Genomic DNA, 72,089 nt, shown 5'->3' on the forward strand with positions numbered 1-72,089 from the left:
CCATCCCCCTGCCATCATACTGTCCTCTTTGGAAGGAAGTCACTTTGCAGCCCACACACTTAGGGAGTGGGGAGTTATGTTCCCCTCCTTTAGAGAATAGTATCTATATAATTTATTTGGAATTCTTCTGCACAGGAAAATTGTTCCTTCTCTTCCTTTCCCCCTTTCATTTATTAACTTGTTCAGTCATTTATTTATATCAGAATGGACTCGTGCATATTTATTTTATATTTTGGATTATAATCTAATACTACTTTATTTTGTTGTTAAATTATTCCAACTTTGGTTGTTGGGAGCTCTTTCAGTTGGCTCCTATGTCTCTGACCTGCTGCCATCAATGTGTGGATTTTTTTTTCTTTTCTTTTTGAACACTTTCTGACTTTCTGGCACTATAAGGTGCTCTAGGCGTATCTTGTATATTTCCTGTCTCTGTCATTGAAACAGCCATTTCTTCAGAGAACCCTGATTCCTTTTGATAGAGCTTGGTCTAGCTTGGGGCAAAAGCTAGATTGGTGTTGCCACTTGGGGTTGGTAATGGCAAAAGTGACCTCAGTTCTTTATTTCTGCTTGCTTTGCTATGTGAACTTGCATCTCCTCTCACTAAAGAGGTTGTTGTTGGCTGAATTGTGTCCCCTCAAATTCATGTGTTGAAGTCCTAACCTAACTCCCTGTGATGGATTAAAGATTATCAGCAAATATTGATACTGATACTCATTGAAATTGATATTCAGCAAGTATCAATCACTTTTCTTCCTCTGGGAATAGAGTATATTTCCCTCCCTTTTGACTTTGGGCTTAGCCATCTGACTTGTTTTGGCTAACAGAATGTGAACAGACACATTGTGGTATGAGCTGAAGCTCCCAACACGTTTGCAGTTGGGTTTCTGCCTCTCATGTACTTGCAATTTGTCATAAGAACAGGTCCCTGATAGCTGATGTTTCATGGAGAATATGGACAAAGGGGGAATAGATCTGAGCTTATAGAAGCCTGGAATCAAACCTAGGGCCTGTAGACAGACACATAAACAAGAAAGACAAATGCTTGCTCTTATAACCTATGAATTTAGGGGTGGTTTGTTTTGTAGCATTATCACAGCAGTAGCTAACATCTCTCTTTGGGAGAGTCATCTAACCCAAGAGGGATATTTGTTGGCACTGGTGATAGAGTGAACAGTGGCCCATGCGATGGGAAGCCACCCAGGGTACAAAGGTGGCACAGTTCCAGCAAAGGGGCCTGGCAGGAATGGGCCAAGGGATTCAGATTCCTGGAGGATTCATTTCATGGCTTGACTCTGGCTTGAGGAGCTGGAAGAGACAGAAGCTCTTTTTAGTTCTGTCCTACCCGACTGAGGAAAGATCTAAGCACTGCTTCGTTCTCAGCTCATTGTTCTAAAAATTCAGAGTTGCTGTGACTCCTTTTCTAGCAAATGGAGAATTGAGAAATTACAATGTTTCCCTCCACTCTCAATGTCCTTTCTGACCCAGACCCTCAAGCCTGGACAGTATTGAAGTCCTTGCTAAAGGCAGAAGGTTTCTGCAGGGAATCAGGATGATGGGTGATCATAGACTGTATTCTTGGCTTCTCAGAAAGCAATTCTTGGCAGTAGGACAGTGGTTGGAGATTACATGACTGGGCAGGCTCTTCTTGGAGTTAGGAGTAGGCTGTGGGGGGCTCTGGTGGAAGAGGGTAGAGCCTTTTCCTTACTCACCCTCAGCCAGTGGTGCTTTTGATACAAGGGATAGAACTCTGGCTAGCCTTTTAATTCTATTTCCTTGCCTTTAGAGTTCCCACTGTTTGCCAAATGGTTGGCTGATATCCTTATGTTTCAGACATGTCTTGAATTTCTATTCTATTTTAAAATATTTATTGGTATTTTAAGGAGAAGGGTTTTATTAAGGACTTGACAGGATGTCACTTTAAGTTGGAAGTGATTTTGATTTAACAATAGTCTTTCCTGAGATGTTAAGGGCTTCTAATAAGGCAGGCAGGTATAGATGGTAACTTGGGAAAGGAAAGCTGAGCATGGATGTAGCCCATGGAAATGCCATCTCCACAATATCCAGAATCTCCCTCTTCTCATTCACCTGCATTCCTCTGGCCAAGCCATCATCAGCTTAGATTGTTGCTGTCACTGCTCTCCAACTGGCCTCCTGCTTTCATTCTGTTTTTTTTTGTTTTTTTTTTTTTTTTCCACACAATAGCTAGAATAACCCTGTCCACCCAAAGTCAGACCCTGTCACTTCTCTCCTCAAACTCTTGTAAGGCACCACTTCACTCAGAGGGAAAGCCCGAGTCCTGTGTCATTTACACGGCTCTGTGCACTTTGGCACTCATTACCTACTACCATCTGGCAGCCTCATTTTCTATTCCTCTACTTTGCCTGATCTTCCTGATCTACCCTGCCCTGCTTGCTAACCTGAACACACCAAGTCTTCTCCTAAGTTAAGACTTTGCACTTGCTGTTCCATTTGCAAGGAATGCTTTTCCTCAACAATCTGCACGGTTTGCATCATTACTACCTTCAGGCCTTTTCTCACATATTAACTATTACCTGAGACTTTCCCTGGGTACTCAGTCTGAAAGTACAATGTTCTACAGCTTCAACATTTCCTGTTCCCTTTCCCTGTTATATATTTTTTGCTTATCACCATTTACTATATATTTTGTTTATGTTATTGCCTCTCACTCCTGAGGAACAGAGTAAGACAAAAGGCTGACATGGGGAAACATGAGATGGGAGGATGGAAAGGGAATCAGAGGCACAGCGCCCTGGGACATGGAACCCTGTCCTGGGAACCAGTCCCCATACCTGGCATACTAAATAAGTGAATTTTCCTTTTAACTTCCTGGCTCTGTCTCTGAACTCACTAAGCATCTTTCAGACCACAGTTTGGCTTCCCATTAAGTTCAATTATTGTCATGAGAACACTGGCTTGTGTGATAGTTAAGTTATGCTGCTGCTCCTGCTGCTAAGTCACTTCAGTTGTGTCCGACTCTGTGCGACCCCATAGACGGCAGCCCACCAGGCTCCCCCGTCCCTGGGATTCTCCAGGCAAGAATACTGGAGTGGGTTGCCATTGCCTTCTCCGAGTTAAGTTATAGTTCCCATTAAAAATGAGCACATTGGCTTTGGGCTTATGAACTTCATGTCCTAGTGAGGTAGGCCATCTGTGTAGCTTATATGAGACTGGTAACTGTGGGACACTGACAAGACTCACTTTCTACACCTGTAATACCAAGGACCAGCCCCTTGGCTGAGCGCAAGTTCATTGAGCAGATAATAACTGATTGCGTCTTTTGAGGCATAGCCAGACAGATATTTCATTGTGTCCCCTTTTACTTTTTCAAAATTCCACACCTTTGGTCAGTTTGGGAAACTCTCCTTGAGGTAGAGGGCTTCCTGAAAAACCCCCTTGGTTAGGTTCCTGATGAGAGGGGAGCTCTTAGCTTATGCTATTGCAGATTAGATAGCTGACAAAGGCTTGCATTGCAGTGACTGGCCTATGTGACAGACACTGAGAGCTGCCTGCATGATATCCATTGCTTCCTCCTGCTGCCAGAATTATGACTTTCTTCAGAGTAGCAGTGGTTTCCAATGGGAGGCAATGATTCACGTTGCCCTAAAGCAGGGTCAACAAACTTTTTGACAAAAAAAATTTTTTTTTTCCATTTAGGCTCTTTGGGCCAAGAGGTGACTTTCATATAATACACCTGTCATGAAATAATCTCTCGATCTTTTTCCCTCTCATCCATTTAAGAATGTAAAACCCATTCTTAGTTCATAGTCTGTATAAAGACAGGTGGTAGGCTAAATTTGGCCCACTTTGCAGACCTATCACTCCGTCTTGTTTTTTATGTTACCAGTCTCCCTTGCAGGGTGGTCATGACATCCACTTCTGGAGGTAAGCTGGGAAAGGGTGGTTTGGGGAAAACTTTTATTTTGATAAAAGGAGGCAGATGCCATAGCCCAGACCCTTCTTCTTTTTTCTCTGCCTTGAATATGAATGTGAATTATGGTACCATTGATCATGGTGAAGCGACAAGGAGTATAAAAACCAACACACCGAAGATTATGAAGCAAAGATAGAAAGATCTTGGGTATGTGACTGACAATACCAGAAACTGCCTACTTCATAAGTTGTGAAGTGAGAAAAACAATAACCAGTGTTTAAGCAGCTTATTACTTGCCGTTGCATTTTCAACATATCCAGGGCGCTTATGTCCTTCGTTATCTGCTTCACCCCTCCCCCATCTAGGAGAATTACTCTACTTACAGACACTGGTACCCAGGCAGCTGTGTTTTGTACTACGTGCTTCATCTCATGCCTATCTGTCTGCCCAGATGTTCAGACCTGACCTCTAATTAGTTAATCCATAGGCTGGCCAGTGAACCATAGCCTTTGTGGCTTGTCTCCAGAATGGAAGCCGAGAGTCCTATGGTTTCTGGCAGGACAGAAGAGGGTGGATGCAAACAGTATGATGGAGTCACATGAATGTCAGACTCCTGGAAGGGATATCCACAAATGTCATGGGTAAAGTCTTCCAGTGTGTCCTTCCTTCTAGCTCCTGGCTCTAAAAGCTCAGCCTGTTGTGGTCCCAGTTCCTATATTTCTTCTTGGTTCCAAGTTCACCCTGCAATTCCTACTTCATTTTTCTCTAGACAAGAGTAATTTGAGAATGTAGGCCAGTTTCTTTGTTTCCCTGCTCCCTCAAAGTGTTGGATGGGAAAGGGAATAAGTGACAGCCTAGACCTTCAGGAGAGCCGAGTGCAGCCCCTCTTCCCAAAGTTACCATCCCCAGCACCACCTGGATCTACTGGGCTCCCTAGAGAGCCATTCTGAGCTGAGAGGCTATGGGACGGGTTTAGCCTTTATAAGCATCTGGTTTTGTGCTTCGTTGGAACCACAAGAAGAAGAAAAAAAAAAGGAAATTCTTTTCCAAGTGGACAGTGAACATGCAACCCCCTGGGGGTATGACAGGATGGGAATAGAAACGGGGTCAGGAGGGCACAGAGGAGTTGAGCTCTGACAAGTCACTGAGGTCCAAAAACTTTCCCCAGGACCTGTCAGCGCCTGGAACCAGAGGGACTAAGGGACTGGCTTGTAGTGCTGGTGGTGGTGATGGTGAGCGGCCTGCAGAGTGGGGCTCCAGGAGGGGTCTGGGCAGCAGGGCATGTGGAGCAGGAGACTTCTTTCTTCAAAAGTCCAGGGTGTAGCTGGCTCTCTGGCTGGAGAAGGATGCAGGCTCGAGCTCCTTGAGGACTGGTAGAACTGGCTGTGGGGAGGGTCTTACAAAGACAGTGATGTTGGCCAGCCATCAGGTGGGCACTGGAGCAGTGTGGCAGGAAAGGGTAATGGGGCAACTTCATTGATCCAGGATTTAATGAACGCTCACACCTAGTCTTGAGTAGCCAGGGGTCAGACAGCGCACTTCCTCGTAGTGGATGAAGATATGGATTCTATTGGTGAACTCTAAGCCTGGATGACCTTGGTGTGAACTACCAGAGAGGCTGAGGGCCACTCAGGGCTTAATTCTGAGCCAGGGGTCTGGGAAGGAGGTCTTGGGAAGATAATGGTAAGTAGAGAGGGCAGGCAGGCTCAGGGCCTCTGAGATACTGAAGCTTCAGCATCAGTGGGTTTGTCATGCCTGCAAGAAGTAGAGGACATGACTTTGGAAGAGGCTGGAGGGCTTGTATTTGAGGTGTCTGAGGTCATCCAGGGGAGGGTGATCACACACATTTGGAGCTAGAGACAGACAGATACTTGGGAGCCATTTATGTACAGTGGTCATTAAGATGATTTGGAGTGGATAAGATTGGGTGGCAAGTTGAGATAAGAAAAGAACCTTGGGGACAAGACCGTAGAGGCACCTGCACAGGAGGCAGAGAGAGAGATGGAGAGAATGTAGTCAGGGGACCAGAAGATCCCAGGGGTGTGGATCAGGCAGGGAGAGGAATATTTCAGGAAACAGGGAGTGGCTACCAGTGTGGACTGTGGCAGAGACAGAGGGGGAGGAGATTGGGGAAATGAAAGGTCCCAGGTGAATTGCAAAAGCAGCCCTAGGCGATGCTGGGACAGAAGTCCTGGAGACTGTGGGAAGAAAGCAAGATGGGTGGCAAGAGCCCAGCTGGAAAGGGAGGATGGACTGGAGCTGGGACCTTGGGATGGAAGTGGGAATACAGCTTTCTAAGGAATTGGCAGGGGGCGGGGCTGGGATGGGTGGTGGAATTGGGCAAATACCAGTGCCCTTGGAGGCTTGCTTCTGTCTCTGTCAAATCTCACAGGAGCATCCTTCTTCTCACTCATGACTCCTTCAGGCTTCACTCCATCCCTTGAGGATTGTGTAAAGGAACACTTAGTCCCATTTTCATGGGCACTGAGAAAGTCTTCTCTACTCCCTCAGTCGTGGAATGGGCTGGGGCACCTGAAGACCCAGAAAGTGGTGCAGTGAATGCACTTCTTCCAGATGTCCCAAAACCACTTGCAAGAGGCTCCTTCCTTTAGAAAGGCTGTTGCTACTCCCTCCATTCCTCTTGGCTATTCCAGGACTCTTTGCCATGTCCTGAGAACAAAGTCAGCAACTCAGTGCTTTATTGATGTTTAGAACTGGGTCACTGGATGCCCTTGCTGTGGCACAGCCTCTCTAGGGGCTCTGTAGCCCCACCCCCCTTCTCCTGCAGGCTTGTTCCCTGGTATGGAGGGCATAAGAGGAGGCCAGCTTTGTGCTGAGGGCCCCATGTGCAGGAGACCGAAGCTGAGGCTTAAAGGTCAGATATGTTTTGCTGATTGGTCATCAAGTCTAGAGAAAGTACTGGGCAAGCTGCTGACCCCACCTGTCTCTACATTCACTGTCATCCAGGACAGGGAGCAACCCCTGCTCCCCTCCCCCTGCCCCCGCCCCTTAAATCCTTCTGATGAAAGCTACCTCTCCACATTTATCCCTTGTCCCCACTATGGACCTCCTGTGGGCTCAACTGCCTTGGCATGTGGGAACCCTCTAAGAGACCCTCCCCTGCTGTTGAACTCTCCTGCTCAGAAGCCCAACGTTCAATACATTGACACAAGAGTCTGCCTCCTTGCTTTGACAGATGGGCCCACCTCTGTGAGAAGATTCTGGGGGCCGTGCCAGTGTTCCCAGAGTTAGGGCAGCCAATGTGCTGCAAGATGGGGCCCTCTTTGATGTACGCAACATACTCCCAGTATCTGCTTTTAACTGCTCCTCCTGTGCCTTGGGGGATGCCAGGCCTGAAAGTCCAGTACTTGCTAGACCCACAGGGCGAAATTTCTGCTCCTGAGCCCAGATGATATTGGCTGTCTTTTTACCTTGTAATATTGGGATGAGGAGTCTGAAATTGTGGTGACCTTTTCAACAGACTACCTCCCTACTACAGGAAGCTTCTGGTTGAAAATACTGGTTCATGTTGGCCCCAGCACTTGGTTCTTCCTGTTTCAGAACACCTCCACTCCAGACACCCCAGGGTATTATCTAGCAGTTCTCCTTCCAAAGGTCCACTGGGCTACCATCATCATTCCTTTGCTGGTTGGATATGTGTTATTGGTATTATCTAGCTGAAGACTGAACTACCTATAGCCTCTTGGGAATACAACAAATTTTGGACGGTTTGTTGAACCATCAACGCTAATAAGCACGGCTCCAGGTAGGTGTACACACGTCTACTTGGGCTTGTATATTTTTTCATGTAAAGTAATGTTTCACCCATTTTACTGATGGCCACCTTCCGGACTGAGGCCCTGAGAGCATCACAGATGCATCTGGTGAGACTGAAAAATTTAAACTTTGTTTACTTTCAAAGACTAATCATGTGAGTTTTAAGAGCCAATAAAATTCCCAAATCTTTTGGTCATGCTGAAAGTCCCAAAGGACAGTAGCCATCAGTTAAAGAGACAGGCTGAAACTAAAAAGTGAACACAGATCACAGGATAACTCAATTTATCCTGTTGTGGGCCTTTAGTACAAAAAGGAGTTCTTTATGGGTTGTAAGCTAAAGAGTAACAGTTTGCACAGTTTGGAGAAAACAGAAGTACCCTGACCAATAAATATGTCTAAAAATGACAAAGCTCTCCCCATTTGATTGTTCTAGATCCCAGCAAGAAGTGACGGGCACAGGCATAAGCAGCTATATACAGAGTGTAAACAGTAAGGCCCTTTGGAAGACGAAATGAGGGGCAGGGCAGAGCCTCTGTAGGGCAGAGTGGCCTGCAAGTTATACAATAGGCTTGTAGGACAGTCATTTATTCTGCCACCAAAGCATGCCGGTGGCAATGGCAGGCTCGCTGGATTTCTCCAGTCTGCAGTAAGGAGAAATTGTGTCCATGGAGAATCCTTGGCCCCAGTGACCTTTCCTGGAGGGGAGGCATTGGGAACAGCCAGGCAGGGCCTCTGTGCCCTTTCCTCCCCAAGAGGAGGGACAGGGCTGCCTGGTTATACTTGGGGCCACCTACCCAGGGTTCACAGCATAGACAGGGCAGTGTTTCTCAAGCAGGGACTGGAAGCAAATGGCCTCAAGGGGCCTGTAGCCCCTCTCTTGAAAGGAGGAGCTGGGGGCGTCTGTGTCCAGGAGGGGGAGCCCATAACTTTCAAAGCCCTCACCCCATCTCAGTTCCTCACGGATGCTGGAAAGCAGTTGCCAAAACTGATGCTGATGAGTTTCTGGGTCTCTGATTCTCACCAGCCTCTTGAACAGAGACAGTCTCCTTCTCCATACCCTTCCCGCCAACCCAGCATACTCCTCGGCCTAACTCAAGGTCCTTAAATATCAGTCTCTTGGAGATGGCTGTAGTCCTCCAGTTTATAAGCCTGGCAGGTAGTACCCTCAGCTGCATCATGGGGGACACCTAAGAACACCACTTCCACCTCTGAGTGCAGGGCGCACATGGCCTCTCTGGTGTGGATCTTTTGTGACGGGCTGGAGACTTTGGCATGCAGCTGGGTAGCAGGTCTCTGGAATGGCCGGAGAAGCCTCCACTCACGGAAGGTGCAGGGCATCTTTCGACAGGTGACAGCTGGAGCCTGTGCTTTGGGTGCACCCAGGGAGCCAGGGGCTGAGGGCACAGTGAAGGCCTGTGGGGCCCTGGTGGGTATGGCACCTGGGCCAGGAGTGCAGTCTGGGTGTGGGCTGCCATTTGAAGCTTGCCAGTTGCGACTGTAGATACTCCAGAGTGGGCGGCGGCGCTGGCGACTAGGATGGCACTGGCAGCGCAGGAGGCGGAGGAAGGCACGCTTGAACTCCCTGCTGGAGCAGGGGTAGATGAGTGGATTCACACAACTGTTGAAGTAGCCCAGCCAGAAGATAACCTTGAAGACGCCCTCTGAGGGCTTCAGCTGTGGGAACAGGGAGCCTGTGGGGAGCAGAGACCCAGGCTGGTTAGATGCTCAGGAAGAGGGAGTCCCAGGGAGCCCCAGGCTGCCCCTGGTGCAGCCCCTCTCCACACTACTCCCCCTCCCACAGCACCTTTCCTGGGCTCTGAGCATTCATCAACTAGGGGCTATCAAGATATCTCTCCTCAATGAGTCCCTGATATAATTCAAGAGTGTCCATGAACTTTGATGAAGAAAAACAACCATCTTTAGTTTTACTCACATTTACCTGAAATCAAGCATTTCCTGCAAGTGTAAGCAACAAACCTGAGTAGAATTAGACAAAATGATATTGAAATCACTGTTTGGTAGCTCCAAACTGCAGCTACAAAACAGTGCAATATTGTCAGTTTTCTACCTAATATTAGCAGTTGGTGGAGATGTTTTGAAATATTGCCTATGCTCCTCCCTATTCGGAAATGGTCACTAGAATGCACCAGTGGATCCTGTTCTTTAAAGCCTTCATGTGGAAGTACATTTAATACTAAGTCACAAATTGCAATTAAAAATCAATGAAATTGATTCCATCTGTAATCCTTTGTATTTTATTTTATGCATTTGAAAGAGTAATTCTGATAAAGGCTCCATACACTTTGTCAGATGCCCAAGTAGTCCCTAGCTTTATAAGAAGGGTAAGAACGCCTGAATTAAATGTTGACCAAGGCTTGCTCCATGCCAGGCACTGTCCTGGAGTCTCTTCAAATACCTGAGGTCTTGCTCTCTCAGTAGAAATGTGGATCAGATATCATGAGAAAGAAGATGGGATGATGGTGGTGCCCAGTATATTGGGGTGGGGGGCTTCCAAAGCCTCAGGATAGACAGGAGCCAGGCAGGATGAGGAAGGGTAGAGGTTATCAGGAGTGGAAGGGAGAGGTAGGCAAGAAGATAACAAGTTTGGGGCAGGGGAATGTCCAATAGGATATCCTCAGAAAACTTCATTTGGGACAGATGGTGAAGGGCTTTAAATTCTGGAAAGTTAGGCTTTTATTTTGCGGATGGTTAGGAGATATGGATATTTTTGAACAGGCAAAAGATAGAACATAGAATTAAGCCTCAATAAACACAATGCCCAAATCACTGTGGGCAGTGACTGAAGCCATGAAATTAAAAGACACTCCTTGGAAGGAAAGCTATGACAAACCTAGATAGCATATTAAAAAGCAGAGACATCACTTTTGTTGACAAAGGTCAGTATAGTCAAAGCTATGATTTTTTTCAGTAGTCATGTATGGATGTGAGAGTTGGACCATAAAGAAGGTTGAGTGCTGAAGAAGCTTCGAAAGAAGCTTTCCAACTGTGGTGTTGGAGAAGACTCTTGAGAGTTCCTTGGACTGCAAGGAGATCAAAGCAGTCCATCCTAAAGGAAATCAATCCTGAATATTCACTGGAAGGACTGATGCTGAAGCTGAAGCTCCAATGCTTTGGCCACCTGATGCGAAGAACATCATTGGAGAAGACCTGATGCTGGGAAAAATTGCAGGCAAAGGGAAAAGGAGGTGGCAGAGGATGAGATGATTAGATAGCATCAGCCACTCAAGGGACATGAATTTGAGAAAACATCTGGTGTGCTGCAGTCCATGGGGTTGCCAAGAGTCAGAAACGACTTAGCGACTTAACAAATACAATGCCCATGGGCTGCCGGAATGCAGGATAATGGGGCTGTCCCAGTGGAAGTGGGAAGTGGTCAGGGAAGGCTTCTGGGATGGCTTTAAAAGGGAGCAGAGTGCCTGACAGGAGGGAGTGGGGGCACTGGAGGTCTGAGTTGTGCCAGAAAGACCTTCTTCCCCACAAACCTCTCCCCTGCCTTCCCCACCGTGGACCATAAGGAGTCATACCTCCAAGGGCAACTAACAAAGTGCAAAGACATCATCCAGGAAGCACAGGCCACTTTGTCACCCTCATCATCCTCCATAGCAGTAGCAGCAGGGGTCAAGGATAGGTGTCGAGTATCCCATCCCAGGCAAAAGCCTCAAGTGTCTGCCAGGGTGAGCAGAGCAAGGGTAGTGGTCCTTGACAAATCATGAAACATGCTTTGTTTTCTTGCCCTCAAAGAAATAAGAGCAAGGTCCCGTACCGAGGGAGCAGAGGCACCATGCGTCCCTCTTTGACCTGTGGGCTCTTGTATATCACCCACCTCCCACTTGGTGAGATTCCTGGTGCTAAGAGACAGTGTGGAGAAAGAAGAATGTCAGGTAGTACTGCGTGGCACAGGATTTTCAAACTCTGGTCATGCAGCCTTCAGCAAGTTATTTGGCCATCTAAGTCTCACTTTCCTTTTCTGTGAAATATACGTAACAATGTTTCTCTGGAAGGGATTTTTTGGCGAATCATAAATTTCAGGGTGTAAGACTTAGCAGGTTTGTACTAAATACTGGAGTCTATTCACTTCCCCCTTCCCTATTTCTGTGGCTTTTTGAGAGAGGAGACCTCAGTCCTGAAGGGACTCCGCTCTCAGCTCTGGATAGCGGCCAGAAACAGAAGCTGAGATTTGGTGGGTCTGGGGGAGGCTGGAGCATCAGTCAGAATGTGTTTAGGAGATAATTTCCCTTGGGAGAAGTGTCGGGCAGTTGTCCCTGGAATCCAGGGGCTACCAGGGTTGACCTCAGCCTCCAGAAAGACAGACTTCTGAACAGCATCCTTCAATGGCTGCAAAGTAAGACTGAGTGCTGAAAATAACTTTCTGACTCAGGCTAGAATTCTTTTATATTTAGCCCAGGATGACAAATCAGGGGACTATGCTTTCAGCAGTAAGCCAAAAACCAGCCAAGGGGCTTTGTTATCAATGTGGTTTTGATTTGAATTTTGTGGGGAACATGGCATATCTGTAGTGTGGCCTGGGCCTTGTTTTTAAGAATTAGAATTCTAATTTATGCTTAACCAACCTATGTGGAAGCTTGCTGCCAGCTCGGAATTCCTTACACACAAAGGAGCTGGGATTCAAACTCAGCCTTTCAGCCCCACATTTTTCCTACTGTGTCTTGCTGAGGTTTCTGTCTTACTCTGGTCCTCCCAGAAGCAGACCTGAGACAAGGATGCAAATACAACTTGTTTACTTGAAAGGTAAATGAAACACCAATAGTGAAGTGTGGTAAAAAGAGGGAAGAGAAGGAAGCCAATGAAAGGAGAGTTAACAAGTTAGTCACTGCCACGGGCCACCAAGGTGCAATCTCACTGGGAGCTCTGGGGACTGTAGTTGTCTCACCAGCGGGGTGAGGGAGGTGAGGTATCTATACCTCCAATCCCATCAGTCAGCGTTTGGGCTGCTCCCTCATGGTGTTAGTTTTCCATAGTCCTGTCTTCTGTGTGGGTGGACAATGAGGATTTTGCTGGTCAGAGAAAGTCGAAGGCAAAGAGATGGAGGCAGCTGCTGGGGTGGAAAGTGACCCATATACAGGGGGCAGGGTGGGGCACTGATGGCTGCCTCCACAATTTTGTTTCATTTGCTGTCTGCCCTCTGTGCACAGACATCTTGCATGTAAAATACAGACATCTATGTCTTGGGCTCCAGCTTCCACAGGCAGGAGCTCCCGAGAGATTTCACTCTGCTCCCTTCTCATGGCAGTGCTGAGCGTCACATATACCTCTGCACAGAGTGCAGCTGTCCACCCCATACGCCTTCTTGCACCCTGCCTCTTTGCTGCCTGCCTGCCCCAACCTTCTCTCATCTTCCCACAGCCTCTTTCAAGGATTCCTGGGTCAGGGGACAGGGAGGCGTGTGGACACTTCCCTCCCCTTTGCCATGGACAAGGTAGGTAACTGTCCTGAGACTCCCAAGGGTGCTCACTTGTATTATTCCTACAGTGCTGCCTGGGTGTGGGGGCATCAGTCGACAAGCCCCTTCTCAGCCACTCCCAACTTTCTCCTCCTCCAGCCACTCTGAGTTATGGCCTCTTAGGCTGACCATTTATTTCACCTCTCTTGCCTTCTCATTCATCTCCAGCTGCCCAGCACAAGCCTTTGCCAGTCCTGGAAGCCCAGCGACAGGAAAGCCTCAGTGGGTCCACAGGGGTTCTAAGGCAAGGCCTCTGTCTCTCTGTACCTAGCAGCCCCCTTCTCTGCCCTGAGCTGATTCCCTCTCCCACTCCCCACACTGTCCACGGCATTTCTTGCATGCATATAACCCAGCTGTGCTAACTCATCTTGGCAGTTGTCACTGGAAACAGGTGCTCATGGGATTTCCCCCCTCAGCATCCTGCCGTCCAGGCACCTAGCACAAACTCCCTTGTTCTTTCTCTTGTGATTCCTATTTCTCTTCCACCTTCCTGTGCATCAGCTAAATAGCCACACTGACTGCTTGCTGCCCTCTAGCCACAGCGGGCTCCCCAGTCTTCTGTCTGCACTTTTGCACACAGTCATCCTGGAATGCACTTCCTCTTTCCTCCACTGTGCTGGCTCCAGTGGCATCTCCTCCTGGAAGCCTTCCTCACACCACCCTCTCCCAACCCAGCAGAGTTAATTGTATTTCCTCCTCCTCTAGCACATCTATTCACTTCTAAGTGCCAAGAAGGTAACTACAGGTAACTACTGGTTTCCCATCTATTTGATTCTTAAATGGTGAGCTCCCAACACCATGCTTGGCACATCACAGGTGCTCCACACATTCTGACCCCTCTCTTTCTATCACACTGTGAATCCCATCCATCACCAACTCTTGTTGGTCCTGAATCCCCCACTGTGCACCATCCCCTGTTATCACCCTGGTACTATCATCATATACTTACAATGCCCTCCAAGTGGGCTCCCTGCTCCTGTCCCTGTGCTCCCATAGTACCCTGTTCTTTACACAGCAGCTGGGGAGATCCTTTTAAGACATAAGGCTGAGCATTTCATTTCTTCACTTCAACCTATATTCCACTGCTGACTGCAGCTTTCTACCCTCTCTCTCCCTCTTTGTTATCTGTACTTTGACCTGCCAGCCCCTTGGATTTCTCCTGTTATCTCTGCTTAACTGAGACTTCTGTTCTCTTGCACTCCAGCTGTTCTTTCCTCAGTCCTTCCACGCCCATGTCCTTCTGGATTGGGTTGTATTTATTCAGCCAGATCCTAACTCTGGAGAGATTCACCCACTCCCTGAACATGCTTAGGGTCTCCGACCTCAGCTCTGTGTCCTGGCTTCCAGCAATCTTGCTGCCTATCCTCAACCCAGTCTCCCACGATTCCTCTGCCTTTGAGCTTTTACCCCTCTCCACAGACCAAGCAGTCTTCTGCTGCTTCACCTTCTCCAGAGCAGCTGATCTTACTTTCTGTTTTGCAGAGAAAATAAGACAAAGAAATACATATATATGTACGGCTGAGTCCCTTCACTCTTCATCTGAAACTACTACAACATTGTTAATTGGATATATCCTAATACAAAATAAAAAGTTTAAACTTTGAAAATAACAAGAGAACAAGACAAAGAAGTTGGACACTCACTCAAACCTTCTTTACCTCTCTTCCTTCTTGTTAAGAAAGGAGTCTCTCTTCCCACCCAAGGTTCATGTCCCTACTTGCATTGTGGAGCTCTTGACCCATCAGTCACTTGTGAGCTTGCCTCTATCACAGCTGCACCCTCTTTGCTGATTCTCTGGCTGTTACTTAATTCTCTCCATCCTTTCTATCCACACAGGCTGTCTCCTCTCCACCACCTGCTTTTCACTCCACTGCTTTGCCCTACTGCCCTACTCCACCCTGGACCCCTACCTGCAGATATTGCTCTCATCCATCCTGGACACTTCTCATCTCACCTGGGACTTCTAGGGCACTGTTCGCTTGGATTTTCTGTTCCATATCAATTGCCTTTGCCCCCCTTTTTTCATGTCCCCACTGCTTTGTGTAGGAGTGCCCTTGCAAGAAGAGTCTTGTACTCTCTTCTTTTTGCATTTGCATTGCAGTTTCAACCAGGCGCACTGACTTTTGGCCAACTCCCACAGTTCTATCTCCAGCTCAGTCTATTCTCCCAAATTCTAGACTCATCGGTCCAATTATCACCCAGACATCTCTACTGGATGCCTACTTGCATCTCACACTTATCTGGCCCTCATGAAGCTTACATTTCATAGAGCAAGACCAGTAATAAATATGATAAACAAGGAAAATACAAGCATGTCATACAATAAGACATGCTAATAAGAAAAAACAAAGCAGCAAAGATAGCTAGTGTGTGTTTATATGTGTGTGTGTGTGCATGTGGCTGGGGGTGGCGGTATAAATTTTGGATAAAGTGGCCAGAGAAGGCCTACTAAGGATGTGACATTTGAGTAAGAGATGAATAAGCCATGTAGACAGCTCAGGGAAAGCATTCCAGATAGAGGAAACAGCAAATGCAAAGGCAATGAGGTGGCCCTGGTATGTATGCAGAACAAGGACAAGGCTAGTGTGGATAAAGTGGAGTGATTGAGGGCAGAACGGAAGGAGATGAGGTTGAAACTCAACCACTACCTTCCACCCTGTGCCCTTGTACCCTGTCTGAGACACCATCATCTCGCTCCTTGAATAATTCAGCAGCCTCCCCACTGTCTCTTGTTTGTACTCTTGCAGCCTGAAATCTATCCTCAATCTGGCAGCTGGAACAATCCTTTAAAAATATAAAGAGATCTGTCACTCCTGAGGCTCAAAACCCTCTAAGAGCTTCCATTCTCCCGCACATAAAAATCTATGACGGCCTAGCTCAACATGCGGCCCCCGACCCCCCGACACCCTCTCCTACTCCCTCTTCCAGCCTTACTGCCCTACTTTTGCTTCTTGGAAGACACATTCCCATCTTAGGCCTTTGAATTTGCTGTCCCCCAGAATCTTTGCCCCCAGAAATTCACAGGGTTCCTGCCTTCATCTTTGCAGTGAGGTCTCTCTGACCTCCCATTTAAAATTGCAATGTGCCTGGAAACAACCCAAGGGCCCATCAACAGATGACTGGTTGAAAATATGGTATGTGCAAACATGTTGGGGGCCGGCGTGAGGTACTCCGCCCATGGCAAAGGTCATGAGGAAGGAGGCTTGACATACGCAAAGGCGGGATCGAGCCTCAGGAGTCCCCCTGGAAATCCTCAAGCATCTACCCCCATAACCAGAGCCTGCCTACCTTACTACTTTGTGCTCTCACCTACACCTCTGACTTTACGGGGGGCTGTCCCCCACCACCTCTTTCGGAGAAGGAGTTAACTTAGAGCTCCAGTTAATAATAATTCCTGGGCGTGATAGGAGTGTTTTAACCTACAAACTCCTCTGAAGGTTCTCTAGCCTGCCTGACAGGCTTGTCTGGCCACATGTGATTGCTCACAGCCTCCCAACCGTGAGAGGCACGAGATGCTTTAAACCTTCTAAAAACAGGTTCCTTAGAGAAGTTAGAAAATTATTAGTATAAGTATAATGGGCTGATTAGAAATTGTATTGGTGAAGGGTTTTTCATTTGTTGAGCCAATGTTTGTTGCTAAGTCTCCATATCCCCTGCCCTTACACACATTAATGAATATATAAAAGAAATAAGTATTAACCTTTGATATCAATCACGTTAGACCTTAGGCTAAGTAAATTCTTTCCTTAACTAAAACCCAATACAACCTCACCCTATAGGAATGTAACTTTATTTGGGTGGCGTCTGTTTTAAGAATAATCACCCCTGGAGAAATAAGTGTCCTGGTTGACTGACCGCTGTCACAAGGAGAGGGTCGTAAATTGTCAGCAGGCCCCCTGGCCAGAAGATGATGTAACACCCCTAAGACCTCTGTATACATTTGTATGAAGCACCTGACTTTGATAAAAGTCAGGACTGCTGACCCCGCGTGACTTTTGCATAACATCTCAGTGTATAAAAGTAGACCATGGAAAATAAAGAATTGGGATCAGTTCCTCGAAAGACTGGTCTCCCCATGTCTCTCTCTCTCTCTCACTCTGGTTGAGTCTCCATCTGGAGCGCGGAACCCACCGTGCTTACTAATTTTGCCTGGGCTTCTAAGATCCGACCGGGGAGGCCTCAGCGTCTCCTCTCCTTCGGGAGAACGGAAGGACGCCTGTGGCCTACGTAAGTGGTGCAAGCTTCTTGTCTTGAAGTTTTATTGGTCCCCCGCGTAAACCAAGCTACTCAGCCTCTTTTCTCCACTGAATTTTCCTACTGAGCTATCCTTATTCCATTACTCTTTATATCCTTAATTAACATTTAATTAAGCAGTTGTTCCCTGACCCTCGCCTATGCCATCTCTCCTTCGAATACCCTGGATCAGCTGGGGCTGGACCCCGGCACAAACAGTGGAATATTATTCAACCACAAAAAGAATGAAATAGTGCCACTTGCAGCAACATGGATGGACCTAGGGATTATCACTGGAGAAGGCAATGGTACCCCACTCCAGTACTTTTGCCTGGAAAATCCCGTGGACGGAGGAGCCTGGAAGGCTGCAGTCCATGGGGTCGCTAGAGTCGGACACGACTGAGTGACTTCACTTTCACTTTTCACTTTCATGCATTGGAGAAGGAAATGGCAACCCACTCCAGTGTTCTTGCCTGGAGAATCCCAGGGACAGGGGAGCCTGGTGGGCTGCCGTCTATGGGGTCGCACAGAGTCGGACATGACTGAAGCGACTTAGGAGCAGCAGCAGGGATTATCATACTAAGTGAAGTTTCAGCAGAGAAAGACAAATATCATATGATATGACTTACATGTGGAATCTAAAAAAGGATATGAATGAATCTATGTAATAAAACAGAAACAGATTCACAGACATAGAAAAGCAAACTTATAGTTACCAAAGGGGAGAAGGAGAGAGGGGCAAATTAGGAGTGTGAGATTAACAGACACAAACTGCTATACATAAGATAGATAAGCAATTTACTGTATAGCACAGTGGACTATATTCAGTATATCGTAATAACCTATAAAGGAAAATTATCTGACAAAAATCTTTGCTGTACACCTAAAAATAACATGATATTGTAAATCAACTTCAATAAAAAATGGCAGTGTCCCCCACCCCATACTCCTCATCTCCCTCAACTATATCTGTGGCCCTTATCACCTTCTCTTGTACTATTTGAGTTATTCTTCATATTGTCTATCATCTTTCTCCCTGCAGTAGGAGTCTGTGGGGCAGGACTAGTGTCTGTTTTGCTTGGCAATGCATTCCCATTGCCCAGAAGAAAGACCTCATGAGTACACTGCGCACACAGTAGGTGCCCAACACTTGCTGAGTTTACTGAATGATTCCCTCTTTTCTACCCTTTATGTCACCATGTCTGGTACATTCATTTGTCTCTCTAGTGGGGTCCCTCCCTTTACCTCGTTCCTGAAGCCTTTGCTTACTCTGGCATCTCATTGTATTTACTTGGCTGTGACAGCCCCCAGTGGTCCCTTGTCTCCTCTACTCTGCACACAGCTGCTGGAGACTTATTGTAAAAAAGAAAAAAGTTTCTCTCCTTTCCCTTCTGAAAACCGTTAGTGGCTTCCTATGGCTCTGAGGAATACACCCCAAATTTCTTGTGTTTCATTCAAGTCTTTTTAGACTCCCATGCTGAATTCATCTTACCTCCTTCCCAAATTGGCTGCACAAAGCCACAAGCATGTCTTCCCACAGGGGCTGGACTCCTGCATTCCTGCATGACTCAAACTTCTCCCAAGGTGATTTCTGCTTCTTCCCACCCATCCCTCCAGCCCAGGTCAGGTGTCCTCCCTGACCAAACCTGAGTTAGGTGCCCCTTTATGCACGCCTGTATTTTAACAAATAAAATTAGTTACTGCTCTGTCTATTCTCCTAGACTCTAGGTTTCTTGATGGCAGCTATAGGATTCTTTTCATCCCAGCCTCTAACACAAGTGCCTGATCCAGAGAAGGGGTTGTAAAGTGAGTGAGTAAGTGCTGTTTGGGTAGATGTAGGTAGCCTCTAAAGTGACAAAGAAGGAAATGGGAGCTCATGCTTGCTTTCTGAGTGTTTAGTACCTACCAGGGTGCATGCTGAGCCCTGTATGCAGCAGTTCTCATTTAATTCCCATGGCATTAGCATCCTACTTTGCAGAAATTCTAATTACCTCCAGAGGACAAGTGGAAGGGTCAGGATTTGAACCTGAGTCAATCTAGCCCTAAAGTGTTGGTCTTCTCATGACATCATGTAAAGATAGGAAAAAAAAACTTCCCCTGGTCCTCCAGGGGTCCTGGATGTCAGGCTCCACAAAGGATCACTTAATACCTTCCAGCAGCTACTCCACAAGCAGCAGGCCCATCCCTGCCTCTGGTCTTTCATACCACTGGCCTGGCCTGGAGGATGGCCTTCCTCTTTTCTCCACAGTGGGTCTCTCCAGTTCTTCAGACTCGGGCATAGAACTGCCTCCCCAGGAGCATTTCTGTGATTAATTCCACTCCTAGGGTCTGCTGAGCTGACAGTGGTTTCTGGAGTGTGTGTGCCTTGAGCACCTTGATTCTGCCTCCACGTAAGTGGCATTTGTTGGCCTTCCCTATGACCTTTGGGGTGGCCTGTGGGGCCTACCACATTGAGTTCAGCTCCTGTGCACCCATAACCATCCAGAACATTCAGAAAGTCTGGGCTGTTGCCTGCTTGCTGCATCTCAGGAGGGAGTGTCAAACAGACCCCAGACTCCTGGGAGGAGCCCCAGAAAGCCACCTGGCCATCTCCTTCCTGTCCTTCAAGTCTCTGCTCAAGTCACCTTAAAGGTTTGAAGTTGATGTTATTAGTGCCCTGCCCAGGTGCCCCCAGTTCCCAACTGCTGTGAATGTTGGCTGCTAATGGCTTATAAGTGCCCCTTCTTTGGAGAATTACCCTTGACCAATGCGAGCTGCTTCAACTGGGAGATGATACTTTCCCACCAAGGTGGCAGTCCACAGCCAGTGACAGACTGAGTGGGATGGAACAGGCCACCCTTCTTGTCTCCAGGTGGTGCAATTCTCTGCTGTCGTTCTGGCTCCAGGGCTCCCCGTGGGGTCAGGCTGAGGCCAGACTTCGAGACCACATCCTGGGGTTAGGTCTTTTCTGACTTACCCTGCTTCCCTCCCTCCCTCCCAGATACCATAGGAGAGCTTCCCTCAGATCATCATTTGCATAAAAATCCCTGCCTCAGGCTCTACCGGGACATGATCCAAGACACTCTTTGCATGGATGTGTCTTCAAAGCTCTCTTGATTGGTCCCAAATCTATAATCCAGGGATTAGCTCTTGGTCACTGTTTCAACTCTTCTGCCCACTGCTGGGAAAGGCAGGGCACAGACGTGCATGTTCATGTTCCTTTCTCTCCACTCAACAGGCAGGCTGGAGCACGGGAGTGGACACATTGGCCTGCCCATGAGGAGAGGTGGTCAGGATGTAGCAGGAGAGGACTGCAACCACAGCTCTTGCTGCTTCTCTCTGCTCCTTGACCTTGTTCTTGCATGTGTCCATCGAGCTTGCTCCTGCCTGCCTTCCTCTATTCTCTGTATTGGGTGCCTCTATCAGGAATCTAACCTAATGTCCAGGATGCTGAACATCCACTGATCAGAAGAGGCAGGGCCTTGCCTGTGAGGGCAGGTTACCCCACTCTCTGGCATGCGTGGTTGGGCCAGCCTGGCCTGCACATTACAGGTGAAACCAGGACAGCCTGTGAGCTTTGTGGGAAAGTCTGCAGCCTTATCACAGGTCAATCCCCTCTCTTAAGTAAGAGAAATGTCCAGGCCCAGGAGATGCTAGAGCTGGCCAATCTGGCCAAGCCTTGCTGAGGAGTGACAGTGCTGAAGGCAAGAGGGGAATGTGTGATTAACAGCATTTTTTTGGCATCACCAGAAGTGAACTTGTTCTTGGAAGAATGTCAGAATTCTCAGCCACCAGCCCTGTTCATAGCTTGCAGCCAACAACGAACTATCAGGCTGCACCCCAGCCTTTCCCCTTTCCCACTCCCTCCCCAACTAGTGACTTTTCTATCCCAGGCAGCCATTTTTTCTAGTCAGAATGAAATATAAGGGTTAAAATACCATGTTCTCTCAGATAGTCAGGTCTCTCTTGCTTCCCAGGAGGGACTTGCCAGGTGGTGCAGTGGTAAAGAATCCACCTAACAATGCAGGAGACGCAGTAATGTGGGTTCAATCCCTGGCTCAGAAATATCCCCTGGAGTAGGAAATAGCATCCCACTCCAGTATTCTTGCCTGGAAAGTTCTGTGGACAGAGGAACCTGGCAGGCTACAGTCCATGGGGTCACAAAGAACCAGACACGACTGAGTGCGCGCGTGCACACACACACACACACACGCACTGCCTAGGAGAAAAGGAATTCCCAGTCCTAGACTCCCTTTTGTTCTTCAGCTGCTCACTCAATGCTTCTATTCTTCAGAATTCAATTTCATCTTCCCCAAGAGAGGCTGGAAGCAGTGGGCCTCTTTGCTATATTGTAAAGGGTCAGCCTCTCTCATAAGGCACACTTGAGCTAAGACCTGAAGACTCTCTGAGGGAGTGAGTTGTGCATCTTCCTGAGGAAAGAAAATTCCAGACAGAGGAAAGGGGATGTGCAAAGGTCCTGAAGCAGCAGAGCACCTGACAAGTTGGAGGACAACCAAGAAGTTAGGACTGCTGGAACAGAGAAGGGGAGACAGAGATGCTAAGAGATAAGGCCATTTTGAAGCAGAAACAACCATGGAAGGCTGTCAGAAAGAAGTATCCTGAATAGGGTCCAGATCTCAGATGGATGATGAAGACAGGGAGTTGAGGGTACTGTGGGGCTAGCTGTGTCAAGCCAAATCTCTTGAATTTCCTGTGTTGACAATTTTCCATGGTGACAGGTAACTGGTGGGTATCTGGTTTGAGATAGGAAAAGAATAGATCAGAAGTCCTTCTGTGTCCCATGTCTGCCTCAGGATCCTTGAACTCTGTGGGGCTGGCCTAGAACTACCGGTCTAACCTTGGATACCCTTCTGCAGCTGTAGGGATTGACAGGGAGGGCCAGTTTCTAGAGCCACAGAGGATGCCTGGTAGGGCCCAAGGCAGGGAGATGAGTCATAGACCTATTCAGCGTCCTCCACTGGACCCCACTCTCCCTTCAGTTCTTCTCCCTTCCCTTCTCACCTCTCCAATGTCTCTCTCTCCCCCTCATTTCACTCTTGTCACTATTTAACTCATTTCCTGGTCTGTGGCCTTGGAGGAGTCACACTCCAAGCTCGATATGCCCAAAGCCGAAGTCCCTGCCAAATGGCCCTGTACTAAGCTGAACATGACCCTAATCTGAGCATGAACCTTTTAGTTCTTTGGTCATACTGACAACTGGTTCATAAGTCGGAGCAGATCAGTGCTTGTGCCAGAGGAGAGAAGGTTTCCAGACAGTAGTCACTCTGTCCAGGAGTCCCAGCACTGAGTAGATGGTGCATTGCTCATTAGGTCCCAATGCTGGCTTTCAGGGGCCCAGACCAATGTTCTGCTGGGTCATCATCTGCAAAGGAGGGCAGGAAAATCCTCTAGTATTTAAGAAGACCTTTTTGTGGGCATATAGCTCAGGATGGGGCAGAGCTCAAGTGGGGTCAGAGGTAGGCTCAGGAACTCAGAGGTTATCTCATGAGGACTAGGCTCAAGGGCTCTAGGGGTTTGGGACGATCAGGACAGACAAGAAGTGGTCATGTCCTATGGCAATGCTCAGGGCCCTCATGGCCAGGATCTGGGGCAGAAGGGAGCCTGGAACTGAACCTGAGGGGAGTAAGCAGGCACTGAGGCATTTAGCAAGATTTAAAGCATAAAACATGGCTGACCCCAACTGATCCTTAACCCTAGCTTCAGCATGACCTCTGTTCTCTGACCTAGAGCGGAAGTAACAAGGACTCTAAGGGCCAGAGTGCTTGGGTTCTAAACTCAGCTCTGATATTTAGGATTAAGATTAATATCAGAATTTTTTTTTTAAAGAAGTAAGTAGCAAGGAATATTCAAGAAGGCTAAAATTTCAAGAAGGTGAAAAAGAGGAGAGATTACAGTGAGAAAGTGCGAGAGAGTGAGGGTGAAGGGGCTACAGGGTTGAGGGTGAATCATTTTTAAGAAGTTGTGGACACATATACATGCTGTATGAGCAGGCAGAGGAGAGGTGGAATTAAGGAGAGATGAGCAATAACTGACAGAAGGAAGTCCCTTGGAAAGGAAAGAGGGTTGGGAGAGATTCAGAGTTGACAGGGACCTGCAGGACTCTAAGGACATCCTGAGGACTGCCCTGAGGAGGAGACCTGCCAATGGAAAGTAGGATTTTTCTTTTCTTTCTTTCTTTTTTTTTTTTTTTTTTAACATGTTCTTATTTAGACACTGGTTTGTTGTGGTTCACAAGAGCTGATTGATAAATTTTCAGGAACTTTGCAAGCTGACTATCTCTTTGGTAGTTTGAAATTGACCATGGTGGGAATATTTCCATTTTACATCATGGAAATGGACAGATGTTACACATTAGCCCCCATTTCAGAGCCAATCTTAAATACTTGCCAGCACACCTTTGTGGAGGAATGACCTGATTCAGGGTCTGGGGCTCACAGAAGTAGGTGGAGGCAAGGGAGTTAAAGATGGCAAGAGAGGATGAAGTGATGGATTATGGTGCTAATTGGAAACAGAGGCCTAACTAACCAGAAGACAAGGTGAAGGGCCGGGAGGTGAAGGCTTGGTCAAGGCTGGAGTCAGTAAGTAGAATGAGCAGGTGGACTCAAGTGGCAGAGATTTACTGAGGATTTAGGGGCTTATAGATCAAGGTGGGCACATAGGCCAGGGCATGACCCTGGGAGAAAGAGTGGAAGGAGAGTCACAGGGTGTCGGCATGGGTCAGCCTCAGTACAGTGGAGTCACAATGACAACCAGGGTAGAGATGAGCATGGGGGAGAAAGTACATGACCCCTGTATCCTAGTTTTAAAGAATGAGGTGGAGTGATTAACAGCTCATCAGATGTTTGGGATAAACATATCAGCAGGAGTTGGGCAGAGGACAAGACCCTAGGCAGAGGAAGGATCTGTATTCACCCAAGAACAGGAGTCTACCCTCCATCAGTGGTATATTTTTATTTTCAAAAAAAAAAAAAAATATCTCCTAGCCCTGTCCACTGAGTCAGTGGCCAACTTAATATCAATGAACATCTGAAAGCTCCAACTGTGGTCTTTAAACGATCATTTTCCACTAAAAGAGAACAGGCCTCTTTAGAGAAATGGGACAGGTCAAAAAAAGTACAAGCTGAGCCTGAAATATCTCATCAGACCAGAAAGTTCAAGACTCTCTGGGTTATGCCATATGTCTCATAAGTCAACTTGAAAGGGCACCTATTGGGTAGCCCCCAAACAGTGACATATATAATGTGTGACAGATTTTAAAGTTACTTTATCATGGTACTAAAAAATCTTTTGGTCCCTTTTGGAAACACTGCTAGGAAATTGACTTTTTTTGATAATGGAGAGCATTGAGGAACTCTCCTGCTTTTCTTGTATAGCCTCTATTTCAAGTGACCAAACAGCTAGTGGTGAATTCTTTTTAGAATTTTAATCTACAAATGCAGAAGGAATGACAGAATTTGGATATCACCACTTTAAGTCCCAGTGATACAACAGCTCCTAACCATGGTCAATGGCTGCTAAAACTAGCAGGTAAAGGTTGACGCGACATTTTATAGTAAATGAATCAAGCTGACTGCATCTAAACCCCTGGTCAATCTTAACATTACAAAAGAAGAATTCTTGTCCAAGACACTGAGCTTGAATCTGCTTAAGCCAATTTATATGATGTACCGGTAACAGCAGGACACATTAAAAGGCACTATAGGGATGTATGGAGAAGGCAATGGCACCCCACTCCAGTACTCTTGCCTGGAAAATCCATGGATGGAGGAGCCTAGTAGGCTGCAGTCCATGGGGTCGCTAAGAGTCAGACATGACTGAGCGACTTCACTTTCACATTTCACTTTCGTGCATTGGAGAAGGAAATGGCAACCCACTCCAGTGTTCTTGCCTGGAGAATCCCAGGGATGGGGGAGCCTGGTGGGCTGCTGTCTATGGGGTCACACAGAGTCGGACACGACTGAAGTGACTTAGCAGCAGCATAGGGATGCAGGGCTTCCCTAGTGGCTCAGACAGTAAAGACTCTGCCTGCAGTGCAAGAGACCTGAGTTTGATTCCTGGGTTGGGAAGATTCCCTTGGAGAAGGGAATGGCTACCCACTCCAGTATTCTTGCCTGGAAAATCCCACGGACAAAGGAGCCATCGCAAAGAATTGGACATGACTGAGCATCTGAGCACACAGGGATGCCGGCTCCAAACTGAGGGCATCTCCTTTGGGATGAACAATATGATTTCTTCACCAAATAAGCTAAAAGGGAAAAGGTGGGGAAAGGGTAATCTTATCACTTAAAGAAGTTGTAGAGGCAAATCAACTGCATGTAATATATGTAATTTTTTTGAGACCCTAATTCAAACAAACTAAAAATTTATGAGGCAATCAGCTACATTTGAACACAAAGACATTTGGTATCCATTAAACAAGTATTTTTATGTATTATAATGGATTGTAGTTTTTTTTAAGTCCTTCTAAAAATATTGAAGAATTTACAGATAAACTGATATGGTATCTTGGGTTTTCTTCAAAATAATAAGCAGTGGTGGAAAGTGGGTGGGGGTTGGAATGAACCAAGATCAGCCTTGGGTTGATACTTGTTGAAACTGGGTCATAGGTACTGGGGCCATCACACTGTCTACTCATGTATTTGAAATTATCCATGATTTTTAAAGGTGGAAAATAAAACCCCTAGCCATTACTTGTTCATAATAATCATGCAATAAATATTAGCTGTTATATTAAAAAATTTTGGGGTCACATAAATAGGGGGTCATCCCCAATGCATTGCTAGTAAGAGGGGGGTCTACTTTATATAGAGGCTGTTAATACTAAGTGAAATAAGCTAGTCACAGAAGGACTGCATGATTCCACTTCTATGAAGTACCTAAAACAGTTAAAATTCAAAGAATCAAAGCAAGGAATGGTGGGAGCCAAGGGCTGGAGGGAGGGGGGAAAAGGGGAATTGCCAGTCGGTAGGCATACAGTTTTAGTTAAGCAAGATGAATGAATTCTATAGATTTGCTGTACAAACTTGTACCTAAAGTTAACAATATTTGTAGCTCTCATGTTAAGTGTTCTTGCCACATTAATAACAATGATAATAATAATAATAAAGATAGAGGGCTATGCTTTGCCACCCAGATCGTTGGCATGGCAGGAAGTGAAGAGGCCCTGGATTCTGCCACTTTTTCCCTCTACACTCGCTGACTGAGGACCTACTATGTGCCAGATGCCATAAAGGCACAGATAGGAGATGTAATGTCAGTCTCTTCTTCAGGCTTTTGGGCCAGGGCACAGTAATACTATTCCTGAAGACTTGCCACAGTGCACCCCCTGCCTCTCTCCATGTGTCTGTGGACCTTGTACCCCCTCAGGGAGCCTGTGGAGATGGGTCCCTCCGCACTTGGCCAAACTCTGAGATGCAAACACTGATTCTACCCTCCGTGCCTGGCTGCTAAAGTGTGCTTTCCAGCCTGGACACCAATTCCTCAGATAACTCACAGCCTCCTCCTGCCTCTTCCCACCTCTCTTCCTCTCACTTTGTCTCTCATTAAGGCATAAAATACTGACAGTCAGATTTATAAAGTGTGTACATTTTATGAATACAGGCTGATGACTTACATATATATTCACCAATGTAGTCACTGTTCAGATAAAGTCACAGGCAGGGCAATGGAGGTGGGGGGAATGGCCCCTAGTCTCTCTCTGAGCCCCTCAGGACTTTAGGTGTCCTGTGTCTGTGTCCCAGTCTTTCCTGCCCAGCCACTTAGGTCCCAGTGGCCTCACAGCTTAGCATACCTTGGCTGTATGTCTCTCTGCTGCAGATCTAGCTTGACTAAAACATTTTAGGTGATAGATGGCCTCTGTGCCAACTTCCCCCTGGAACCCTGGGCCCACTTCCTAAGGCTTTTGATACCCTCTGGGGCTGCTCCCTGGCCATGTCACTGTTGTGCCCGGGGCTCCTGCTTCCACTTGGCTTTGTGTGTGGTGATGTGGGTAAAGAACCCTGGGTCTGCTTGACAACTCCCAGGTTGTGGCCCTACTGGGTGCCTTCATTTCCTGGCCTGTGGCCCTTGCTGGCATACAGTACTCTTTTTCAATCCTCTCATCTTTGCTTCCTCACATCTGGTGTGGGAACTATAGCCAGTAAGGAGGGAGGTACCACTTCTCTTGGCTGCCCCCTTTTCTGCCTCCTCTGGTTCTTTCATAGTTGGTGCTCCCTAAGCCTCCTTCCCCAGCCCCTCTCATCTCTTTGTCCCTCCATCCTCTTCCTTGGAGACTGTACCCTCACACCCTACTTTTGCAAACATATCCATCCTTGGTCCCCTTATCTAAGTTCCCAACACCTTCTTCCCCAAGCACATACTGCCACTTCCTACCAAAATGTGGCAGACCCTTGGATTCTACATTCACCCCAAAAGCTGTTGCTTAGAATGTTCCCTGTTTCTCCAAAAGTGCCTCCCTTCTTCCAGGCCTGCCTCAGAGCTCCTGGAGGGGCAGGCTTGCCCTCTCCTTCCTGCACAGCCCTTAGACGACTCCTGCTTGTACAGCAGGCTCTGTCCTATTCTTTCTGTTGTCCTGCCCTCCAAGCCACATCATGGCAGATCAGAATATTCTGTTTCCTTGCTTGGCCTCAGTCCTGCTTGCTCATTATTGCCAGGTTCCACTCAGTTTGGCTTCATCAGTGGCCCCGGGCTTTGTTCCAAAACTTGGTGAGGTGCCCATTGCAGACTAGCAGGAAGGGAGAGGCAAGGATAGCCCCTGGGTTGCCATGCCAGGTGTGAGGAGCAGCAGAGATGAGGGGCTGAGGAAGAGCAGTGCATGCCAACAAGGGAAGAGGCCACGGAGATTTAGGGATGACTTCCTAGAAGAGGCAGACGTGATCTCAACCTCAAAAAATAGTAGCCTTTTGCAGTGTTGATTGTAACGGTGGAAAATTAGAAAAACTGAACACTCAGCCGGAGACTGTCAACGCACCATGTCAACACACTCAAACAGAATACTATATTGTTGCTAAAATAACCAGAATGGATAAATCTCAATGGCAAAACATTGGGTAAAAAAGGCAAACTGAAGATGAATGTGCACAGCTGGTACAACTTATATAAGTCCACAGGACACACAGAACGATATTGTTTATTATTATGGATTCAGGTGTTTATGGTAAGAGTATAAACGTGTGTGGGAGTGATAAAGACTAGATTTACCTCTGGGGAGAGAGGAAGGGACAGGAGGAGGGAACTTAGTTGTGGCCGTTCTGTTTCTTTGAAAAGAGAGAGAGGAAGTGATCTGAGGCAAATATGGTGAAATGTTATCATCTGTCCAATATGGGTGATTACAGATACATGGGCACTTGTATTATTTTCTCCTTATCTGTGCATTATTCTGTAACTAAAAATTTTAAAAGAAGTTAAAGGAACATAAAGGGAGGTGGCATTTTATATGCACCCTGATCATTCCTGACAGGGGGCCAGTATGAACCAAGGGGTAGGCAGGAGGCTGAGGGCACCTGGAACAGGTCACAGCTGGGGTTTGGTTGGTAGGCTTGGGAGGATTTTAAGTCCTGGGTATGTGGGTTTCTAAGAGGGGGGCCATACTGACTTTCTCTTGCCTATTTGCCACGTCCTGCTCCATCCATCCCTCTCTCTTCCCTGACAGCAGCCTCTGGCAAGATGATTTTCAAGCTGGTGATTTATTCATTCCTTATCTTGTATTTACTGAGCCTCTACTACAAAAGCAACAGCTCATACTGCACTCACCATGTGCCAGTTATAGTCACACATAATATCTCACTCAAGTATCACCATAGTAGTACAAGTGGGTATTATTACCATCTTTGCCATCCCTAGTTTATAGATGAGAAAACAGAGGCAGAGAGGTTCAGGGATTTGCTAGCAGTTACACAGCTAATAAGGAGAAGTGCTGGGGTTTGAGACCAGGCTCTGGCACCAGAGCCTGTTGTCCATTCCATTCTCCTCCACTGTTCTGCATGTGCCAGGCACTGTACTGGGCATTGGTGATTACATAACTGACATAGTCTTTCCTCACAGAGCTTCTGGGTCAGTGGTGGCAGGGGGACTCATACCCCAAGTCAAGCAACACAGAAATGTGATTACAGCTAAGGAGCTAATGAAAGAAGAGAAACTTTGCCCAAGGGAGAATATACAGCAAAATTGAGAACAAAGAAGAAAGGCCTTAATGAAGTGGGAACATTTATTCTGAGACCTAAAAATGGAGGGATAGCCAGCAGGATTTGGGGAAAGCAAGCCAGACAAAGGGAAGAGCAAGTGTAAGGGTATGAGCTTGGCATGATCAAGGACCCAGAAGAGGGTCAGAAGGGCCTGTGTGCACAGTGGGCAAAGTTCAGGGCAACAAAGCCATGAGGTCAGGGGGGAGGTGACTCATCACTCAGATCCTTCTTTGCAGAAGGGGGACCACATGTCTGGGTTTACCCACCTTAGTCCTGGTACGTACTTGTGGTCTCAGTGTAAATATACATAAGAGCTCATTTTGGTCTGGACAGTAATAAACTTGAAGGTCACTCTATCATAGGCTATGATGGACAGTTTGGATTTTGTTTCCAGGACAGTAGAAAAGCATCGAGGGATTTTAGTAGAGATGACGCTCTAATTTATAATGCATAAAAATCACTCTAACTGATGTGAGGAGAGGGCCTGCAAGGGAGCAGGAAGGGGCTATTGTCCCTTTCTGGACACAGCTGCAGAGCATGGAAGGAGCAAGGCCTGAGAAAGGGGAGGTTCTGGCTTGGGCTGGCTGAAGTTACAACCATGAGTGTAATGAATGTGTCCCCAGAGATGCTATTCCCCTTCCCCTCCCTGTATTGACCCAGCCCCAGGGCTTCCAGGAGGGGCCTCAAGGTATGGGAGGAAGTTCCTGAGAACAGCTGCCCACCTCACAGGACTACAAGAGAGCCCGTGAAAGAAATAGCAAAGTTCTCTGGAATTGCTAAAGGACTCGGTAAATTTAAGAAACTACAATGAACAATATTAACTTTCCATATGATAATATGTCCTTTACTTTTCTTTCTCATGCCTACAAAGATCCCTGCTACAGCCCCCTTCCTCCCCGCCCCCCACCCTTGGCCCCTGCCCACATCTTCAAGAGATTTCAGAAGTGAGAGACCAGGGCATTCACACATACCAGTTGGGGAAGGCCTCTTACAGGGTGCCAACTTCCCAACTGAGAGAAAGCAGGTGGCTTTGGGTGTCTGCTGCTGTTCATTGTAGACTGGCCAGGGATTGCTGCCCATGAATGAATACAGGCCAACCCACCCTAGGTGCCACTTCTGGGCATTGGCATTTAAAGCTGGGGGTACAGGGAGGGGGTTATATAAACAAGCTCGTACACTGCTTACCACTTACTATGGGAAGACACCTACACAGATGTCCATTGATCTTTTATATTTAGAATAGTCGGGTGCTTAAAACAAGGCCAGGGCTTCTAACAGCAGTGAAGAAGGTCGCTCAGAAAAGTGAGTTCCTAACAAAATCCTGCAAGCATGATGAGCCTGTTATTCTCCCACAAAGCAGCACAAGCACCTAAGAGACCAGGCAGGTTACTAAGTAAACCTTCCATGTTCAGGTGGACAGCCACTCTCCACCTGGAAGAGCCATCCAAGTCTGGGTGCCAGGAAGGGACAGCCACAGGCTCAGCGAGGGAGGTTAGAGGTTGGAGGGAGAGGGGTCACTCACCCAGTGGGAGGACGAAGAAAAAGGGGAACCAGCAGAGCACAAAGACGCCCACGACAATGGCCAGCGTCTTGGCCGCCTTCTTCTCGCGGGAGAACTTGAGCAGACGCACTGACAGTGAGCTGCGGAACTTGCGACCCTTGGTGCTGTGCATCCCCCAGTGGGTCTCAGCTGAGCCAGTGCTGGCGCCGCGACAGTGGATGCGCAGCACCACCTCTGAGGCCTTGCTGCGCTCGCGCTTGACGCCCGCCTCCAAGCTGCGCGTGGTGCTTCGCGCCACCACGTACACGCGGCAGTACATGACCACGATGACTGCCATAGGCAGGTAGAAAGAGCACAGGGAGGAGAAGACAGCATAGCCTGCCTCCTCTGTGATGCCGCAGAAGCTCTCGTCCGGGGGCACGGGCTCCTTCCATCCCAGTAGTGGCCCCACAGACACTACGACAGCTACGGCCCAGAGCAGCGCCAGGATGGCTGCTGCCTTGCGCTCGGTCATAATGGAGGGGTACTTCAGCGAATGGCGTACACCCACGTATCGGTCCACCGAGATGGTGCAGAGGCTGAGGATGGAGGCCGTGCAGCACAGCACGTCCACGGCGGCCCAGACGTCGCAGAAGGCCCGGCCAAAGGCCCAGAAGCCCAGAACCTCCATGGTGGCCGAGAAGGGGAGCACTGTGGCACTTAGCAGCAGGTCGGCCACAGCCAAGTTCACAATAAAATAGTTTGTGACCGTTTGCAGGTGGCGGTTGCAGGCCACCGAGAGGATGACCAGCACGTTGCCCGCCACAGCTGTGAGGATGAAGGCTGCCAGGAAGACGCCCACACCCACTCCCTGAGCACTCACCACCAGCCCCTCGACGGCCGCTGTGCCATTCACCTCGCCGCCGGCGCCGGGGCTCCCGGGCTCTCCAGCGGAGCTCCGGTTGTCCTCGCTGCTGCCCGCGCCCACCACGCCGCCGCCGCTGCCGCCGCCGCCGCAGCCCGCGGCCCCAGGCACGCCGTCCACCGCCTGGCCCTCCGAGGCGGCAGCGCCGCCCGCGCCTCCCCCTGTACCAGTCCCACTGGCGCTGCCGTCCGAGCCGGGTCCCTCGAAACTGAAGCTCAGGAGATCGCAGAAAGTCATCTCAACGCGCGGCCGTCGGGGAACCGGCCTGGGCACACGACGAGCGACTGGTACAGCGTGGGGGCAGCGGGCATAGCCTCGGGGCTCCGTCTCCAGCCCAACGCGCCGGTCTTGTTAGGGTCCTACTCCAGTTCCTGTGACGTGGAGCGCAGCTGCTAGCGAGCGGAGTGGGCTGGCCGCGTAGTGGAACCGAAGTGCCTGGGCGGGCGACGCGCGCCGCTCCCGCAGCGTGCCCAGGCGAGCTGGCAAAGCGGCGGCCGGGCTGGAGGGCGGCGACCGCTGTGGCGCTAGCTCCTGAGCGCCGGGGGCGGGACCGAGCCAGGGCAGCGCGAGGAAGGAGGAGGGGGTGGCCGGCTCCGAGGGACCCGTCGCCACACTTGCGGGATGAAGGGGATCTGTGCTCCGAGCCAGCTGGCGTTCCGGGGTCCCCAGGGGCGGCAGCGCTGGCTCACGCTCCGACCCTGCGGCAGCCACCCCTGCCGCGCCTCAGATGCCCTTGCCGGCCCTCGCTCTTCGCGATCCGCTCCCGGCCCTCTCCCGCGTCTGTCCCGAGCGTCCTCACCCTTTTCTCTCAGCTGCGTCTTTCTGCCGCCTTTTCCCCAACGTCGCGGTCACTGCTGGTGCCCTCAGGTGCGCTGAGAGTAGAAGGTGCGATTCCGGGGTCCCCCGTGGCCGTCAAGAGCCTGAGATCTGCAGACTGCGGCCTGGACCTCGCCGGGCTGCGGCGGGTCACCTCCAGGGACAGCCTGGATGAATTTGCTGCACCTCCTTTCTTCTCTCAGGGTACTGGACAAGGGAGGATCTCAGCCACCTCTGTCCAGTGTCTTGGTGTGGAGAGCCAGGGAGGAGGTCTGAAGCTTTGGGGGGCCTGTGATGGGGAAGGAACGAGACTACTTATATGGTTACAGCCTTTTGACCCTGCCTGGGACACATCAGTCTGCATATACCAACTTCTGCACTGTTACTTTACTCCATATCCGACGTCATAAAACTTCCCATTGTTACACTAAATAAGTTGCTTCCTTCTAGGGAGGGAGAGTTTAAGGGCTGGAGGGTGGGAAAGGCCACTTGGCTGGATGGTTAAAGGAGCTGGGGCAGACAGGCTGGCTCCAAATCTAAGCTCCGCCCCATGTTAGCTGTTTGACCTCTTTATGTCTCAGTTTCTCATCTGTAAAATGAAGGTGAGTAGTGTCTACCTACTGGCCTGAAGGCTTAATGAATTAATATGTGTTAGGGCTCCAGAGTTATGGGCTTCCCAGGTGGCATTAGTGGTAAAGAACCTGTCTGCCAATGCAAGAGACATAAGATCCCTGGGTTGGGAAGATCCCCTGGAGAAGGAAATGGCAACCCACTCCAGTGTTCTTGCCTGGAGAATCCATGGACAGAGAAGCCTGGTGGGCTATAGTCTATGGGGTGGCAAAGAGTTGGACACGACTGACGCAACTTAGCATGCACACACACACACTCCACAGCAGTGCTTGCTTCCTTAGCTGAGTGGGACTAGGCAGGGCAGGATTTGAACTGGAGGACAGAGGGCAGAGGGAATGTGGAGATGATATGAACCCGGGACACAGGTGGAGGAGTGGGCTTGAGGAGACTCTTGTTGACTAGCAAGACTGGGTAGGGAGAAACAAAAAGAGACCATTCCTTTGGCCGACATAAAAATACTAACCAGGCTGCTGTCATATGTCAAGCCCAATTGGACATTCTGGGTGGCAGGGGAGTAGGGAACTGTAGGGAGAATAATGCCACTGAGTAAGTGCAGGATGAGGGAGGCTTGAGCCATGCCAGGGAGATGAGGACCTGTTTGGAGAGGTATCTGGGAGTGGCCAGAGAACTCGTGGTCTCAGTGCCCACTGACTGTGATGTCTGAGAGTCTTAGATTAGAAGGTACTTTGGAGAGGAAGCAGAAAAATGGAAGAAATGAGATGGATAACCCTCCCTCCCCAGACTAGGAAGCCAAAGCTGCTATAGTCTTGAGTTAGAAACAGCTTTTCCAAGGTCATTAGCTTCCCATTACATCTTTCGTCTTTAACTTGGGTCTTTGGGAACTTACAGTGGAGAGTTGAAATGAAAGCAAGGTGCCTTATAAGGATTACCTGGCAGCTGACCAAAAGCACAACTGTGAGTATGGGTTTCCTTTATGAAGGGGAGGGGCAAAGGACTCTGGAAAGAGAGGCCAGGAGCTTGTCACATGGGAATAACGGATGGCAGGCTCTGTGTCTGTAACTGGCTGCCGTCTCACAGTGTAGGACAAGGGGTAACACTGGTGGAGTCTATCTGATTCTGGTCAGTTTTCAAAGATGATTGGGAATAGGAGACATAGTTGAACCTAAGCTGGGCCTGGGGTGATAGGGGGCTACTTGACAGGTGTCACATAGAGATCTGTGCCTAATTCTGGTTTAGAGTAACAGCATAGGACTGGCTGGAGGTATACTTGCCAGTAGGTTGAGGAGGAATTGTGGGATAGGTTGTCTGGAAGGAGACAGGGCAGCTTTGCTGCTTTTCAGATCTTGGTCTGCAAGAGAGCTTTGGAGGTTCTAGAGCTCTAGAGGAGGAAACAGAGAAAGGCAGGAGCTATGAAATTGTTACTTTCCTCTACTAGTTTATTATGCTCAAATTTGGAAAGGGGTCAAATTGCTGGACCAGTAAGCCCTGGAGACCTGCTTGGCCCTTTGTGATCCAGCAGCATGACTTCTAGTTTAAGAAGGAAAACTAAGCACCTGTGTTTGTCTCTTCTCCCTTAAGAGACCCCTTTAGAGTGAGAGTAAAGAAAAAGGGGACTTCACTGTGGCTCCGTGGTAAAGAATCCACCTGCCAATGGATTTAGGATTTAGGACCCAGGATTTAGGATTTAGGACCCAGGATTTAGGAGACCTGGGTTTGATCCCTGGCTTGGGAAGATCTCCTGGAGGTGAAAATGGCAACCCACTCCAGTGTTCTTGCCTGGGAAATCCCATGGACAGAGGAGCCTGGCGGGCTACCGTCCATAGGGTTGCAAAAGAGCCAGACACAACTTAGTGGCTAAACAGCTACAACAACGATATATGACAAACCCATAGTAAACATCTGCAATGATGAAAAGCTAAAAACATTTCCTCTAATATCAGGGACAAAGCAAGGATGTTCACTCTTGCTATAGTCCATGGGGTTACAAATAGTCAGACATGACTTAGTGACAAACAACAGCAATAACAAAAGTAAAATTCCTGACTTCCTGGCGTTTGCATTCAAATTATAGAAAGTGCTACCCAAAAGAGTTAAGAGGAGAGCTTTCCCATGGACAAAAAGTTCCCTTTGGGTTTTGTATCTGGCTCCTGAGACTCTTTTCAATTATGTCCTCAAAACCCAAAGGAACTATTTTCCAGTCCTTCCCTGCCTCAGAGTAGCAGTGGAGGCTGAAAGCATGCACATTCACATATGTTATTGGAAAACTTGGCTAATGTTGCCACTTCCTGGGATCAGTTATTATGAACAACATGGACATCCCTTCTGTTCTTCAGCTGCAGATGGATCTCTAGCTCTGGCCTGACCTTTAAACTTACAATGGCCTGACCCTACCTCTGGTTACAAGTTGACCTACAACCCTGACTGACCTGAAACCTAAGGCTTCCTGATCCACCTAATAGTAGTGCCATTCACCTCAAATACATACTATGTATGGTCAACAGGGGTACTGAATGAAGGGAAGGGATTAGCGCTACACTGTTTCACCATAAGGACAGTAGAGTTTGGTGCTGACTATCTCTCAGTGCTTGTGGGTTACAGAGTATGTGGGGAAAATAGATTATTTATGCAGAAAGGAGATTCATACTTTGTAATTCATCTTCCCATCTTCATTCATTTGTCAGTAGAGGCTACAGGGGACTAGGGGCCTGTTATTTGACTGTTTATGCTAATATTTACCTAAAATCAATGGAGTTGGGAGTTAGTGATTATATCTCTCCTCATAGTAGAAATGGTAGATTCTGGGAATGGGCACCAATGGAATGATATTCCTCACTGAAGCCTGGCAAGCAGCCTACTGCTTTGGGGACTCTTGGTGTGGCTGTTTGCTTTGCAGCTGTGTTTGATTCTGCTCCTAAGAGATACTCTTTTGGTTTTTTTCTTGTTGTTGTTTTTTTGCATAAGAGCTATTCTTTTGTTTCTTTTTATTTTCTTTAGGAGAGGAAGTAAGCTGGGAAGCAGGATATTGAGGAAAGTTGGAAGGCCCACCAAGGTGGAAAACTCTTGGAGTGGTGGCAGAGATTAGTTATGGTAGGTTAAAAGTTGTAATAGATAACCCCCAAACTTCAGTAGCTTAGTACAGTAAAACTTTATTTGTCATTTACGCAGCATCCAATATGAATGTACCCGGTTGGCAGCAACTCTCCTGGATCCATGGGATCCAGGTTTCTTCCAATGTGTGACTGCACTATTTCCTAGAATCCTGGAATTCTCCAAGGCCTTGGAGACCTCTTCTAGATTGTTTATATCCACCTGCCCAAAGAAAAAAGGGATTCCTTTTGTGGAGGATTATATACACATTTTAGGAATCAAGTACAGCAATCTTGTCTAAGCTCATGGCCCCACTTGGATGCAAGGGAGAGATGTGGGTCAGCCAAGTGCCCAAGAATAGGGAATGGATTTGATGACCATTCAGCCTGCAGGATACTATGCTTCAGTAAAGCAGGGGTCCCAGGAAGACTCCATTTGAGCACTAACTAGGCAATGCCCGATAGGTGCATTCTGAAAAGAGTAGGTGGACTGACTGATCTGAACCCTTGGCTAATATTCTACCCAGGTCCACTGGACACTTTTCATGTGGCTATTTCTTCTGGACCAGTCCCAAGGGGCACATTTCCAGTATGGCTTACTAAAAAAGCATTAAAGTTGAGAATGCCATTTAAGAATATGCTGGTGACAATGATAATTCCAATTCACTCAGCTCTGGGAATACAAAATGAGAATTAAAGTGGGCAATGGAAACTCAGGTAGCATTACTTTAACCTCCCTGGAGAAAAAGCAACCCCTCTCTAGTAAAGTCCACTTAGTACCAAGGGGAATCCCTTCGTTTCCTGTATTAGTGCCTGAAATCCCACCCTTACAACCTTGGTCCTCTAACTCCAGGAACAAGTGTTTCTCATTTCTTTACATTCTTTGTCCCTCCATTTTCAGCCAAAGAATAGAGATTATAAGGTTACCATCTCCTCCATTCCCGAGATCTGATTACCCATGGTGGGATATGGAACTGGGAATAGTGGGGAAGGAGTTCCATAGGGATATTCTGTGGTAATGAAAAGAAATGTGAGAAAATTCTATAGGTAAACTTGACTATCCTGATCCCCAAATGGAGCCACAAATGCTAACAAGGGAGAATTCCTAAAACAGAGAAAATGTAGGGCACTCAATTTTGAGGAAGTGACCTACAATCAACTCAAGAGGCCTGGCAAGATTGTATGACTCCAATCCCAATTAAGGAGGCTGAGACCACTCCTGCTGGGATGTCAACCTTCTAACTCACAAAGAAGATGGCATGAAGCCATTTTCCATTTCCTTTCTTCTGGCCAACATTCAGTCTCTGGAGAAAACAGTGAAGAAAGGAAGATTTCCCTTGATAATGATTCATTAGAGGAAAGGAAGAATGGAGGAAACAAAAAAAATCCCAAGTGTCCCAGGAAAAAAATTTAGGAGGTGAGGCTGGCTCTCCTCACTTTAGTGTTCTCTATGCCTTATCCCATGGACTTCTAGCAGTTCTCCCTTCCTCTGTCCTCTGTGAGTTATTCACTTAATCTCTCTGATGCTTCATTTCCCTATAAGTGTAAAATAATGGTAATAACTCTGTCCTGTATGAGGATTAAGTGTTTGCAAAAATCCCATTTATGTCCTCTGTGTCCCCAGTATCTTTTGATTTATTCCTCTTTGAGTTGTGTTTTGTAATTTCGTTGTTTACCAGTGGTAGCTAGAGATAGTGAAAGTATGAATCAACAAATGAAGAAATGAATAAATGCACAAAAGCATGGAGAACTGTGCATCTCTGAGTATCACTGATGGTTAGAGTATATGTGTCTACCCCAGAGTTCCAACCTTTTGCAGTAGATGACTGGGGAGGGTTTTCACACATTCCAGGGAACCTGGTCTGCTAGGGAAGGCATGAATATCTTTCTCATAGGAGGAAAGCTTCTGAGAAGCATCAACAAGAATGAGGGTAACCATCTATATTTATAGTTAATACATGTTGGATGTTTGGGGGAAAATACCTTGGATATTTATGTTAAAAACCTGAATGAACTTTTTGGCCAACCCAGTGTATATGTATCACATCTTCTTTAGGCATCCATCATCTGATGGACTGAAATTGTTTCCATATCTTGGCAATTGTAGATAATGCTACTTTGAACACTGGGGTCCATGTATCTTTTAGAACTAGCATTTTTTTTTTTGGGCTATGGGTCATATGGTATTTCTATTTTTAGTTTTTTGAGAAACCTCCATACTGTTTTCCACAATGACTGCACCAGTCTCTGCTCTCATCATCAGTGGGTGAGGGTTCCCTTTTCTCCAGCATCCTTATCAACATTTGTTGTTTGTATTCTTTTTGATAACAGCCAGGTTGAGGGATATCTGACAGGTTGAGGGATATCTCCTTCTGGTTTTGATTTGCATTTCCCTCATGATCAGCTATGTTGAGCACCTTTTCATGTGCCTGTTGGCCATATGAATTTCCTCTTTGGTAAAATGTCTATTCAGTTCTTCTGCCCATTTTTAATTGAATTGTTTGTTTTGTTTGTTTGATATTGAGTTGTATGAGCTGTTTGTATATGTTGAACATTAATTCTTTACCAGTCATATCATTTGCAAATATTTTCTCCTATTCAGTATGTTGTCTTTTCATTTTGTTGTTGGTTTATTGTCTTGATTACTGTAGCTTTGTAGAATAATCTGAATTCAGGGAGCCTAATTCCTCCAGCTCCATTCTTCTTTCTGAAGCTATTGGCTATTCAGAGTCTTTTGCATTTGTATACAAATTTAAAATTATTTGTCCTAGGTTTGTGAAAAAATGCTATTCACAATTTGATAGAAATTTCATAGAATCTATAGGTTGCTTGGGTAGTATGGTCATTTTAACAATAGTGATTCTTCTAATCCAAGAAGATGGTATATCTTACTATCTGTGTCACCTTCAATTTCTTTTGTCAGCAGCTTACAGTTTTTAGGGTAAAGATATTTTGCCTCCTTAGGTAGATTTATTCCTAGGTACTTTATTCTTTTTGATGTGATGGTAAATGGGATTGTTTCCTTAATTTCTCTTTATGATACTACATTGTTAGTATATAATAATGCAGCATATTTCTGTATACTAATTTTATATCCTGTAGCTTTACTGAATTTATTGATGAGTTCTAGTAGTTTTCTGGTAGGATCTTTAGGATTTTCTATGTATAGTATCATGTCATATGCAAACAGTGATAGTTTTACTTTATCTTTTCCAATATTGATTCCTTTTATTATTATTTTTTTCTTCTCTGATTGCTGTGGCTAAGATTTCCAAAATTATGTTGAATAAAAGTGGCAAGAGTGAACATCTTTGCTTTGTCCTGGAATTAGAGGAAATGCTTTCAGCTTTTCATCATTGTATATGATGTTTACTATGGGTTTGTCATGTATTGTTGTTGTAGTTGTTTAGTCACTAAGTTGTCTGACTCTTTTGCAACCCTATGGACTGTAGCCTGCCAAGCTCCTCTAACAATGGGATTTCCATTGTTGGGCAGAAATACTGGAGTGGGTTGCCATTTCCTTCTCCAGGGCATCTTCCCAACCCAGAGACTGAACCTGCATCTCCTGCACTGGCAGGCAGATTTGATACCACTGAGCCACCAGGGAAGCCCCTTGTCATATATATGGTTTAAAAAATCTTATTTATTTCATTGCCCTAGGTCTTAGCTGGGCATGTGGGATCCAGTTCCCTGACCAGGAATAGAACCTGAGCCCCCTGCTTTGGGAGTGCAGTCTTAGCCACTGGACCACCAGGGAATTCCTTATATGACTTTTATTATGTTGAAGTATGTTTGTTCTTACCTGTTTTCTGGAGAGTTTTGATTATAAATGGATATTGCATTTTATCAAAACATTTTTATGCATCTGATAACATGATCATATGGTTTTTACTCTTCAGTTTGTTAATGTGGTATATCATGTTGATTGATTTGTAGATATCAAAATCTTCTTGCATCCTTGGATTAAATCCCACTTGATCATGGTGTACGATCCTTTTAGTATATTGTTGGATTTGGTTTGTTAGTATTTTGTTGAGGATTTTTGCGTCTATGTTCATCAATGATCAGTTCAGTTCAGTCGCTCAGTTGTGTCCAACTCTGCGACCCCATGGAAGGACTGCAGCACGCCAGGCTTCCCTGTCCATCACCAACTCGGAGCCTACTCAAACTCATGTCCATTGCATTAGTGATGCCATCCAACTCTCATCCTCTGTCGTCCCCTTCTCTTCTAGCCTTCAATCTTTCCCAGCATCAGGGTCTTTTCCAATGAGTATCATCAGTGATACTGGTCCCTAATTTTCTTTTTTTGGGGTATGCTTTTGGTATCAGAGTGATGCTAGTCTGAGAGTAAGCTCAGAAGTAGTCCTTCCTCTGGATTTTTTGGAAGTAGTTTCAGAAGGATAGGTGTTAACTTTCCTCTAGATGTTTGGTAGACTTCACTTGTGAAGCCATATCTGATCCTGGTCTTTTGTTTGTTGGTAGTTTTTAAAGTTTGATTCAGTTTCATTCCGGTATTCAGTTTGTTCATATTTTAGGTTTTTCCTGGTTCAGTCTTGAGAGATTGTACCTTTGTAAGAATTTGTCCATTTCTTCTAGGTCGTCCATTTCATTGGTGTATAGTTGTTTGTAGTAATTTCTTATGATCCTTTGTACTTCTGTAGTGTCAGTTGTAACTTCTCCTTTTTAATTTCTATAATAATTTTATTAATCTGATCCCTTTCACTTCTTTTCTTGATAAGTCTGGCTGAAGTTTTATTAATGTTTGTCTGTCTTTACAAAAACCAGCTTTTAGTTGCTCTTTTCTACTGTTTTTTTTAAGTCTCTATTTCATTTATTTCTGCTCTGATTTTTACTATTTATTTCCTTCTATTAACTTTGGGTTTTATTTGTTCTCTTTCTCTAGTTGCTATAGGTATAAATTTAGGTTGCTTATCTGAAACTTTTCTTTTTTTTTCTTCTGATTCATTTTTCTTATTTATAGTTTATATTGTTATAAACTTCACTCTTGGAACTGCTTTTGCTGCATCCCATAAGTTTTGGATCATTGTTTTTTTGTTTTCATTTGTTTCTAGGTATATTTTATTTCCTTTTTAATTTCTTCAGTGATCCATTGGATGTTTAATATCATACTGTTTGGTCTCCATGTGTTTGTGCTTTTTGCAGTTTTTTAGTTGATTTCTAGTCTCCTAGTGTTGTGGTTGGAAAGGATGTTTGATATGATTTTAATTTCCTGAATATACTAAGGATTGTTTTTGGTGTAGCATGTAATCTAACCTGGAGGAGACTGTTCCATGTGCACTTGAAAAGAATGTATATTCTGTTGCATTCATATGAAATATTCTTTATAGATATCAATTAAGCCCTTTCAGTATAATGTATTATTTAAGGCCTGTGTTTTCTTTTTGTTTAAGTATTTAATGATATAGAAATAGTTTATTATTTCTCTTAGTTCTATGCATTGATTGAGCTAAACTTGACATTTCCCCCTACACTGTACAGGCCAAATGAGGTCATCTTCAATTGGGAAGTCAGTTGGGGCTGAAAAGACCAAAATTTTCATTTTATCCACCAGAGTGTTTCTACATATCTTTAGTTTAATGACTGTACCCAAGAGGCAGAAAACAGATGTCAGTCCTCTTAACACTGGGGCCAAGAATGTAGTTTCAGCTGCATTCAAGCAAGTTATGAGACCAGACTAGTCTCACTCTCTCTCTCTTTTTTTTTTTATTTTCCCATTTTATTCTTCTTTTCGAAAATTGTTTGAACTATTCTAGTTGCCTTGAATTTCTTTTTATTTTATTTTTTAATTGGAGGACAATTGCTTTACAATATTGTGTTGGTTTCTGCCATACATCAGTGTGAATCAACCGTAGGTATACTTATGTCCCCTCCTTCTGAAACCTCCCTCCCACCTCCCACCCCATCCCACCCCTCTAGGTTGTCACAGAGCACCGAGTTTGAGCTCCCTGTGTCATACAGCAAATTCCCACTGGCTATCCATTTTACGTATGTTAAAGTATATGTTTCAATACTACTTTCCGAATTCATCCCAACCTCTCCTTCCCCGAAAGTGTCTACAAGTCTGTTCTCTAGGTCTGCATCTCCATTGCTGCTCTGCAAATGAATTCATCTGTACCATCCTTGAAAATTCCATATACATGTGTTAATGTACAATATTTGTATTTCTCTTTCTGATTTACTTTGCTTTGTATAATAGGCTCTAGGTCCATACACCTCATGAGAGCTGATTCAAATGCATTCCTTTTTATTGCTGAGTAATATTCCATTGTACGTATATACCACAACTTCTTTATCCATTCATCTGTCAATGGACATCTAGGTTGCTTCCATGTCCTAGTTATTGTAAATAGTGCTGCAGTGAACACTGGGGTACATGTGACTTTTTCAAATATGGTTTCTTCAGGATATATGCCCAATAGTGAGATTGCTGGTTCATATGATAGTTTTATTCCTAGTTTTTAAAGGAATCTCCATATTGTCCTCTGTAGTGGCTGTTCAATTTACATTCCCACTGACAGTGCAAGAGGAGAAGGCAATGGCACCCCACTCCAGTACTCTTGCCTGGAAAATCCCATGGATGGAGGAGCCTGGTAGGCTGCAATCCATGGGGTCGCTAAGAGTCAGACACGACTGAGTGACTTCACTTTCACTTTTCACTTTCATGCATTGGAGAAGGAAATGGCAGCCCACTCCAGTATTCTTCCCTGGAGAATCCCAGGGACAGGGGAGCCTGGTGGGCTGCTGTCTATGGGGTCGCACAAAGTCAGACACGACTGAAGTGACTTAGCACAGTCTGTAACCAGGAAGATTGATTCCTCCAGTTCTATTCTTCTTTCTCAAGATTGCTTTGGCTTTGGAGTCTTTTGTGTTTGCATACAAATTATGACATTTTTTGTTCTAGTTCTGTGAAAACTACCATTGGTAGTTTGATAGAGATTGCACTGAATCTGTAGATTGCTTTGGGAAGAATAGTCATTTCCACAGTATGATTCTTCCAATCCAAGAGCATAGTATATCTCTCTGTGTCATCTTTGGTTTCTTTCATCAGTGTCTTATAGTTTTCTGCATACAGGTCCTTTGTCTTTTTAGGTTGGTTTATTCCTAGGTATTTTATTATTTTTGTTGCAATGGTGAGTGGGATTTATTCCTTAATTTATCATTCTGATTTTTCATTGTTAGTGTACAAGAATGCAAGGGATTTCTGTGTATTAATTTTACATCCTGTGACTTTATTATATTCATTGATTAGTTCTAGTAATTTTTTAATGGCATCTTTAGGGTTTTCAGAAAGTGAAGAGGAACTAAAAAGCCTCTTGATGAAGGTGAAAGTGGAGACTGAAAAAGTTGGCTTAAAGCTTAACATTCAGAAAACGAAGATCATGGCATCCGGTCCCATCACTTCATGGGAAATAGATGGGGAAACAGTGGAAACAGTGAGAGACTTTATTTTTCTGGGCTCCAAAATCACTGCAGATGGTGACTGCAGCCATGAAATTAAAAGACGCTTACTCCTTGAAAGGAAAGTTATGACCAACCTAGATAGCATATTCAAAAGCAGATACATTACTTTGCCAAAAAAGGTCCATCTAGTCAAGGCTATGGTTTTTTCTGTGGTCATGTATGGATGTGAGAGTTGGACTGTGAAGAAAGCTGAGCGCTGAAGAATTGATGCTTTTGAACTGTGGTGTTGGAGAAGACTCTTGAGAGTCCCTTGGACTGCAAGGAGATCCAACCAGTCCATTCTGAAGGAGATCAGCCCTGGGATTTCTTTGGAAGGAATGATGCTAAAGCTGAAACTCCAGTACTTTGGCCACCTCATGCAAAGAGTTGAGTCATTGGAAAAGACTCTGATGCTGGGAGGCATTGGGGGCAAGAGGAGAAGGGGACAACAGAGGATGAGATGGCTCGATGGCATCACTGACTCAATGGACATGAGCCTGAGTGAACTCCGGGAGATGGTGATGGACAGGGAGGCCTGGTGTGCTGTGATTCGGACACGACTGAGAGACTGATCTGATCTGATCTGATTTGATGTATAGTATCATGTCACCTGCAAACAGTGAGAGTTTTACTTCTTGTCCAATCTGGATTCCTTTTATTTCTTTTTCTTCTCTAATTGCTGTGACTAGGACTTCCAAAACTATGTTGAATAATAGTGAAGAGAGTGGGCAGCCTTGTCTTGTTCTTGTTCTTAGAGGAAATGCTTTCAGTTTTTATTCCTTGAGAATAATGTTTGCTGTTTGTCATGTATGAGTTTTATTCTGTTGAGGTATGTTCCTTCTATGCCTTCTTTCTGGAGAGTTTTTTCTTTTTATCATAAATGGATGTTAAATTTTGTCAAAAGCTTTCTCTGCATCCATCTATTCTTGTTCAGTTGCTCAGTCATGTCTGACTCTTTGCGACCCCATGGACTGCATGTCAGGCTTCTCTGTTCTTCATTATCTCCCAGAGCTTGATCAAACTCATGTCCATTGAGTCAGTGATGTCATCCAACCATTTCATCCTCTGTCATCCCCTTCTCCTCCTGCCTTCAATCTTTTTCAGCATTAGGGTTATTTCCAGTGAGTTGGCTCTTTGCATCAGGTGGCCAAATGATTGGAGTTTCAGCCTCAGCATTAGTCCCTCCAATGAATATTCACGATTGATTTCCTTAGGGATTGGCTGATTTGATCTCCTTGCAGGCCAAGGGACTCTCAAGAGTCTTCTTCAACACCATAGTTCAAAAGCATCAATTCTTTGGTTCTCAGCCTTCTTTATGGTACAACTCTCACATCCATACATGCCTATTGGAAAAACCATAGCTTTAACTATATGGACCTTGGTTGGCAAAGTGATGTCTTTGCTTTTTAATATGCTGTCTAGGTTTGTCATAGCTGGAGGTGATCACATGATTTTTATCTTTCAATTTGTTCATGTGATGTATCACATTGATTCATTTGTGTATATTGAAGAATCCTTGCATCTCTGGGGTAAAGCCCACTTGATCTTTTAAATTGTGTTGTTGGATTCTGTCTTTTAACATTTTGTTAAGGATTTTTACATCAATATTCACCCATGATATTAACCTGTAATTTTCCTTTTTTGTGGCATCTTTGTCTGGTTTTGGTATCAGGGTGATGGTGGCCTTGTAGAATGAGTTTTGGAGTTTTCCTATCTTGCAATTTTCTGGAATAATGTGGAAGAATTCACCTGTGAAGTCATCTGGCCCTGGGCTTTTGTTTTTTGGAAGATTTTTGATTATAGTTTCCATTTCTGTGCTTGTGACTCATCTGTTTATATATATATTTTTTATTTCTTCCTGGTTCAGTTTTGGAAGGTTATACTTTTCCAAGAATTTTTTCATTTCTTCCAGGTTGTCCATTTTATTGGCATATATTGCTTGTAGTAATCTCTTATGATCCTTTGTATTTCTGTGTTGTCTGTTGTAATTTCTTTTTCATTTCTAATTTTATTGATTTGAGTCTTTTCCCTCTTTTTCTTCATGTGTCTGGCCAATGGTTTGTCAATTTTGTTTGTCTTCTCAAAGAACTAGTTGCTAGTTTTATTGATCTTTGCTCTTATCCCCTTTTCTTTTTCATTTATTTCTTCTTTGATCTGTATGATTTCTTTCCTTCTACTAACTTTGGGTTTTTTTGCTCTTCTCTTTCTAGTTGCTTTAGATGTAAAGTTAGGTCATTTATTTGATATCTCTCTTGTTTCCTGAGGTAGACTTGTATTGCTATAAACTTCCTTCTTAGCACTGTTTTTACTGCATCCCATAGGTTTTGAATTGTCATGTTTTCATTGTCATTTATTTATAGGTATTTTTTATTTCCTCTTTGATTTCTTCAGTGACCTCTTGGTTATTTAGAAGCATATTGTGTGTGAGAAGCCTCCATGTGTTTGTGCTTTTTATATATTTTTTCCTTTAATTGATATCTACTCTTATAGCACTGTGGTCAGAAAAGATGCTTGAAATAATTTCAGTGTTTTAAACATTATCAAGGGTTGGTTTGTGACTCAAGATGTGATCTATCCTGGAGAATATTCCATGTGCACTTGAGAAAAAAGTGAAGTCTACTGTTTTTGGATGAAATGCCTGATAGATATCAATTAGGTCTAAATGGTCAAATGTATCATTTGAAGCTCATTTCTCCCTATTAATTTTCTGTCTGGATGATCTGTCTATTGGTATGAGGGAGTGTTAAAGTCCCCCACTATTATTGTGTTACTGTCAGTTTCCCCATTAGCCTTATGTATTGAGGTGCTCCTATGTTGGGTGCATATATATTTAGAATTATTATATCTTCTTAGATTGATCCCTTGATCATTATGTAGTGTCCTTCCTTGTCTCTTGTAATTGTCTTTATTTCAAAGTCTATTTTATCTGAAGTGAGTATTGCTACTCCCTCTTTCTTTTGATTTCCATTTGCATGCAATATCTTTTTCCAGACCCTCATTTTAAGTCTATATGTGTCCCTAGGTCTGAGGTGGATCTCTTGTAGACAGCATTAATAGAGGTCTTGCTTTTGTATCCATTCAGCCAATCTCATTCTTTTGATTGGAGCATTAATACATTTACACATAAGGTAATTATGCATATGTATGGTCTTGTTACCATTTATTTTGTTGTTTTGGATTTGTTTTTGTAAGCCTTTTCTTTCTCTAATGTTTCCTGTCTAGAGATATTCATTTAGCATTTGTTGTAAATTTCCTTTGGTGGTGCTGAATTCTCTTAATTTTTGCTTGTCTGGAAAGCTTTTGATTTCTCCTTCAAATCTGAATTAAATCTTTTCTGGAATGAGTAATCTTGATTTTAGCTTTTTTTTCCTTTCATCATTTTAAGTATATCCTGCCACTCCCTTCTGGGCTGCAGAGTTTCTGTTGAAAGGTCAGCTATTAGCCTTATGGGTATCACCTTGTATGTTATTTGTTGCTGTTCCCTTGCTGTTTTTAATGTTTGTTTTTGTGTTTAATCTTTGTTAGTTTGATCAATATGTGTCTTGACATGTTTCTCCTTGGATCTATCCTATATGGGACTTTTTGGGCTTCCTAGACTTGGGTGGCTATTCCTTTCCCCATGTTAAGGAAGTTTTTGAGTATAATCTCCTCATATATTTTCTCATACCATTTGTTTATCTCTTGTTCTTCTGAGATCCCTATTATTTGAACCTTGGTGCACTTAATGCTGTCCCAGAAGTCTCTGAGATTGTCCTCACTTCATTTTATTCTTTTTTTGTTATTCTGCTCTGCTTAAGTTTTTCCCACCATTCTAGCTCACTTGTTCATTCTTCTGCCTTAATTATTCTGCTATTGGTTCCCTCTAGTGTATTTTTATTCTCATTTATTGTGTTGTTCATTGGTGATTGTCTATTCTTTAATTCTTCTGGATCCTTGTTAAGCATTTCTTGTATCTTCTCAATCCGTGCCTCCAGTCTTTTTATCTGTGCCTCCATTTTATTTCCAAAATTTTGGATCCTCTTTTCTATAATCACTCTGAATTCTTGTTCAGGTAGACTGCTTATTTCCTCTTCATTTGTTTGGTCTTGTTGGTTTTTATCATGTTTCTTCATCTGCTGCATATTTCTCTGTCTTTTCATTTTGTTTAATTTACTGTGTTTGGGATCGACTTTCTGCAGGCTGGAAGGTTGTATTTTCTCTTAAATATGGAGTCTGTCCCACATGGTTGGGTTTTGACCAGTGCCTTGTGAAGGTTTCCTGGTTGGGAGGACTTGTGCCTGTATTCTGGTGGATGAGGCTGGATCTTGTCTCTCTTAAGGGCAGTGCCATATCCAGAAGTGTTCTGGGGTGACTATGGGCTTGGTATGGCTTTAGGCAGCCTTTCTGCTAGTGGGAAGGGTTGTGTTTTGCTAAAGGTTTGGTGAGAGGCATCCGGCACTGGAGTTTGCTGATCTTTGAGTGGTGCTTGATCTCGGTGTTGAGATGGAGGCCTTTGGGAGAGTTCTTGTGGAGTAATATTCCATGGGGTTGGGAGTTCTCTGATAATTAAAAGTCTTGGATTCATTTCTCTGACCTCAGTGGTTCAGCCAACCCCTTCCTGCAGCACCAAGGCTTCATAGGCACACAGCACAGAAGACAAAACTTCAAGATTAGTGGTGAAACAATGCTCAACAGCCAAGAACATGCAAAGAGACTTGCACATTTACGAAGAGAAAGGAAAATAGAGAAAAGAGGAAAAAAGATTAAAAACAGGAGTCTAAAAAGAGGAGAGCGATCAAACCAATAAACAAACCCCTAAGTGAAATAGAGTACTAAAAACTAGACTAGTATAAATACAAAATCAAAAACATTACTAAAAATGCTTTGTAACTAAGCAGTACAGTAAAAACAGGAAGAAATAAAATGAATTTATTTAAAAATGAGGTGTATAAAAAAGGAAAAGTAATTATAAAAGATAAAAATTAAAGAAATAATAAAGAACAACATTAGAACAATATAAAAAAAAGAAAGAAAACTGGAAAACTATATAAAGTGGTAGTCAGAAGAATGTCCTTGTGATTCCTCCATTTTCCTCTCCACACGGGGTGCTCCAGTCACTCTGCCTACTCAGAAAGTCCTCCAATATCTCTGGGAATGTCTCTGGACCTGTTGTGGGCAGTGTGGGTCAGCTCAAATTCAGACCTTGCCTTACTTTAGCTTGCACTTGCTCCCAAAGTCCACAATTGTCCCTACTCTCCAGAGTCTCAGGTTAATTGTGGGTATTTCATCTGTAGCACCTGTGGTTGCAGGAGCTAATTACCCTCCTCTTCTTTGGTCACAGAGAAGTGTTCCACTTTGGTTTTGTCCAACCTCTGCTTGTAGGTCACCTTCTGGTGTTTGTTGCCCACCCAGACAAGAAGGGGGCATAGACCAAGGTTTATTAGGGCTCACTCACTTGCTCAGTTAGGCTGGGGAGAAGAAGGGGTATAGCAGCCTCAGTTGAGATGTATTGGGGAGTGCCTTAGGCAGTAGAGACCCACCAGATGTTGTTACAGTCTGAGGTGGGTCATGCTCGTTCCCAGAGGAATTGGCCCTAGGTCATGTGTCCCTTGTTGTTTATGTTCAGTCACTGTTGTGTCTGACTCTTTGCCACCCCATGGGCTTCAGGACTCCAGGTTTCCCTGTCCTTCACTATCTCCCAGAGTTTGCTCAAACATGGTCCACTAGAGAAGGGAATGGCAAACCACTTCAGTATTCCTACCTTGAAAACCCTATGAACAGTGTGAAAGGGTGAAAAGATAGGACACTGAAAGATGAACTCCCCAAGTTGGTAGGTACCCAATATGCTACTGGAGAAGAGTGGAGAAATAACTCCAGAAAAAAATGAAGAGATTGAGGCAAAGTGAAAACAACACCCAGTTGTGGATGTGAATGGTGATGGAAGTAAAGTCCAATGCTGTAAAGAGCAATATTGCATAGGAACCTGGAATGTTAGGTCCATGAATCAAGGTAAATTAGAAGTGGTCAAACAGGAGATGGCAAGAGTGAACATAGACATTTTAGGAATCAGTGAACTGAAATGAACTGGAGCGGGTGAATTTAATTCAGATGTCCACTATATCTACTACTGTGAGCAAGAATTCCTTAGAAGACATGGAGTAGCCCTCATAGTATGAAATGCAGTACTTGGGTGCAGTCTCAAAACTGACAGAATGATCTCTGTTCATTTACAAGGCAAACCATTCAATATCACAGTAATCCAAGTCTATGCCTCAACCAGTAACACTGAAGAAACCGAAATTGAATGGTTCTGTGAAGACCTACAAGACCTTCTAGAACTAAGACCCTAAAAAGATGTCCTTTTCATCATAGGGGCCTGGAATGCAAAAGTACGAAGTCAAGAGATACCTGGAATAACAGGCAAATTTGATCTTGGACTACAAAATGAAGCAGGGCAAAGGCTAACAGAGTTTTGCCAAGAGAACACACTGGTCATAGCAAACATCCTCTTCCAACAACATAAGAGATGACTCTACACATGGACATCACCAGATGGTCAATACCAAAATCAGATTGATTATATTCTTTGCAGCCAAAAATGGATAAGCTCTATACAGTCAGCAAAAACAAGACTGGGAGCTGACTGTGGTTCAGATCATGAACTCCTTATTGCCAAATTCAAACTTAGATTGAGGAAAGTAGGGAAAACCGCTAGACCATCCAGTTATATCCTGAATCAAATCCCTTATGATTATACAGTGGAAGTGATAAATAGATTCAAGGGATTAGATCTGATAGACAGAGTGTCTGAAGAACTATGGACAGAGATTCATGACATTGTACAGGAGGCAGTGATTAAAACCATCCTCAAGAAAAAGAAATGCAAAAAGGCAATATGGTTGTCTGAGGAGGCCTTACAAATAGCTGTGAAGAGAAGAGAAGTGAAAAGCAAAAGAGAGGGGAGGAGCCAAGATGGCGGAGGAGTAGGATGGGGAGAACACTTTCTCCCCCACAAATTCATCAAAAGAGCATTTAAACGTCGAGTAAATTCCACAAAACAACTTCCGAATGCCGGCAGAGAACATCAGGCACCCAGAAAAGCAACCCAACTCTTCGAAAGGAGGTAGGAAAAAATATAAAAGACAAAAAAAGAGACAAAAGAGGGAGGGACGGAGTTCCGTCCCGGGAAGGGGTCTTAAAAAGAGAGAAGTTTCCAAACACCAGGAAACCTTCTCACTGCCGAATCTGTGCCGAGCTTTGGAAGCACAGAGGGCAACATAAAAGGGAGGAAAAAAATAAATAAACAATTAAAAATCGCAGATTGTGAGCCTTACAGTAACTCCCCCAGCGGAGAAGCAGCGCAGACGCCTGCACACGGCATTAGCAAGCGGGGGCTGGGCAGGGAAGCGGGGCGCGGGCTGTGTCCCTTAGAATAAGAATTGGCCCGAATGTCCTGAGCGCTATCTGAGCGAAATAATTTGGGCTAGCAAACCAGACTGTGGGATATCTACCACGCGAAAAGCCAGCCCTAACCTAAGACACCGCCAGGCCCACGCACAGAACAAAGGACTGAACAGAGATAGCCGGTTGCAGACCTTCCCCCTCCGGTGACAGGCAGCCAGAGCCGTAAGGGGGCAATCACAGCCCCAGAGAGACACTATCTATAAAACTGTAAGCAGGCTTCTTTGCTAACTAAAACTTCTTGGGGGTCTGGACGGTCAACATCTGCCTGAGAAGGTGCGCCGGTTTTACACCCAGATAACCGAGTGGCGGGGAGGCGATAAGTCGCAGCATTGGCACCCGCCAAACACATCACCTGAGCTGCTCGGATCTGGGAAGAGCACAAAACGCAGGCCCAACCGAGTCTGCGCCTCTGAGGACTACCCGAGTGCCTGAACCTGAGTGGCTTGGACCTGGGAGCTCAGCCCAGGGCCGGCCTCTGATTGTTCCCGGCGGAACAACCTAGAGCCCGAGCAGTGTGGGCAGGGAGGCTACACGCGCCGTGAGTGGGGGCAGACCCAGTGTGGCTGAGGCACTGCGAGCGCACGCCAGTGTTATCTGTTTGCAGCATCCCTCCCTCCCTCCCCACAGCGTGGCTGAACAAGTGAGCCTAAATAAAATAAAAAAAATAGTGTCCTCCACTGTCCCCTTTGTGTCAGGGCGGGAACCAGACACTGAAGAGACCAGCAAACAGAAGAAGCTATAACAGAGGGAAACGCCTTGGAAGCTACAGGCCATAGATTAAAACCCTGTGGTTACTATGGACTACATAGGAAGGGGCCTATTGATCTTGAGAAATATAAGTCAGACCAAGGAACTAGCCAAAAATGAACTGAACCCACAATACTCACAACAAAACCAGAGAAAGACCGAGATATATTTTTACGATCAGTCTTTCTTTCTTTTTTTCTTTTTTTTTAATTAAAAAAAATTTTTTTAAGTCCTCTATTGTCCTTTAATTTTCACTTTTATAACTATTACTTTGCAAAAAAAAAAAAAAGACCCTATTTTTTTTTTTCTTCTTCAGCAAACTTCATATATATTTTATAATTTTTTGACCGTGTTTTGTTTTGTTTTGTTTTGTTTTGTTTTTCTTCTTTTCTTTAAGATTGTATTTTTGAAATTCCAAACTCTACTCTAGATTTTTAATTTTAGCCTTTTGGTATATGTTATCAATTTTGTACCTATAGTTTTTTTCATAATTTCTGTGACTTTTTTTTTCCCTCTGTTTCTTTCTCTTCTTCTTTTGTATAACATCGTATATCTGCAATTCCAAACGCTACTCAAGATTTTTAATTTATGCTTTTTGGTGTTTGATATCAATTTTGTACCTGTATTTTCTTTATAATTTTTGCGACATTGTTTTTGTTGGTTTGTTTGTTTTCTCTCTTTATTTTTCTTCTTCTTTTTTTTTAACATTGTATTTTTGAAATTCCAAACTACTCTAGATTTTTAACTTTTGCTTTTTGGTATTAGTTATCAATTTAGTACCTGTATTTTCTTTATAATTTTTGCAACATTGTTTTTGTTGGTTTGTTTGTTTTCTCTCTTTATTTTTCTTCTTCTTTTTTTTTAACATTGTATTTTTGAAATTCCAAACTCTACTCTAGATTTTTAACTTTTGCTTTTTGGTATTAGTTATCAATTTTGTACCTGTAGTTTCTTTATAATTTTCGCGACCTTGTTTGTTTTTCTTTGCTCGTTTTTTCTCTCTTTCTTTTCCTTCTTCTTTTCTTTAACATCGTATTTTTGAAATTCCAAACTCTACTCTAGATTTTTAATTTTAGCCTTTTGGTATATGTTATCAATTTTGTACATATAGTTTTTTTTTTTTATAATTTCTGTGACTTTTTTTTTTCTTCTTTTTTTTTTCCCTCTGTTTTTTTCTCTTCTTCTTTTATATAACATCGTATATCTGCAATTCCAAACTCTACTCAAGATATTTAATTTATGCTTTTTGGTATTTGATATCAATTTTGTACCTGTATTTTCTTTATAATTTTTGCAACATTGTTTTTGTTGGTTTGTTTGTTTTCTCTCTATATTTTTCTTCTTCTTCTTTTTTTTTTAACATTGTATTTTTGAAATTCCAAACTCTACCCTAGATTTTGATATCAATTTTGTACCTGTAGTTTCTTTATAATTTTTGCAACCTTGTTTGTTTTTCTTTGTTTTTTTTCTCTCTTTCTTTTCCTTCTTCTTTTCATTAACATCACATTTTTGAAATTCCAAACTCAACATCGCATTTTTGAAATTCCAAACTCTACTCTAGATTTTTGATTTTTGCTTTTATGTATTTGATACCAATTTTGTACCTTTAAGAACCCTATCTTCAGGACCCATTTTTTACTAGGGAATGAGATTACTGGCTTGACTGCTCTCTCTCCCTTTGGACTCTCCGTTTTCTCCACCAGGTCGCCTGTATCTCCTCCCTAACCCCTCTCTACTCTACCCAACTCTGTGAATTTCTGTGTGTTCCAGACAGTGGAGAACACTAAGGGAACTGATTACTGGCTGGATCTGTCTCCCTCCTTTTCATTTCCCCCTTTTATCCTTCTGGCCCCCTCTGTCTCCTGCCTCCTTCTTCTCTTCTCTGTATAACTCCGCAAACATCTCTGAGCAGTCCAGTTGTGGAGTGCACATAAGGAAGTGACTACTGGCTAGCCCACTCTCTCCACTATAGATTCCACCTCACCTCATTTGGGTCACCTCTAACTCCCTCCTCCCACTTCTCTTCTCCATGTAACGCTGTGAACCTCTCTGAGTGACCCTCACAGTAGAGAAACTTTTCATCTTTAACATAGATGTTTTATCAATGGTGCTGTATAGAAGGAGAAGTTTTGAAACTACTGTAAAAATAAGACCGATAACTGGAAGTAGGAGGCTTAAGTCCAAACCCTGACTCCAGGGAACTCCTGACTCCAAGGAACATTAATTGACAGGAGCTCATCAAATGCCTCCATACCGACACTGAAACCAGGCACCACACAAGGGCCAACAAGTTCCAGGGCAAGACATACCAAGCAAATTCTCCAGCAACAAAGGAACACAGCCCTGAGCTTCAAGATACAGGCTGCCCAAAGTCACCCCAAAACCATAGACATCTCATAACTCATTACTGGACATCTCATTACACTCCAGAGAGAAGAAATACAGCTCCATCCACCAGAACATCGACACAAGCTTCCCTAACCAGGAAACCGTGACAAGCCACCTGTACAAACCCACACACAGTGAGGAAATGCCACAATAAAGAGAACTCCACAAACTGCCAGAATACAGAAAGGACACCCCAAACTCAGCAATTTAGACAAGATGAAGAGACAGAGGAATAGCCAGCAGATAAAGGAACAGGATAAATGCCCACCAAACCAAACCAAAGAGGAAGAGATAGGGAATCTACCTGATAAAGAATTCCGAATAATGATAGTGAAATTGATCCAAAATCTTGAAATTAAAATGGAATCACAGATAAAGAGCCTGGAGGCAAGGATTGAGAAGATGCAAGAAAGGTTTAACAAGGACTTAGAAGAAATAAAAAAGAGTCAATATATAATGAATAATGCAATAAGTGAAATTAAAAACACTCTGGAGGCAACAAATAGTAGAATAACAGAGGCAGAGGATAGGATTAGTGAATTAGAAGATAGAATGGTAGAAATAAATGAATCAGAGAGGATAAAAGAAAAACGAATTAAAAGAAATGAGGGCAATCTCAGAGACCTCCAGGACAATATTAAACGCTACAACATTCGAATCATAGGGGTCCCAGAAGAAGAAGACAAAAAGAAAGACCATGAGAAAATACTTGAGGAGATAATAGTTGAAAACTTCCCTAAAATGGGGAAGGAAATAATCACCCAAGTCCAAGAAACCCAGAGAGTCCCAAACAGGATAAACCCAAGGTGAAACACCCCAAGACACATATTAATCAAATTACAAAGATCAAACACAAAGAACAAATATTAAAAGCAGCAAGGGAAAAACAACGAATAACACACAAGGGAATACCTATAAGGATAACAGCTGATCTTTCAATAGAAACTCTTCAAGCCAGGAGGGAATGGCAAGACATACTTAAAATGATGAAAGAAAATAACCTACAGCCCAGATTATTGTACCCAGCAAGGATCTCATTCAAGTATGAAGGAGAAATCAAAAGCTTTTCAGACAAGCAAAAGCTGAGAGAATTCTGCACCACCAAACCAGCTCTCCAACAAATACTAAAGGATATTCTCTAGACAGGAAACACAAAAATGGTGTATAAATTCAAACCCCAAACAATAAAGTAAATGGCAACGGGATCATACTTATCAGTAATTACCTTAAACGTAAATGGGTTGAATGCCCCAACCAAAAGACAAAGACTGGCTGAATGGATACAAAAACAAGACCCCTACATATGTTGTCTACAAGAGACCCACCTCAAAACAGGGGACACATACAGACTGAAAGTGAAGGGCTGGAAAAAGATTTTCCATGCAAATAGGGACCAAAAGAAAGCAGGAGTAGCAATACTCATATCAGATAAAATAGACTTTAAAACAAAGACTGTGAAAAGAGACAAAGATGGTCACTACATAATGATCAAAGGATCAATCCAAGAAGAAGATATAACAATTATAAATATATATGCACACAACACAGGAGCACTGCAGTATGTAAGACAAATGCTAACAAGTATGAAAGGAGAAATTAACAATAACACAATAATAGTGGGAGACTTTAATACCCCACTCACACCTATGGATAGATCAACAAAACAGAAAATTAACAAGGAAACACAAACTTTAAATGATACAATAGACCAATTAGACCTAATTGATATCTATAGGACATTTCATCCCAAAACAATGAATTTCACCTTTTTCTCAAGCGCACATGGAACCTTCTCCAGGATAGATCACATCCTGGGCCATAAAGCTAGCCTTGGTAAATTCAAAAAAATAGAAATCATTCCAAGCATCTTTTCTGACCACAATGCAGTAAGATTAGATCTCAATTACAGGAGAAAAACTATTAAAAATTCCAACATATGGAGGCTGAACAACACGCTGCTGAATAACCAACAAATCACAGAAGAAATCAAAAAAGAAATCAAAATTTGCATAGAAACGAATGAAAATGAAAACACAAAAACCCAAAACCTGTGGGACACGGTAAAAGCAGTCCTAAGGGGAAAGTTCATAGCAATACAGGCACACCTCAAGAAACAAGAAAAAAGTCAAATAAATAACCTAACTCTACACCTAAAGCAACTAGAAAAGGAAGAAATGAAGAACCCCAGGGTTAGTAGAAGGAAAGAAATCTTAAAACTTAGAGCAGAAATAAATGCAAAAGAAACAGATCATAGCAAAAATCAACAAAACCAAAAGCTGGTTTTTTGAAAGGATAAATAAAATTGACAAACCATTAGCCAGACTCATCAAGAAACAAAGGGAGAAAAATCAAATCAATAAAATTAGAAATGAAAATGGAGAGATCACAACAGACAACACAGAAATACAAAGGATCATAAGAGAGTACTATCAACAATTATATGCCAATAAAATGGACAACGTGGAAGAAATGGACAAATTCTTAGAAAAGTACAACTTTCCAAAACTCGATCAGGAAGAAATAGAAAATCTTAACAGACCCATCACAAGCACGGAAATTGAAACTGTAATAAAAAATCACCCAGCAAACAAAAGCCCAGGTCCAGACGGCTTCACAGCTGAATTCTACCAAAAATTTAGAGAAGAGCTAACACCTATCCTGCTCAAACTCTTCCAGAAAATTGCAGAGGATGGTAAACTTCCAAACTCATTCTATGAGGCCACCATCACCCTAATATCAAAACCTGACAAAGATCCCACAAAAAAAGAAAACTACAGGCCAATATCACTGATGAACATAGATGCAAAAATCCTTAACAAAATTCTAGCAATCAGAATCCAACAACACATTAAAAAGATCATACACCATGACCAAGTGGGCTTTATCCCAGGGATGCAAGGATTCTTCAATATCCACAAATCAATCAATGTAATACACCACATTAACAAATTGAAAAATAAAAACCATATGATTATCTCAACAGATGCAGAGAAAGCCTTTGACAAAATTCAACATCCATTTATGATAAAAACTCTCCAGAAAGCAGGAATAGAAGGAACATACCTCAACATAATAAAAGCTATATATGCCAAACCCACAGCAAACATTATCCTCAATGGTGAAAAATTGAAAGCATTTCCTCTAAAATGAGGAACAAGACAAGGGTGCCCACTTTCACCATTACTATTCAACATAGTTTTGGAAGTTTTGGCCACAGCAATCAGAGCAGAAAAGAAATAAAAGGAATCCAAATTGGAAAAGAAGAAGTAAAGCTCTCACTGTTTGCAGATGACATGATCCTCTACATAGAAAACCCTAAAGACTCCACCAGAAAATTACTAGAACTAATCAATGACTATAGTAAAGTTGCAGGATATAAAATCAACACCCAGAAATCACTTGCATTCCTATACACTAATAATGAGAAAACAGAAAGAGAAATTAAGGAAACAATTCCATTCACCATTGCAACGGAAAGAATAAAATACTTAGGAATATATCTACCTAAAGAAACTAAAGACCTATATATAGAAAACTATAAAACACTGGTGAAAGAAATCAAAGAGGACACTAACAGATGGAGAAATATACCATGTTCATGGATTGGAAGAATCAATATAGTGAAAATGAGTATACTACCCAAGGCAATCTATAGATTCAATGCAATCCCTATCAAGCTACCAACAGCATTCTTCACAGAGCTAGAACAAATAATTTCACAATTTGTATGGAAATACAAAAAACCTCGAATAGCCAAAGCGATCTTGAGAAAGAAGAATGGAACTGGAGGAATCAACCTACCTGACTTCAGGCTGTACTACAAAGCCACAGTTATCAAGACAGTATGGTACTGGCACAAAGACAGAAATATAGATCAATGGAACAAAATAGAAAGCGCAGAGATAAATCCACGCACATATGGACACCTTATCTTTGACAAAGGAGGCAAGAATATACAATGGATTAAAGACAATCTCTTTAACAACTGGTGCTGGGAAATCTGGTCAACCACTTGTAAAAGAATGAAACTAGAACACTTTCTAACACCATACACAAAAATAAACTCAAAATGGATTAAAGATCTAAACGTAAGACCAGAAACTATAAAACTCCTAGAGGAGAACATAGGCAAAACACTCTCTGACATACATCACAGCAGGATCCTCTATGACCCACGTCCCAGAATATTGGAAATAAAAGCAAAAATAAACAAATGGGACCTAATTAACCTTAAAAGCTTCTGCACATCAAAGGAAACTATTAGCAAGGTGAAAAGACAGCCTTCAGAATGGGAGAAGATAATAGCAAATGAAGCAACTGCCAAACAACTAATCTCGAGAATATACAAGCAACTCCTACAGCTCAACTCCAGAAAAATAAATGACCCAATCAAAAAATGGGCCAAAGAACTAAATAGACATTTCTCCAAAGAAGACATACAGATGGCTAACAAACACATGAAAAGATGCTCAACATCACTCATTATCAGAGAAATGCAAATCAAAACCACTATGAGGTACCATTTCACGCCAGTCAGAATGGCTGCGATCCAAAAGTCTACAAGTAATAAATGCTGGAGACGGTGTGGAGAAAAGGGAACCCTCTTACACTGTTGGTGGGAATGCAAACTAGTATAGCCACTATGGAGAACAGTGTGGAGATTCCTTAAAAAACTGGAAATAGACCTGCCTTATGATCCAGCAATCCCACTGCTGGGCATACACACTGAGGAAACCAGAAGGGAAAGAGACACGTGTACCCCAATGTTCATCGCAGCACTGTTTATAATAGCCAGGACATGGAAGCAACCTAGATGTCCATCAGCAGATGAATGGATAAGAAAGCTTTGGTACATATACACAATGGAGTATTACTCAGCCATTAAAAAGAATACATTTGAATCAGTTCTAATGAGGTGGATGAAACTGGAGCCTATTATACAGAGTGAAGTAAGCCAGAAAGAAAAACACCAATACAGTATACTAACGCATATATATGGAATTTAGAAAGATGGTAACAATAACCCTGTGTACAAGACAGCAAAAGAGACACTCATGTATAGAACAGTCTTATGGACTCTGTGGGAGAGGGAGAGGGTGGAAAGATTGGGGAGAATGGCATTGAAACATGTAAAATATCATGTATGAAACGAGTTGCCAGTCCAGGTTCGATGCACGATACTGGATGCTTGAGGCTGGTGCACTGGGATGACCCAGAGGGAGGGAATGGCGAGCAAGGAGGGAGGAGGGTTCAGGATGGGGAACACATGTATACCTGTGGTGGATTCATTTTGATATTTGGCAAAACTAATACAATTATGTAAAGTTTAAAAAAAAAAAAAAAAAAAAAGAAAAGCAAAAGAGAAAAAGGAAAGATATAAGCATCTGAATGCAGAGTTCCAAAGAATAGCAAGGAGAGATAAGAAAGCCTTCCTCAGCAATCAGTGCAAAGGAATAGAGGAAAACAATAGAATGGGAAAGACTAGAGATCTTTATAAGAAAATTAGAGATACCCAGGGAACATTTCATGCAAAGATGGGCACAATAAAGGACAGATATGGTATGGACCTAACAGAAGCAGAAGATATTAAGAAGAGGTGGCAAGAATACACAGAAGAATTATACAAAAAAGATCTTCATGACCCAGATAAGCACAATCTAGAGCCAGACATCCTGGAGTGCGAAGTCAGGTGGACCTTAGGAAGCATCACTATGAACAAAGCTAGTGGAGTTGATGGACTTGGAGTTGAGCTATTTCAAATTCTAAAAGATGATGCTGTGAAAGTGCTGCACTCAATGTTATAGCAAATTTGGAAAGCTCAGCAGTGGCCACAGGACTGGAAAAGGTCAGTTTTCATTCCAATCCCAAAGAAAGACAATGCCAAAGAATGTTCAAACTGCCACACAATTGCACTCATCTCACATGCTAGCAAAGTAATGCTCAAAATTCTCCAAGCCAGGCTTCAACTGTATGTGAACCATGAACTTCTGGATGTTCAAGCTGGACTTAGAGAAGGCAGAGGAACCAGAGATCAAATTGCCAACATCTGCTGGATCATCAAAAAGGCAAGAGAGTTCCAGAAAAACATCTATTTCTGCTTTATTGATTATGCCAAAGCCTTTGACTGTGTGGATCACAATAAACTGTGGAAAATCCTTAAAGAGATGGGAATACTAGACCACCTGACCTACCTCCTAAGAAATCTGTATGCAGGTCAAGAAGCAACAGTTACAACCAAACATGGAACAACAGACTGGTCCCAAATTGGGAAAGGAGTAAGTCAAGGCTATATACTGTCACCCTGATTATTTAACTTATATGCAGAGTACATCATGTGAAATGCCAGGCTGGAAGAAGCACAAGCTGGAATCAAGATTGCTTGGAGAAATATCAATTACGTCAGATATGCAGATGATACCAACCACCCTTTTGGCTGAAAGTGAAGAAGAACGTAAGAGCCTCTTGATGAAAGGGAAAGAGGATAGTGAAAAAGTTGGCTTAAAACTCAAAATTCAAAAAACTTAGATCGTGGCATCTGGTCCTGTCTCTCCATGGCAAATAGGGAAACAGTGGAATCAGTGACAGACTTTATTTTCTTGGGCTCCAAAATCACTGCAGATGGTAACTGCAGCCATGAAATTAAAAGACGGTTGCTCCTTTGAAGAAAAGCTATGACCAACCTAGATAGCATATTGAAAAGCAGAGACATTACTTTGCCCACAAAAGTCCATATAGTCAAAGCTATGGTTTTTCCAGTAGTCATGTATGGATATGAGAGATGGACTATAACGAAAGCTGAGCACCGAAGAATTGATGCTTTTGAACTGTGGTGTTGGAGAAGACTCTTGAGAGTCCCTTGGACTGCAAGGAGACCAGCAAGTTAATCCTAAAGGAAATCAGTCCTGAATATTCATCAGAAGGACTGATGCAAAAGCTGAAACTCCAATACTTTGGCCACCTGATGCAAGGAACTGACTCATTTGAGAAAACCCTGATGCTGGGATTGCTGGGAGAAATATCAATAACCTCAGATAGGCAGATGACACCACCCTTATGGCAGAAAGTGAAGAGGAACTAAAAAGCCTCTTGATGAAAGTGAAAGAGGAGAGTGAAAAAGTTGACTTAAAACTCGACATTCAGAAAATGAAGATCATGGCATCCGGTCTCATCACTTCATGGGAAATAGACAGGGAAACAGTGGAAACAGTGTCAGCCTTTATTTTTTTGGGCTCCAAAATCACTGCAGATGGTGACTGCAGCCATGAAATTAAAAGACGCTTACTCCTTGGAAGAAAAGTTATGACCAACCTAGATAGCATATTGAAAAGCAGAGACATTACTTTGCCAACAAAGGTCCATCTAGTCAAGGCTATGGTTTTTCCTGTGGTCATGTATGGATGCAAGAGTTGGACTGTGAAGAAAGCTGAGCCCCGGAGAATTGATGCTTTTGAACTGTGGTGTTGGAGAAGACTCTTGAGAGTCCCTTGGACTGCAAGGAGATCCAACCAGTCCATTCTGAAGGAGATCAGCCCTGGGTGTTCTTTTTTTTTTTTGTTTTTTAATTGAAATGAATCCGCCACAGGTATACATGTGTTCCCCATCCTGAACCCTCCTCCGTCCTCCCTCCCCATACCATCCCGCTGGGTCGTCCCAGTGCACCAGCCCCAAGCACCCAGTATCGTGCATCGAACCTGGACTGGCGACTCGTTTCATTCATGATATTATACATGTTTCAATGTCATTCTCCCAAATCTTCCCACCCTCTCCCTCTCCCATAGAGTCCATAAGACTGTTCTATACATCAGTGTCTCTTTTGCTGTCTCGTATACAGGGTTATTGTTACCATCTTTCTAAATTCCATATATATGCGTTAGTATACTGTATTGGTGTTTTTCTTTCTGGCTTACTTCACTCTGTATAATAGGCTCCTGGGTGTTCTTTGGAAGGAATGATGCTAAAGTTGAAACTCCAGTACTCTGGCCACCTCATGCGAAGGGTTGACTCATTGGAAAAGACTCTGATGCTGGGAGGGATTGGGGGCAGGAGGAAAAGGGGATGACAGAGGATGAGATGGCTGGATGGGATCACCGACTCGATGGACGTGAGTTTGAGTGAACTCCGGGAGATGGTGATGAACAGGGAGGCCTGGCGTGCTGCAATTCACGGGGTTGCAAAGAGTCAGGCACGACTGAGTGACTGAACTGAACTGAACTGATGCTGGGAAAGATTGAAGGTAGGAGGAGAAGGGTATGACAGAGGAGGAGATGGTTGGATGGCATCACTGACTCGATGGACATGAGTTTGAATAAGCTCCTGGAGTTAGTGATGGACAAGAACGCCTGGAGTGCTGCAGTCCATGGAGTCCCAAAGAGTTGGACATGACTAAGTGACTGAACTGAACTGAGTACAAAGGATGTGCTCAGTCACTTAGTTTGTCCAACTCTTTCTGGACCCGTGGACTATAGCCTGCCAGGCTCTTCTTTTCATGGAATTTTCCAGGCAAGAATACTGGAATGAGTTGCCATGTCCTACTGCAAATGATCTTCCTGACCCAGGGATCAAACCAGCATCTCTTGAAATGGAAGCAGATTCTTTACCACCAGCACCACCTGAGAAGCCTCAGAGCAGGCAATGCAGGTTTGGGCATCCTTCAGCTCAGGTCTGGATCCCTGCTGTGCACTGAGTGGTGGTTATGCCAGAAGGTCCTCTAGCTGCTGGGAGCTGGTATCAGGGCCTGCAGGCTCAGGGGATGCCTGACAGGGGTCTTGAACTTCTATTCTGGGTTGGGTGGTCTCAGCCCAGGTCAGAGTCACAGCCTTCTCCTTGGCAGACAGTGCCTGCCTGGGGGTCAGAGGTGTCAGCAAAGAGGACAAAAGGCTGGTCAGGGGATGCTGGCTGCTGCTACTCCAGGACTGGTCCAGGATGGTCAGGGCGGCCTCCCTGGTGGGTAGAGGGAGCAGGGATTCCTCTCCAGCCAAGAACTCCCATTCCTCCTACGTCTCCTCTGCCTATAGCAAGGCTGGTCTGAGTGGGTCCCCTGCTGTTGGCAAGGGCTCAAGGGGGACAGTTGGGGCCTGAGGATAGCCCTCCCCATCCCCTTTGGGGTTGGGGAGACTCATGGATCATCCATCTGCACCTGGGAAGCAGGCCTTCTGGAGCTGACAGGGCCCCTTGTACAGGCTGGGACATGCCTACCTCCCTGATGTACACAGCGCAATCTCCAGCCTCAGCAGCCTCAGTGGCCTCAGTGATAGAGGAGGGGTTGGGGAGTCCACCCACCACACCACTGGACCTGAAGGCTCCATGGGGAGGGTCCATTCAAAAGACCATGACAAGCTCTGATTGGATTCTGTCCTACTCCCAAAGGGATGATCCAACCGGCTCCCCTGGGTGTGGGGCAGGGCAAACAGCGAGCCTCCAGCTTCTCCTTGTCTTGGCCGGGTGGCTGCAGAATACCTTCAGAAAATCGACATTGAACCAGGGCAATGGGATGGAGGTCCTCATCACCTGTGGCCACCCCGTCTCCTGATGAAAACATCCAAGGGAGGTCCAGCAACTTACCTCCCTCCATTGGGGGCTGGGATGAGGTGGCTGGGGGTTGCTCCAGGATGTGGTGCCTGAGAGCTCCTGGATGGGAGGGCTTCAGGGTCTGTGGGCCTCCAGGGCTGCCATAGTGGGGGCCTTTGGACTAGGGGGATGGCAGGAGTCCTCTCATCATGTGGGGCCATGGCTGGAGATGCTGGAGTCTTGGGGAGGCAGGAAGAAGCCCTAGAAGCTGCAGAGCTCTGGTCTTCTGGAAGCTTGGACTACAGAGTTCAAACCTAGCCCTGATTTATCATGTTGGTATGGATTTGACAAGTCATGAGCAGCAAGTCACAAGGGGCTCATATATTATTATCTATAGATAATGCATCTGGCAAAAGGCTGGGATCTGCAGTGATGGGTAGTACAGACTGTATCTCATTGGGAGCTCCAGGAAAACTGGAAATAATATACCACCTGTATTGCTGATCATGTTTGTGAGGCCAGTTGTCTCATTGTTCACACTGTCTTCACTGTTTCTGAACCCAGGGTAGGCAAGGCGTGAGCTAAGAGCCCGAAAGAAGACCCGAGGAGCTGTAGGAACTGCAGACATGTTTATTCTTTCCTGGCTGGCATGGCAGCCATAACACAGCCTCTCTCCTGGCTGACACAGCAGCCATGACATAACCATAATGTAGCCATGACATAGACATAACAGAACCTCATATAACATAACCATGAAGCTGCTCCAGTGTAGCCTCAATGCAGCAACAACCAAGGCTTTCATGGTGAAGCTCATATAGGTGTACTGCACAAAGTTGCCTGTGACCAAGTGAGTACTTTGTGACATGCATGCACAGTGCTATGAGTGATCTCAGCTGTTACAGAACCCTGCAAAGTCATTGTTTACAGAATATGGGGCAAGAGCACATGAGACTGTGGGGCAAGAGAGCCTGACTGAGGCCATCTTGTTAATTTCTCCAAATCACCCAAATGAGAAAAAACAGAAGCCATTTATTCAGAGCCTGCTCTAGCAAGGGAGTCAGTCACCATCACTTGCGTTTGTCAGGGACTCAAAGGCAGGCAGAGAGTAGGGAAAAATTACAGCCAAAAAAAGAAAGGGAAAGTTTCAGGTATGCTATAATTGGAGGTTGTTTGCATGAGGACCCTGGAGGGGTCCAGACAAGAAACTAAGCATCTTGTATGATTGGTTTGGGGAACATACTTGCTCTTTTCTAGTTGGTCTTGAGTTGGAAGCATATGTAACAAATAAGGAAGCTGGAAGTAACTGACTTATTCCTAACCCTTCTGGGATGATTGCTGTAGGGGTTTGGCTTACTAGGCTGGTTGGTACAGATTGTGGATTAGAGTTCTATTGTCATATATGGTCTGGCCATTGTCCATTTGTATATTCAGTCTCTGAGGAGACATTAGTGTCTTGCCCAAGAAAGTTCACAGTCTGGGTAAAGGAATAAGATATACATTCAAAGACAAGACTGTTTGTGGCTGAGATAAGGTGATCCATCTGAAGGCAGGCTGAAGGTCAGGTGTAGGTGGAGTGAGGGTTGGGTTGTACTCAGTAGAGGTGTTGGCCTGTGGTCAGAGCAGAGTAAGGGGGTTGGCCAAAGAAGATAGGCTAGTGATGTAAGGATGACTCAGCAATTCTGGCCTAATTTCTGACCAGCTCTAACTTAAGCTCTTCTTGCTTTCTCAATATCTCGTTTGACATTAAGAGACCTTCCCCCAACTGCTGCATTCATTTTGCAAGCAAATTTGGAAAGCTCAGCAGTGGCCACAGGGCTGGAAAAGGTCAGTTTTTATTCCAATCCTAAAGAAAGGCAATGCCAAAGAATGTTCGAACTACTGCACAATTGCACTGAATTCACATGCTAGCAAAATAATGCTCAAAATTCTCCAAGCCAGGCTTAAACAGTATGTGAACTGAGAAATTCCAGATGTACAAGCTGGATTTAGAAAAGGCAGAGGAACCAGAGATCAAATTGCCAACATCTGTTGTCAGACCATAGAAAAAGCAAGAGTATTCCAGAAGAACATCTACTTCTGTTCATTGACTAACCTTAAGTATTTAACTGAGTGGATCACAACAACTGTAGAATATTCTTAAAGAGATGGGAATACCAGACCGCCTGACCTGCCTCCTGCAAAACCTGTATTCATGTCAAGAAGCAACAGTTAGAACTGGACATGGAACAATGGACTGGTTCCAAATTGGGAAAGGAGTACGTCAAGGCTGTATATCGTCACCCTGTTTATTTAACTTATATGCAGAGTACATCATGAGAAATGTACACTGGATGAAACACAACCTGGACTCAAGATTGCTGGGAGAAATGTCAATAACGTCAGATACCCAGATACCACCACCCTTATACCAGAAAGTGAAGAGGAACTACAGAGCCTCTGGCTAAAGGTGAGAGAGGAGAGTGGAAAAGCTGATTTAAAACTCACCATGGCAAATAGACAGGGAAACAATGAAAACAGTGACAGACTTTATTTTCTTGGGTTCCAGAACGACTGCAGATGGTCACTGCAGCCATGAGATTAAAAGATTCTTGCTCCTCAGAAGAAAAACTATGACAAACCTAGACAGCCTATTAAAAAGCAGAGACATCACTTTGCCAACCAAGGTCCATTTGTATAGTCAAAGCTATGGTTTTTCCAGTAGTCATGTATGGATGTGAGAGCTGGATCATAAAGAAGGCTGAGCACTGAAGAACTGATGCTTTTGAACTGTGGTGGGGTTTTAAACATTTTTATTATTAAAAAAAATTATTTATTTTAATTGAAGGCTAATTACTTTACAATATTGTAGTGGTTTTTGCCATACATTGACATGAATCAGCTATGGGTGTACATGTGTTTCCCATCCTGAACCCCCCTCCCACCTCCCTCCCCATTCCATCCCTCTGGGTCATCCCAGTGCACCAGCCCTGAGCATCCCGTCTCATGCATCAAACCTGGACTGGTGATCTGTTTCACATATGATTATATACATGTTTCAATGCTATTCTCTCAAATCATCTCACCCCCACCTTCTCCCACAGAGTCCAAAAGACTGTTCTATACATCTGTGTTTCTTTTGCTGTCTTGCATATAGGGTTATCATTACCATCTTTCTAAATTCCATATATATGCGTTAGTATACTGTATTGGTGTTTTTCTTTCTGACTTACTTCACTCAGTAAAATAGGCTCCAGTTTCATCCACCTCATTAGAACTGATTCAAATGAATTCTTTTTAATGGCTGAGTAATATTCCATTGTGTATATGTACCACAGCTTTCTTATCCATTTGTCTGTTGATAGACATCTAGGTTGCTTCCATGTCCTGGGTATTATAAACAGTGCATTGGGGTACACGTGTCTCTTTCAATTCTGGTTTCCTCAGTGTGTATGCCCAACAGTGGGATTGCTGGGTCATATGGCAGTTCTGTTTCCAGTTTTTAAAGGAATCTCCACACTGTTCTCCATAGTGGCTGTACTAGTTTGCATTCCCACCAACAGTGTAAGAGGCTTCCCTTTTCTCCATACCCTCTCCAGCATTTATTGTTTGTAGACTTTTGGATAGCAGCCATTCTGACCAGCATGAGATGGTACCTTATGTGGTTTTGATTTGCATTTCTGTGATAAAGAGTGATGTTGAGCATCTTTTCATGTGTTTGTTAGCCATCTGTATGTCTTCTTTGGAGAAATGTCTGTTTAATTCTTTGGCCCATTTTTTGATTGGGTCATTTATTTTTCTGGAATTGAGCTGCAGGAGTTGCCTGTATATTTTTGAGATTAATTCTCTGTCGGTTGCTTCATTTGTTATTATTTTCTCCCATTCTGAAGGCTGTCTTTTCATCTTGCTGATGGTTTCCTTCGTTATGCAAAAGATTTTATGTTTAATTAGGTCCCATTTGTTTATTTTTGCTTTTGTTTCCATTATGCTGGGAGGTGGGTCATAGAGGATCCTGCTGTGATTTATGTCGGAGAGTGTTTTGCCTATGTTTGCCTCTAGGAGTTTTATAGTTCCTGGTCTTATGTTTAGATCTTTAATCCATTTTGAGTTTATTTTTGTGTATGGTGTTAGAAAGTGTTCTAGTTTCATTCTTCTACAAGTGGTTGACCAGTTTTCCCAGCATCACTTGTTAAAGAGATTGTCTTTTCTCCATTGCATATTCTTGCCTTCTTTGTCAAAGATAAGATGTCCATAGGTGCGTGGATTTATCTCTGGGCTTTCTATTTTGTTCCATTGATCTATGTTTCTGTCTTTGTGCCAGTACCATATTGTCTTGATGACTGTAGCTTTGTAGTATAGCCTGAAGTCAGGCAGGTTGATTCCTCCAGTTCCATTCTTCTTTCTCAAGATTTCCTTGGCTATTCAAGGTTTTTAGTATTTCCATACAAATTGTGAAATTATTTGATGCCGGGAGCAGGAGCTCCGCCCGTGGCAAGGGTCATGAGGAAGGAGGCTCGGCATATGCAAAGGCGGGATCGAGCCTCAGGAATCCCCCTGGAAATTCTCGAGCATCTACCCCCAAAACCAGAGTCTGCCTACTTTCTGCTTTGTGCTCTCACCCACACCTCTGACTTTACAGGGGGCTGTCCCCCACTACCTCTCTCTGAAAAAAGAGTTAACTTACAGCTCCAGTTAATAATTCCTGGGTGTGACAGTGTTTCAACCTACAAACTCCTTTGGAAGTCCTCTAGCCTGCCTGAATAGGTTTTTCCAGCCACATGTGATTGTTCAGAGCCTCCCAACTGTGAGAGGCATGAGATGTTCTAAACTGTCTAAATACAGATTCCTTTGAGCAGTTAAAAGATTGATTAGAAATTGTATTGGTGAAGGGTTTTTCACTTGTTGGGTCAATGTTTGCTGCTAAGTTTCCATATCCATTACCTGCTGTGTCTCTGGCAGTGTATTGATGAATATAATTGGTGTAAGTAGTAACTTTAATGTTTGTAACCTTGGACCCTTGAGTTAATTCTTTTTCTTGTTGTAGCCCACCACACCTTTGCCCTATAGGAATGCAACTTTATCTAATGCTTTCGGAGGGTGGCGCCTGACTAATCACCTTTAGAGAAAAATAAGTTTTCTGAAGAAAGGATCTTAAAATGTTAACAGGCATCCGGGCCAGAAGATGATGCAAATCACCTAAACTTTTGCATATGATAAGTTTGCAGGAAGAAAGACTGGCTTACTGCATGACTCTTCCCCTTCCCCCATTATCTTCTATGCATAACTTAAGGTATAAAAACTACTTTGGAAAATAAAGTGCGGGCCTTGTTCACCGAAACTTGGTCTCCCCATGTCGTTCTTTCTCTCACCTTCTGGCTGAATTATTCAGCCTCTTTTCTCCACTAAATTTTCTCACTTAGCTATCCTTATTTAACCACTCTTTATATCTTTAATTAACGCTTAATTGATCTATTGTTTCCTGATCGCTGATGCTGTCTCCCCTTCGAATTCCCTGGATCCACCGGGGCTGGACCCTGGCAATTTGCTCTAGTTCTGTGAAAAATACCATTGGTAGCTTGATAGGGATTGCATTGAATCTATAGATTGCTTTGGGTAGTATACTCATTTTCACTATAATGATTCTTCCAATCCACGAACATGGTATATTTCTCCATCTATTTGTGTCCTCTTTGATTTCTTTCATCAGTGTTTTATAGTTATATATATATAGGTGTTTTGTTTCTTTAGGTAGATTTATTCCTAAGTATTTTATTCTTTTCATTGCAATGGTGAATGGAATTGTTTCCCTGATTTCTCTTTCTGTTTTCTCATTGTTCATGTACAGGAATGCAGTGGATTTCTGTGTATTAATTTTATATCCTATAACTTTAATATATTCATTGATTAGCTCTGGTAATTTTCTGGTGGTGTCTTTAGGGTTTTCTATGTGGAGGATCATGTCATCTGCAGTGAGAGTATTACTTATTATTTTCAGACATGGAACACTTTAATTTCTTTTTTTTCTCTGATGGCTGTGGCTAAAACTTCCAAAACTATGTTGAATAGTAGTGGTGATAGTGGGCACCTTGTCTTGTTCCTGACTTTAGGGGAAATGCTTTCAATTTTTCACCGTTGAGGATAATGTTTGCTCTGGGTTTGTCATATATAGCTTTTATTATGTTGAGGTATGTTCCTTTTATGCCTGCTTTCTGAAGGGTTTCTTTTTAATCATAAATGGATGTTGAATCTATAAGGCTTTCTCTGCATCTATTGAGATAATCATATGATTTTTATCTTTCAATTTGTTAATGTGGTGTATTACATTGATTGATTTGTGGATATTAAAGAATCCTTGCATCCCTGGGATAAAGCCCACTTGGTCGTGATATATGATGTTTTTAATATGTTGTTGGATTCTGTTTGCTAGAATTTTGTTAAGGATTTTTGCATCTATGTTCATCAGTGATATTGGGCTGTAGCTTTCTTTTTTTGTGGCATCTTTGTCTGGTTTTTTTATTAGGGTGATGTTGGCCTCATAGAATGAGTTTGGAAGTGTTGAAGAAGACTTTTGAGAGTCTCTTGGATTGCAAGGAGACCAAACCAGTCAGTCATAAAGGAAATCAATCCTGAATATTCATTGGAAGGGCTGATGCTGAAACTGAATCTCCAATACTTTGGCTATCTGATGTGAAGAGCTGACTCATTAGAAAAGACCCTGATGCTGGGAAAGATTGAAGACAGGAGGAGAAGGGAATGACAGAGGATGAGATGGTTGGATGGCACCACTGACTCAGTAGACATGAGTTTGAGCAAGCTCTGGGAGATGGTGAAGGACAGGGAAGTCTGAAATGCTGCAGTCGATGGGGTCACAAAGAATCGGACACGATTGAAGACTGAACAGCATGAACAAATGTCCAGACTGAGCGACTGAACAACAATAACAACCCCAACTGCACCTGGTACATTTGGGGGATAATTTTAGGTATAGTCTAGTGTTGGGGAGGAAGTGGCATGACTTTGATAACAGTGTGGCTGGGCAAAATTATACCGTGTAGTCTTTCTCTGCTGCTGCTGCTGCTAAGTCACTTCAGTCGTGTCCAACTCTGTGCGACCCCATAGATGGCAGCCCACCAGGCTCCCCCATCCCTGGGATTCTCCAGGCAAGAACACTGGAGTGGGTTGTCATTTCCTTCTCCAATGCATGAAAGTGAAAAGTGAAAGTGAAGTCGCTCAGTTGTGTCTGACTCTTAGCGACCCCATGGACTGCAGCCTACCAGGCTCCTCCATCCATGGGATTTTCCAGGCCAGAGTACTGGAGTGGGGTGCCATTGCCTTCTCCCAGTCTTTCTCTACTGTGTGAGTAAAGCATCATCACATCTACACACAAAGATGTTTTGATAATCATGTCTTCTGGTGAATCAGAGCTGCCTTTGTGCCACTGTGTTAAGAATCCATATGCTACGATTCTGCAAACCTCCCAGGTTGGTAGGAGTGAGGAGATGATAGGAATGATAGGGACCTTGTTCCTGTCATTGTGTTGTTTAATGCATTTCCTTCTCCTTAAAAGATTGTTCCTCAGAAGAAAAATTATGACAAAGCTAGACAGCCTATTAAAAAGCAGAGACATCACTTTGTTGTCCAAGGTCTGTATAGTCAATGAACACTCACATGGCACTGTGCAGGATCATGGAGGGCACTGGGAAACATAGATGAGAGAGTGGCATTTCAATTGAGATTGGATTTTCAGAAATATCAAGTTTGTGAAGAGCAGACAAATGCACTTCAGGCATATGAAAAAGCATGTAGAAAAGTCTCAGCTCAGGAAAATCTTGGAATTCTGAACTTAGAGCAGAGTATGAGGATTGAAGGCATGAGTTGAAGCTAGAGAGGAGGCTGGTGGAAACACAGGGATGTAGATATCTGTGTATCTGTATTTAACTTCAAAGCTCCACATAATGAAATTTTGTCAAGTAAACTTTTAATTAAAGTATAACATACATAGAGAAAAAGGAACAGCTCATAGGTAAATAACTTGCTGAACTTTCATAAAGTAAGCACACCTGTGTAGCAATTGCCCAGCTCAAGAAATACAATGTTAACACA

At 44.1% G+C, this 72,089-nt stretch overlaps 1 protein-coding gene across 1 annotated transcript; it reads right to left on the reverse strand.

Annotated features, from left to right (window-relative positions):
• Positions 1-7,968: 7,968 nt before the first annotated feature.
• ADRA1D (adrenoceptor alpha 1D) lies at positions 7,969-33,276 on the reverse strand. The gene is made up of 2 exons (XM_006072942.4): positions 31,089-33,276; positions 7,969-9,360 (listed from the first exon to the last, which is right to left on the reverse strand). Exons 1-2 carry the CDS (start codon positions 32,206-32,208, stop codon positions 8,771-8,773), a joined length of 1,710 nt encoding a protein of 569 aa, XP_006073004.2. The 5' UTR covers positions 32,209-33,276; the 3' UTR covers positions 7,969-8,770.
• Positions 33,277-72,089: the final 38,813 nt, after the last annotated feature.

The sequence above is a fragment of the Bubalus bubalis genome, chromosome 14, assembly GCF_019923935.1.
Source record: "Bubalus bubalis isolate 160015118507 breed Murrah chromosome 14, NDDB_SH_1, whole genome shotgun sequence".
Lineage (NCBI taxonomy): Eukaryota > Metazoa > Chordata > Mammalia > Artiodactyla > Bovidae > Bubalus > Bubalus bubalis.

Bases quoted from the DNA above. Each gene is read 5' to 3' on its own strand.
- ADRA1D (XM_006072942.4), bottom strand. From the start codon at position 32,208: ATGACTTTCTGCGATCTCCTGAGCTTCAGTTTCGAGGGACCCGGCTCG. The intron at 9,361-31,088 runs GTGAGTGACCCC...TGCTCCCCACAG, and splicing joins TTTCTTCGTCCTCCCACTGG to GCTCCCTGTTCCCACAGCTG.